This window comes from Neofelis nebulosa, chromosome 5, assembly GCF_028018385.1.
Source record: "Neofelis nebulosa isolate mNeoNeb1 chromosome 5, mNeoNeb1.pri, whole genome shotgun sequence".
Taxonomy (NCBI): Eukaryota; Metazoa; Chordata; class Mammalia; order Carnivora; family Felidae; genus Neofelis; species Neofelis nebulosa.
Window position 1 is genome coordinate 143,842,802 of NC_080786.1, and position 72,089 is coordinate 143,914,890.

At 42.0% G+C, this 72,089-nt stretch overlaps 1 protein-coding gene across 5 annotated transcripts; it reads left to right on the plus strand.

The window, feature by feature from the left end:
- The first annotated feature begins 9,838 nt into the window (after nt 1-9,838).
- BACH1 (BTB domain and CNC homolog 1) lies at nt 9,839-54,819 on the plus strand. 5 transcript variants are annotated; one of them, XM_058731834.1, is made up of 6 exons: nt 9,843-9,971; nt 10,920-11,133; nt 34,617-34,910; nt 36,431-37,780; nt 39,448-39,654; nt 50,978-54,819. In XM_058731834.1, the coding sequence occupies exons 3-6, from the start codon at nt 34,677-34,679 to the stop codon at nt 51,434-51,436; spliced, it is 2,250 nt and encodes a 749-aa protein (XP_058587817.1). In that variant the 5' UTR covers nt 9,843-9,971; nt 10,920-11,133; nt 34,617-34,676; the 3' UTR covers nt 51,437-54,819. The 5 variants fall into 5 exon arrangements, with proteins under 5 accessions (XP_058587816.1, XP_058587820.1, XP_058587819.1 ...); XM_058731835.1 differs by having other exon boundaries at nt 9,855-9,971; nt 11,043-11,133; XM_058731833.1 differs by lacking the exon at nt 10,920-11,133 and having other exon boundaries at nt 9,839-9,971.
- Nucleotides 54,820-72,089: the final 17,270 nt, after the last annotated feature.

The window sequence follows — 72,089 nt, forward strand, 5'->3', positions numbered from 1 at the left end:
TTAATTTGGCTACATGTCTAAAATATTCTTGGCTTTCATAATGACAAAGCTAATACTTATGTAACTTACACGATGTGCCATTCTAAATAACCCTCTGTGTATGAACTCATGTAATATTTACAACTATGCTGGTAATGAATATTAGCATAACCCCCATTTATGGTTGAAGAAACAAGCCAAAATGGTAAAGTAGTAGACCCGGGATTCAAACAGTCTGGCTTTAGGGCCCCTGCCTGTCACCACTGTGCTGAAATGCCTGTCTGAGAGGACAAAGTTCCCTCCCAAAGCAGCCTGTGTTAATTTGTGTTCCTTCCACTTTCTTATCAATGACTCCCTGTCAACTTGAATTGGACTAATAAGTACTCACGACTAATATAAACACTTAGTCCCTGGACTTGGTGATCCAGATAGCAGCTTCTATTCTAGGCCGTCCCTGGCATGCTCCGTAGTCCCTCCCAGCAGGGCCCCAGAGAGGACAAGATTTTGCCGTGTTTGACCATTATAGGTAAAAGTGATTTAAAAAAAATCCCCTACAAATTATACCACAATTAGAGAGTTGACAGACAAATTTTGTAGAAATTTGTGCTTAAGCATCACAAGTCATATTTACTACAAAATAAAGAATATCACTGTACCTTGTATAGTAGGAAGCTTTCGACATGCGTATAATTCAATATCATAGGACAGTATTGAGATCCATGGATTCCAGTTTATTTATCTGTACTTATTTGTAGGATTCACAGGGAAACAGTTTCAGATAGAGGAAAGGGCTTTTGGTCAGCAGTTCAAAGAGTTGTGTGGCAACCTTGGCTAGCTGTTGGCCTGAAAATTCAGCTTCCTCATTTTACTTATTTTCAATTTTTTTATTAAAAATTTTTTTTTGATGTTTATCTATTTTTGAGAGAGAGAGAGACAGACAGAGCACAAGTTGGGGAGGAACAGAGAGAGGAGGAGGGACAGAGAGAGAGGGAGACAAAATCTGAAGCAGGCTCCAGGCTCTGAGCTATCAGCACAGAGCCTAACGTGGGGCTCGAACTCATGGACTGTGAGATCATGACCTAAGCTGAAGTTGGATGCTTAACTGAATGAGCCACTCAGGCGTCCCAGCTTCCTCATTTTAAAAATGGGATAATTTGTTTTATTTACCTTACAGCGTAGTGTATCAAATCAAAAAAATCTATGAAAATGGTTTTGTAAATGATCAAGTATTAAATACATGCATATGTTTAGCATATTGACTGATAGATAGATGTACCATGATCACAATAGATGCATCTGAATCTTTTCTGATGCTTGTATTTTGTATTTGTCCCTTATTTTTCTATTAATAGTGATGAATTTATAATTTCTGAGGCTCTTATTTTCTTTTCTTCTTTTTTTTTTTTTAACATTTATTTATTTTTGAGACAGGGAGAGACAGAGCATGAACAGGGGAGGGTCAGAGAGAGGGAGACACAGAATCTGAAACAGGCTCCAGGCTCTGAGCTGTCAGCACAGAGCCCGACGTGGGGCTCGAACTCATGGACTGCGAGATCATGACCTGAGCCGAAGTCGGCCGCTCAACCGACTGAGCCACCCAGGCGCCCCTGAGGCTCTTATTTTCAAAATCATGCTTAAAGATGGATTTTCAATAAAAATCTTACTTAATAGATAACACTGTTTCCAAAAGCTGTGTCAGTTCTTGGCAACAATTCTGAATTAGTCTCTATTGGGATCCTACTGTTAGCAGTCACTGCCCTTCTACTGCCCTCCCCAGACCCATCTTAAGACCCTCCAAAGGTCATGGCCCTTGGGAGTAACTTCCTAATCTAGATACTTTCTTCCATGTTCCTATTAAAATGTATTTGAACCCTATTCATCATGAGTATTTTTATCTTTATTTTTTAATTAAAAAATTTTTTTTAAGTTTATTTGAGAGAGAGAGAGAGAGAGAGAGAGAGAGAGAGCATGAGCAGAGAGGGGTGGAGAGAAGGAGAGAGAGAGAATCCCAAGCAGGCTCTCCACCATCAATGAGGAGCCCAATACGGGCCTTGAACTCACGAACCCTCATGACCTGTGCCAAAACTAAGAGCCGGATGCTTAACTGACTGAGCCACCCAGGCACTCCTGCCATGAGTAGTTTTATCAATTTATTCTCTCTAGAGTGATTATGAGCATCCTTGATGTGGTTTCATGTATTTGTCCTTTGAAATAACTTCAATTTTTAACAGAGAACTTGTGAACCTATAAAACTTTCATGCCCCAAATTAATCTCCAAGGGATTTCAGGCACCAAGTAGAAGTAAGAAAGGCAAAGCCTGATTTGTCTGGATCTGATAACAGAGACATGGATTTTTGTCTACTAAATAGACAGACTGATGGAAAAGGTCTATGATTATTTTTGTTCCTGTCTGTGGCTCATCATGTGGTGCTTGCAAATGGCTTTATGCTTGACTTCTCATTGCTGAGGACAAAGAATCGAATTATGTTAGAGCTTGTTTTTGGAAACCCAAGGGGCACATGTAGCTAATTAGAGATATGCCCTCGGTTTCCTTTCCTTGTTTATCCTAAGGGATATAAAAAACATTCCCGATGGTATTTCTTCTGGAAATCTTATTTAGCCAGGAGGCAATTTTCTAGTGTTCTAATCAATTTGAATTGATGTTTTAGAACTCTAAGCTTAATATTAATTCTAAAGCCGACTTCTATTTAGGCAACATTTTTAAATGATTTGTACACAGAATATATTTCTTTTTACTGAATGGACTCCAACGTCTCTTCATTCCTAATGCTCCCACTGCATAGATGTGGATTTGACATATATTTCTTTATTTTGGCTGCTTTAAGTGGATCTGCCTCTTTTAATTCCTCTAATCTATTCATTATGATGCAGATTTTTGATTATTCAGTTATAAAATGCATAATAACAGAGGAAGAATTTAAATGATCAGAATGATTCCACGCAATTTCTTCTGCCCTCCGAGTGTTTTTGCACAGCTTAAATCCATGAAATTGTTTTGAAAGATTTTAACTTTCTTTTTTCCCCCTTTGGCAGCTGGCCCATGTTTCAAAGAGCCATTTCCTGGAATTTTATCAGAGTGTTATTACTAACGTCTCTGCATCTCTGTTTTCTTATTTGTGCGCTAGTAATATCTAAGGAGATGGCAATCCTGAAGTCAATAATAATATTTTTCATAATTTCATAATAAGATCTATTTTTTGCCTCTCTACACCCAACACTATTACACTGCTATTCACTGCCATTCATTTGCCAGCTTTCAGGGTCATATGTCTGGGTTGTGTATGCTCATAACAATCCATTTATTCCCACATAACCTAGGATGCAGGCCGGGAGGGTTCTCAGCGCATGCGTTTAAACAGAATGATTTGGGGGACCTGCCAAAGCCTTGAGATGAAGAAGGGGTATCAGTTGAGACTGTGTTTGGCTTCATGTACTAGAAACTGAACTCCTGAAGCTTAACTGAATAGGGTTTTCTTTCTCTGGCATGATTAGAAAGTGAACCCCACAACTAGGGCTGGTCAGCTGTGCAGGGAAACCATCAAGGACCCGAGCTTCTCTCTAGCTTCCTGTTCTGCTGTTCTTAGCCTGTGGTTTTCATCCTCAAGATTGAAAGAAAAGAGCTCTAGTTCCAGTCTTGGCAGGGAGGGCAGAGGGGAGAAGTGCACAGCAGCTGATTTGGTCTTTTGTTATCAGGAAAGTAAGAGCTTTCCTGGAAGTTCCATCGAGTGCATATTTGCTTATGTCTGGTTGAACAGGGCTAGGTCACACAGTGAATGGAGGCTGGGGAGGTGTTGTTAAGCATTTTTGAGCACAATTAGAATTATGTTAGAAAGGAAGAAGGGGATTAGATATTGGGTAGGAAACTAGCAGTGTCTGCCAAAAGGGGATTTAGGGACAGAAAAGTGAGTGGGAAAAAAGTGTCCCTGGGTCTGAAGATCAGTCCTGAAGCCACTAATGATAAATACACAGTGTTTCTGTGAAGTAGGTACCAGCTGGATCAAGCCACATTGGGCTTTGCCTTGTCACACTTCCCCCATTCTTAACTTCCAGATGCAAAAACCTGACAGTCGACACATCGGTGTCGATCCGTCTTTCGGATGCACACTCACCCGAAGCTGCAGAGGCAGGAAGAAAACTGCGAAGATAATTATTAGTTCACAATGAGAATATTGCCAGCAAGTGTACCAAATATTGACACTCACTAACCAAACAGTCTCAGGCAAATGTATGTGAAGCCAAATCATTAGAAAGAAGTCAAAGAGGCATGTGAGTGGGGTGACCTTGATGGCCAGTCTAATAGAACAAGTCACGGTAGCGTGTAGCTCCTCTCTTCCTCATGAACTCAGGAGTAGAATGGTACTTAGCAAGAAAATCCTTGGCCAATGCATCCTCCCCACTCCCCCCCCCCCCGGGGGCAGCAGAAGTGATGCATGCCTGGGTTTACGCCTCTTGTTCTCCCACTTCTTGGCTTCAGATTTTGAAGAACTCCCCTTTTTGACAGTTACGTTCTCTCTTTATATGTGTTAATATATTCATTATGGCTATCCCCCAAGTCTTGGCCTGGTGAATCAGTCAGGGAGCTGGTGAGAAATATATGGGACCACTTACTAGGGTGAGGACAGGTAACTTGCCAAGCGACAGTGGTGTACCCTGGGGCTGACCAAGGTGGGAAGAATAATGTTGCTTTGGCTGTAGCTCTAGGTGAAGGCTGTCTAACAAGAGCTGAGGTCTTTGGTAGAGGAATATTGTTACAGCCAACGTATGGCCCAGCAAGGAAACAGCTGTGTTCCTGCTAATGCCTCCCATTGTCCAAGTACAACCAGAAGTAAGGAAGTGGAGGAACCCATGGATGCTATACTTTCCTCCTGCAGCACAGAGCATGGTGGAGAAGGCTAGGGAGGGAATCTGGAGTGGCCAATAGTGAAAATCCAGCAGTCCCAAGTGACAATTCTCTCTCTTTATGGTGACATGCCTATCTGTCGTCTGATCCAATAGGTCTCCTTTTATAGCCTTTATAACTCAGAGGTCGGGGCGCCTGGGTGGCTCTGTTGGTTAAGCGTCTGACTTCAGGTCAGGTCAGGATCTTACGGTTTGTGAGTTCAAGCTGTCAGCACAGAGCCTGTTTCAGATGCTCTGTCCCTCTCTCTCTTGTCCCTGCCCCGCTTGCTTGTGTGCTCTCTCTCAAAATAAATAAATAAATATTTAAAAAAAAATCTCAGAGGTCAGTCATCATTCGACTCCATTTCCAAAGTACTTCCTACATACGGCAGCCCCGCCCTGGGAACAGGTTGCTGTGATGGGCGGTGGTGTGGAGGGGGTCCCCACAGCCTGTGCTCATTTTCTTTTCTCTAGGGTGTCACTACTTCTTTCTTGCACCGTGGGTCACTTCAACCCAACACCTAGTTACCACTACTGACCGATCGGATTTCCTTTTTTTACCTGTCTGTTAGGAAGCTACAGAAAATTCGGTAGCGCATCTTTATCAAGGAAGTATACACATTTCTCGTATTGCAGCATGAGTACATCTAGGTCACGGTTTCTCAGCCTCCTCATTACTGACGCTTTGGGCCGGAGAATTCTTTGCTGTGTAGGGGGAATGAAGTGTCCTTATTCATAAAGCTTTTTTATCCATGGGGGCTGTATTGTGCATTGCAGGATGTTAACAGCATCTCTGGTCCCTATCCACTAGCTATCCCTCCCCTCCTTATCAATGTCAATATTTCCTGGGGGGTGAAATTGGCCTCTGTCAAGACCACTGCTCTAGATGAATAAAGTGGTATAGGCCAGAGGTGAGCTAAACTGTGAGTTAAAATATAGCACCTCTACCAATTATGTCACTTTTACTAAATATGTATATTATATAAGTAATATAATAAAAATATATAAATTATATATATAATAAAATATATAAAATAATATAAACAAAAAAACAAATAAATATATAATTTTGAGAACACTTTTACTGAAACAAATATACTATGGAGTAGAATTTACTACTTGCATGAATTTTAAAGATAAAAGATCAACAACTGCAGGCTACACAATCCTTGATGAAAACATCAACGAATACACGCAACAAAGCTATCGGGCTGGATTTTTCTCTGTTCTGTGCAGACATGTGACCTTGGCTGAAGGCTCTGTATGTGCTGTTTCTGACTCAGCACCAAGCACAAACATCACTGCCTCCACAGGAAGGCACTTGCATCAAACATTTAGTAACTTCAGTTATTTATTTATTTAGTTAGCTATTTAGTTAGCTAGTTAGTTATTTTAAGTACAATGTCCAGCATTAGCTTCTGGGAGAATAACATTTTCTCGACTTCATCATATGAATATTTGCAAAGGAGTGAGGGGAATTTGGGGCGCCACCAACCTGTAATTGTGGGGAAAATTTAAGTGTCAGGTCAGGGAACTTGACACAGGTTTACAATTAAAGTCTCCCCTACATATTTTGTTTTATTGATCTGAACTTTCCTCTAAGTCCTGATTGTTGGGGTTGTGCTTTTTCTTACAAATGTAACTACATTTTCAGGCCCTATGTCACCATCAGATATTTTCTTTGCCCACACCACTTGAAAACCTAGCAGCTTAAAACAATACTCATTTTATTATCTTATAATTTTATGAGTTGACGGGGTTCAGCCTCAAGGTTCTTTTGGTTGGGGTTGCTAGTCGTATAAACTAGACTACACCAGAATGTCACAATGGCTCACTCTCAGGATGCACTTAATGCTGACCACTGGTTGGTTGCCCTGCTGGGGCTATTGACTGGAGAGGTCCATACTGGGCTTTTCACTGCATGGTGCCTCGTTTCTGAGAGGGTGTGCATCAAGAAAGATCATTTCAAGAAAGAGTAGGTGGAAGATGCCAGGCTTCTTAAAGACTAGATACAGAGCTGGCATAGCACAACTTCTGCAGTGTTCTCTTGGCTATGCAGTCACAGGGCCAGCCCAGATTTAAGGGGATGAAAAAGAAACTCCCCTTCTTGATGAGGAGAGTGACACAAATTTCACAGCTGTCTTTAGTCCACCACAGCCTTCAACTGGTTTTTGGATTTTACGTAGAGCCACGTTGGTTTTCATTAAATCTGGTTTCTGGAAAGCACTGCTTTCACCAATTTGACCCTTGTCCCATTGAGTTCTTCTCCAATACTGTCTTCTTCTGTCTTCTTTTTTCTCCTTTTCTGCCTTTTTTTTGTTTGTTTGTTTGGATCTTAGACTTTGTGCACATCTCCAACTGGAGGTTACATTCCCCTCACTTTCCCTTTCATATCAGATATCCGGTAAACACTAGGGTATGTTCGCCCATGCTGCTCCAGGAAGTCCTCATTGTTTTCTAATAAAATATGTTCATTTCCCATGAAAATCATCTAACCATGGGCAGGGGAGGTATGGCTTTAATAATAGTCCCTTTTGATGGAAGAAGTATCAACTGGTGGTTTTTCAAGTTGGTGAAATTTATGTTTATCTACCTTGGCAGTCACCCACAGTTTAAAGCTTTTTTTTTCGACACCCCAAATTTTGTTGACTGGATAGCTCATGAATTTTTTTTTTTTTTTTTTTACGTTTTATTTTATTTTTGAGACTGAGAGAGACACAGCATGAACGGGGGAGGGGCAGAGAGAGAGGGAGACACAGAATCGGAAGCAGGTTCCAGGCTCTGAGCCATCAACCCAGAGCCCGACGCGGGGCTCGAACTCACAGACCGTGAGATCGTGACCTGAGCCGAAGTCGGACGCTTAACCGACTGAGCCACCCAGGCGCCCCGCTCATGAATTTTTAAAGATGCAAAGAGCTAAACCAACAGAAATAGCATGAATGAAGTTCTCTAGAATTAGCTTCTAAAACCAGTCACATGACTTAGAGACCTCCATATGCTCCCTTCAGCCCATGGAATAAAGGTCAAACTCTAGGCACAGTGTACGAGGTCCATTCTGACTTGGTTTTATTTCATTCTCTAATTTTTACCCTATTCCTACTCTACACCATTAGCTCTTACTCAGTACTTCTCAAGTGTGGTTTCAAGACCCCCTGCATCACTATTAAAAATGCAGACCTTGGGGTACCATTCAGACCTATGAAATCAGAATTTTGGGGGCAGGACCCAGGAATTTGCATTTTAACAAGCACCCCAGAGATTCTTAGAAACACTAAAATTTGAGAGTCATTCCTAGCTGTCTTTGTATTCCCAACACCTGTGTAAGACTTTTCAAATAACGAAGCATACCAGAGGTTGTGCTAGAAAATATGACCATCATCTAAAGAAGGAAGAGTCCTTCCCAAATGGGAGGATCTGTTCTTCATCTAGAAGAAACTGTACACATGTGAGAGGAAAGAAGCATACTATAATTTCATTGGCTTAGGGTGGAAGGAGAGTGAAGCCTCAAAAACTCTCTCACGTGTGGAAGAACCCAAATCCTTTCACGGTCTATGTCCTTTCCTCATTTCTCAGTGAATATTTGTAGCCCACGTGAACTCTGGCGGTCTGGAATGCCATCTGCCTCTTAACTCTGGACTACCGCATGTGCTGCTCCTTCCAGGGACTGCGGGGCCCCATTCTTCCCAGTTAAGACCCAATGCAAGTATCACCTCCTGCCCTGATTTGAGGTCACAGTGAATCACGTCACTCCTCGCAGTTAGGTCGCTTTCTCATATACCCTGCATGTAACTCAAAAGTCCCTAACCAGTGAGTGCAAACGCAGTTATGTTAGTGATAACACCTGACTTTATTATCTTGGTAACTTTGTTGGCACTGTGAGCTCCAGAGCTGCCTTGCCGTGTTCCAGAATGAGTCCGCACACCCCGATGCTGAGGCTGTTCGGCTACCAGTTTCTCTCCATCTCCTCTTTACTTAAACTCAAAGCCAACAGCAAAATCCCTTTGCAAAGATCACCTAACTCCAATCGGTTTGGCTGGCTCAGACCCGGTGTGCTCAGCGTCTCTCTCTCTCTCTAGATTGGTAAGCTTGGGCTTTGACACGTGGGCATCTTTTCGCAGAGACAGTGCTTTGCACTCCAGAGGTGCTAAATGGCCGGGGAACATAATTTTAAAACTGACAATTGGATAAACACCAGGATAAGCATCAGAGGAGGAAAGCCCGAGCAGGGCTTGAGCTGAGCCGGCCGACACCACTGGGCGCTGAACCTGGCTCCAAGTTTCCTGGCAGCCACAGCCTGAAGGGAACACCTGTTAGCCAGACGCCCGTGTTTTCTTTGTCAGACAGAAGAAGTAGGGCTGCCAGATGCTTTCCACAAAATCCTGGATGCACTCGATACATCCTACCAGCAAGCTCAAACACTACTTTCCGAACCTGGACGCCCAGTCTAAGGCGTCCCTAAGGGATGGCGGAGGAGGGTCTGGGGAGGGACCTCCTGTTGTCCGCGGGACTCCGGGCTCGCGGCAGTTTTGCTGGATCCCGAGCGTCCTGGCAACACTTGGGGCCAGGAGGCCGTCAGCCTTTTCCTTTCTGCCCTCACTTGGGAAGGAGGAGGTTGTCCTTGGTGGCTTTTCCGTTCATGCAGCTGGCTGTGCTCGCAAAGGGGCTCAGTGCGCGGACCCCGCGGCCTCTCGCGTGGGCCTCGGGCGGGTGGAGCCACGACAACCGCTGCAGCAGCCCGGAGCCCCGCCGTCCGGAGCGCGCCGACTGAGGCCTCGCGGGCGGCGTGGCCGGGCCTCGGGTGGGGGCGGGGTCTCCGCTGGGGGCGGAGCTTAGCGCCGCGGGGTGGGCGGGGCGGGGCCTCGCGAGGCGGGGCCTCCGGGGGGCGGGAGGGCTTTAGGCTTTGGGAGGTGGCGGCGGCCGCCGCGGCGGCGGAGGGGAGGGGACAACGGGGAGGGGAAGGGAAGGGAGGGGAAGGCCGCGAAGGGAAGGGGGCGGCCGGCCGCGGGGACGGAATGAGTCACCTGACCGCTGCCCGCGCCGCCCGCCGGGCTCGCTCGCTGCAGTCAGTCGGGCCGCGCGGCGCCTCGGCTCTGGTGAGTGGCTCGGCGTCCCGCGCGCCCTTCCCGGGAGGGTCCGCGCGGCGGCGCGCGGTCGGGGCCGCCCGCGGGCAGGTCCGGGGAGGCGGGGAGGGGGACCCGGGCGGCGGTCTTCTGGGCGGGGGGCGGCGGCGGCCCCTGTTCCTGGAAGTGGCCTCGTCCGCCGGAAGGGGCGACCTGCCTGCCTGTGCCCCGTGCTCCGAGCGCGCGGCCAGAGCTCTTGTTTACGGGCCCGCGCTGCACTTTACCCCCGGGCGGGCGGGCGGGAGCGGCGGGGGGGGGGCGGGGAAGTGGCCGCGGCGGCGGGGTCCCGGGGCTCCCACCCCCCGCCCCCCCCGCCCCCGCCTCTGCGGCGCCCGGGTCCGAGCCCGGCCCTCCTAGCCGCGGCCCGCCCGGGCTGTGACACATCAGCACCGCCCGCGCGGCCGGCCCCGGCTCGGTATTGTCCTCCCGCCCGCTCCCACCGCCCTCCGCACCCGCCGCGTCCCGAGAGCCGCTTGCCTCCGGTCTGCCTGGCCTGGGTGTCTGTCGCGCGTGGAGTCTCGTTTAGAATGGCCGAGGTCGTGGCTGCAGCAAAAATACCCCCTTGCGGGGCTGGGTTTAGCCAAGATCGGTGTGGACGACCGGACATCCCAGAGCTCCCTTTGTTGGAGTTTTGCCCACACGTCGTAATTAAGACTCCCACGGTGCGGTGAGGGTGGGTGCCGCTTATAGAGACACCAGCTTTTTGTGCTGGTTTGATGGAACTCGAGTGCCATTGCTTTCTCATTCTTGCGCGGCGGTTTTATGTCACCGAGCAGCCCTGCGCGGAATGCCTTTGTGCAGTGAGCCTTCTGCGTTAAACTTGGGTTGATGAAGGTATAGTGTAGTAGTAATTGTGAAAGACGTGTGTGGGAAAAACAGGCTTCTCTGTGGTGCGTGAAGGAACAAAGGCTTGTTTTGTAGGGATGCTTCTCTATTTGGAGAAACGCATCGGTGTTGGGACTGTTAACCTATGGAGGATGCCACTGCTAGGTCTCTGTTCATCTGCTTTAACACTCCTTATATTTGGACACTGTGCATTTAAAGCGGTTCAGAAAGATAAGGGGTGGAAACGCCGGACGTGTTGGTGACCGAGCGCTTGAGCGCTTCACATGGTCAAGCTGAGAAATGGGAAGAGGTAAGCTTGCTTCTTCCTGGTGTGGGCTAGTGGTGCAAGGGCTGGGGTGGGTTGGGCTTCAAGGCACTTGGCCACTTCTGCCTTTGGCTCAAGGAGCCTTGGGGGAAAAAGGGACTCTTGGTGAGTCAGCTTGAGTGGGATGGCTTTGGTTTGGTGACTGCATGGCCTCGTGTATATTGTTGTTGAACAGGGCCATGTCTAGTGGTTTACCGTTGTTCAGAATGTTGGTTGGATAACAAGGTAGGATGACTCCTTAAAAAAGTTGGGTTGCTGAGTCATTCACCCCAGCCTGAGAGGTAATTAAGAACAGCTGGTGCAGATACTCTCATCACATGCCTCCACCATAAAAGGCCAAGGAGCACTCGAGAGGGGTTGCTTTGGAGGGCTGACCGGGACCCAGCGGGCACCGTCTGTGTTGATACAGGTAATCAGTGGGTCAAGTGCTCCAGCAGCCCGAGGAAGTAGCCAAGTGGTGCTGAGGTTGTGTGTAAACACAGAGCGGCCGGCCTCATGACCTACTGCCTGAGAATAGATTTGCGCTGGAGAGAGCGAACACCGAGGGAGAAATCCGCAGCTAGGAGTAACCTAATGACAAGATTGTAATAAAAATATTGACTACCTTCCCTGCACTTCGTCTTTGGTTCCCCTCTTGCGTTTTTGTTGTTGTATGGTTTCTGCATGTCAAAAGCCAGCTTAATGTGTTCTTCATAAAAACTTTATGAGAGCACAGAAGGAGACTCGCTCTTGGTTTCCATTGGCCCTTGGCTTTGCATGCATACGCTAGTAGTTTCTGTTGGCAGGGGCAAGGGTAAGGTGAATGTGAGTGGAACTGACAGGTCTCCTTGGGTCAAGTCCAGAAAGAGCTGTCTAATGAAGGGCAAACCGTATGTATCTGTCTCATTCTCTTAGGTATGGTGATGGAGTGTCTTTACATCTTAGTTCATTACTTCTTGCTTTAAAAATGACCCAAGCTTACCAGCCAGCCCCCATTGTGAACAAACTTTGTGGAGGCCGGGAGGACTGGCCCTTACCTGCGGTCGAAAGAATGACTAATTCTTATTGATGACAATTCACTTCAAACATTTCATACATGGAAAAGTGGTTAATTTTGCTGCTGTAAGTTTGGGACTATAGGAGATTCGAAATCGTGACTTTTTTAGGTATTAGGGTCTCTAAGTTGGGGTGCAAGATGATCCATTTGGGAGAAAATATTAAGACTCTGATTTTTAAAATGTTACTTTCATGTAAAATAAAGCTTCAAGATACAGATTAATAGTAGCACATGCTTGTTGTATAATGTAGGGGCATATGCTCCTTTTTTTCTGTCGGGGAACAAAGAATTTGTTCACCACTGCCAATAACGTTCTTTCAGCAACTGGAATATTTTTGTTTAAACTTCTGATTTCCTTTTAAGAACTAGCATTTTTTCAAAATGTTCTTAATATTAGTTTAATTTTTATTATGTATGTAGTTTTCTTTTTATACTGCATGATTATTATTTTTTCATGTTTATTTTATTTTTGAGAGAGAGCACAAGTGGAGGAGGGGCAGAGAGAGAGGGAAATAGAGAATCCGAAGTGGGCGCGGTGCTAACAGCAGAGAGCCTGATGGGCTCAGACTCACAGACCTCAAGATCATGACCAGAGCTGAAGTCAGATGCTTAACCAACTGAGCCACCCAGGCACCCCTATACTGTACTTTAAAATTTAGAAGCATGAGTGTAAATTTCTTATCACAGTTGTTGATATCAGGAATGGAAATACAGAAAATACAGAGTTGCCCATTACATGCGATACCATGCATTTTGAATTTGGAGACCAGCCAAGTGGTTGGTTTGTTTAATGTATATGATCCGATGAAATGTAATAATATGAAAAAGTGTGCAGTGGGAGCCCCTGAAGATAATCCACACATTGGAGTGTAACTTGTATATAACAAATTTTTTTAAAAGTTACCCTTTTCTGTTACTCCTTGAAGTCATTTTTTTAATGTTTATTTTTGAGAGAGAGAGTGAGTGAGCAAGCGCGCTGGGAAGGAGTAAAGAGAGAGGGAGACAGAATCTGAAGCAGACTCCAGGCTCCAAGCTGTCAGCACAGAGCCCGACACAGGGCTCGAACTCACAACCGTGAGACTGTGACCTGAGCTGAAGTCGGACGCTTAACTCACTGAGCCAACCAGGTGCTGTCATTTTTTTGAGCCAAGTTTACATCTCCTTTAGTAAGGATTAATAAGACTACATATTTAGCAAATCACTTGGGAAGTGGGATTTCCCCCCTTACCCTTAGGAGAATGTGTATATTCAGAAAATCAAGGCATGCTGAGGGATGGTTATTATTTACCATTCAGTTAAATCCCATTGGCCATATGCGTTTTGTACTCCTGTCTTGTGAGAAATGATGTTTAGAATAGTGATGGCAAAGCCCTTCAAAATGACCAGTTGTCATAAATTCTCTTCACATAAATTCTCTGACTAATGTTCTGTTAATGGGAGCATTGCTTTAACCCTAAAACTCTCATTTCCTGAGGGTTCTACTAAATGGAGTGTGCATTTTTTTGTGGTGGAATAGATAATTTATGAAACTTTTGATTTAAAAAAATTTGCCCAATAGTCTAACAAAGCCCCTGGCAATGGGTAAATTAAACACTATTTGCCAGAATCCAAGCCCCTTTGGAGAGTAAATGTTTCAGGACTGCAGATAAAACATAGACTTACACCACCGTGAAACCTGGACTTCTGGCTTACTCCGTGTATAGTTTAACAGGACTGAAGTTGTGGGTTTGGTCAGCATGCAATTGACAGAGAAGCAGTAAGCAAAGTGGTTCAAAGTGGGAGATCTGGAGCCGGACAGCCGATGATCAAGTTCTAGCTCTATTACCTACCCGCTTTAAACCCTTGGGCACGTTATTTCACCTAGTTGTGCCTCCTTTTCTCATCTGTAGAATGGGGATGATAATGGTAGAACGTATATAATAGAGACTATTTGGAAATTAAAAGCATTAATATACGTTAAGTGGTTAGAACAGTATTGGCTCTGTCTTAAACATTACTATACATGTTAGGTATTATTATCTGTTCAGACTCAGGGAAGTGCTCAGTTACACAGCCACGTTTTGTAGCCTCTTTGAACTGAATTGCAGCCATTGATCACAAGAGAGACCGAAGAGATTGTGTGGATATGCATCAGATTGCTGCTACTAAAAAAAACAGTTGCAGAGAACATTCTGATGGGAAGTCAGTAGCAGCAACTCAAACACCCAACTTCTGAGGGCAAGGAACACAGGATATGGCTTTTTACTTAAAGGATCTAACCATCTCAGCAAATGCCCCAGAGGTGGCCATTACCAGTTAATTGGAATTGGCTTTGGAAGAAATAAAAACATTTTCTATTCTGCATCTAGTCTATTCTGTATGTGAGAGTTGAGGACATTGTGGTCTGGCAGGTTTAGTAACCTGTCCACTTGCTCCTGGCATATTAACATCAAGACAGACTCATTTCTTAGTTTTCATTCCCAAGCAGTTTGTTGGGAACATTTGGAATGTAAATATACCTGCCAATTACTTCTAAGTATTGCATTTTCTTTAAATGACATGCATACTCCAAGACAGAAAAATTATCCACAATAAACAGTGGATATGTTTGTCATATGGCTTCTTACACCTGTAGGTCATTCCGAAAGGTTGTGTCAAACATTCTGACCATCCTTTGGGCTAGAGTGTGACTTTCTTTTTTTATTTACTTATGTATTTATGTATGTATGTAATCTCTGCACCCAACTGGGGCTCAAACTCACGACCCCAATATTAAGAGCTGCATGCTCTTCTGATTGAGCCAGCCAGGCTCCCCAGAGTGGGAGTTTCTTGATGATGAAGATACGTATCTCCTGTTTTATCTCCCATGGAACATTGAGTGTACCTTGGCTGTGTTTGTCCTGCCAACTTCTGGTTGCTGCACTGGTGGGTATAGTATAGATTCATTTTAGTTCTGTGGTCTTCAAACTTGGGGATTTTTCCAAGAGTGAAGGAGGGAACATTATGGGCTGTACCTCTTAAGTTACATTAAATGTGTACCAAGTTGAAGCTCTTTTGATCATTTAAAATTCTGCGTTCCGTTTTCATAATTGGTATGAGTATTGAGGAGGCAGTTGGATTTAAGTCATTCTTTTAGTTTATCTCCTGAGATAGAATATTTGTCTTGTGACTTTTTTTTACCCTTAATTGATTTAGAATTGAACTGTGTAAAAATATAATTTGGATTATCTAGATGTTAGACTGCTCATATATCTAACACTTTCCTTTAATATCCTAAGTCCTCTAGAACAGATCTTTTGTTGTGTTTAGGATAAGGAACAGGTTAGAGAATATTAATAGGATAATAAAAATTGCCCCAAACAAACATAAGGAAGAAATAGTAGTTGCCAGGATCTTGGTTGTTAATGACTGTTGTAGGAGCACAGTGGGCATGCCGTGAAGTTGGGCGGATGCTGGTTCCTCTCTCAGTGCTGGCACAATTTAGAAAATGTTACCTTGATGCAGTTGAAGCTGTGTGTAAATCATGTTCTTTTAAAAATAAATTGAAATGGTTTTCTTAATGCCTTAGGAAACTCATTCAAAAGAATATTTTTGTAATAAAGGTATTATTCCCAGCTTCTATCCAATAAAGTCATTTCCACTTTTTTTTTTTCTTTCTTAGATTGGCTCAGAGTCATAGCAGACAGATGTATACTCCATTTCTCCATTCCCCATTAAAGCGGAATTACACTAAAAAGTGCTTTTGTATATGGAGTCCATTTTCGATTCCTTTGTAGCCTGGAAGTTGACAATATCCTACCTGCATGGTAACGAACAAAATAGTGTGGTGAGGGAACTGTCTTGTTCCTCTCTCCTACCGTTTTTTTCTGTTGATCTTTTTACTGACTTGTCTGCCTCCAGGATTCCAAGGAGAAGTATTTTGGCTTAAGGAGGTCAACTCTTAGGGTCCTGCCAAAGAAATGGAGATATGCACCCACTCAGCTTCCTGTTGCTGGTGTCTTCATGTTCCTAATGCCTTATTCCTTCCTTAAAGTGCACCAGCACCTCTTGGAAGTCTGCTAAATCAGTGAAGAAAACTACCCATTAGAGAGTTTGTTGTAAAATATGTCTATAAAAGATTTATTAGTCTTTGAATAAATTTATGAGGTTATAATTATTAGGTTGTCATTTTGGAGTAAGTAAGATCAGTAATTTTAGTAAGATCAGTAATTTCATTAGTGTGTGTTTTGCACTTAAATACAATTTATTAAACATGTAAAGTGGTTATCATATCTTGGCCCAAGACACTTTTTATTTTCAAAGAATGTAACATTTTCTTATTTACTCTGTTTTATTCCCATCGTGGCTCAGAATTGTCCTCTAGATAGGATTCATCACATAATTAGAAGGAGAGGAAAAAAAACCCATTGGTTCTTTTAATCATTTTGCCCACATTAGTAGACTTTTGAAGTAGAAAAGCATTTTGCCCAGCTGAGTAGTGTCACCTGCCTTTAATCCCAGCTGTTATCCAGGGGAATCAAAGGAGATGATAGATAAGGCTGTCTGTAGCTCCTATACCTTGGCCTGCTTCATTGTCTCTTTGTGGTAAAGGAGTGTCGTAAGCACTGTTCAAACTCTGGATATAGTTCTTTGGGGTTTTAAAACCCGTGTTTTGCCTCTCCTGGCCTGCCTGTTGTCATCGGCCTGGTTTGTTGTCTGTTTCCCTAGCCCGGGAGGGCCGGAACACCTTTTCCTCTCCGGAATGGGTAGGTAGCAGTGCTCACCCGTGGCAGAGGGACCCTGAGACCAGCTTCCCTGCCCTTGCTTCCCAGACCCTTGCCCTGCCCCTCCGCTGAGTTAACGGTGAACAGCTATCTGGTCTCTGGAGAGTAAAGAATAATTGTGTTTTTGAGTTTCAAGGCAGAGCGCTCTGGTCTCTTATCTTCTTGTGCCTGCTGCTCCTCTCCCCAAACTTAAACACAAACACATATTCAGCTTTTGGTGTGTGTAAATGGTAGGGTTGGTAAATTCATTTAAACGTTTGTGGTATGCTTTTGTATTAGGTTTTGGGTTTACGTTTGATTTATGAAGCAAGTATTTATGCCTCTGTATGCCAGGAACTTCTGTAGACATTGGGAGTACAAAACATTTCAGAAGTTACTGTCTAATAGAGAAACAAGCCATTACTATAGCATGTATTAATTGCTGTAATAGCAACGTGTAAAATGTGCCTTGGAACCATAGAATGTGGGAAACCTAAGTTTTAAGAAATCAGGAAAGTCTTAGGAATGTCATTGATGAATGCATGGTCAAGCAGAGGAAACAGCTTGTTTCGACCTCTCTTTTGAGAAGCTTAGCACTGAAGAAGAGTAGAGAAGAGGGATTTTAGTAGGGGGAAGTTGGATCAGGAAGAGTGTGTGTTTGTGTATGTATGTATTTAAAAATAAGGTCAGTGGGAAAAGGTTGGATCTGTCATTCTTCTGTGCTTAGCTAGTTCCTCTTACTGTTGCAAGATGGCTGCCACAAGTTCACGTGTCATGAGTCAGTGACTAAGTTCCTTGGGAGGGGACTATTTTTTTTTTTTCCTGGCATGTCTCTTATTAAGTAAAATCTGTCCCCAAACTTCCGTAATAGATGCTGTCCTGACCCTCTCTCCTCTCTGTTCATGGGCCAGCATTTTGCATAAGCCCTTACCTAAATGAGTCAGTGTCAAAGGCAATGAGACCATTGTGATTAGCTTAAATGTATGGTCATTCGTCTTCATTTGGGACTGGGATCCGCTTCCCCAGAAACACAAGACCTCAGGTAGAGAGTAGGTTTGTGAGCACAATCAGAGTTTGGTTAGAAAAGTAGGGGGTGGTCAACAGTGTCATCCTAGCCTGCTACTTACACCACCACTGTTATAGAGACCCACCCTTCTGACTAGAAAGTGAAAATATGGGTTTTTTGGGGTTTGGAATTTTAGGTGACTTTTTCCCCCTTTACCTTCTATTTCCTAACATGATCAGGTCTTGCTTTTACAGCCAGATTGTGTAAATGTTTTATTTAAAAATATTAAAAAATTGAAAATGCCCATTTTACCGAAAAAATGACCAATGGGAGGACTGTTTCAGTACTCAACGCTTCTAAAGTTCTCTGCCATTTCTTATATTTTGTAGCTTCTGATTGTATCTATACCAGGAGATTCCCTGTCTTAATCTGCAGGGCATACCCACCTGCAATGTCTGTGGCTCTCCTGAGCGGGAAGGCTAGCCTGGCTTGAATAGAATGGTTGATTCACTGACTTGGATGGGCAGGATTGTTTGGAACCCAACCTCTTAAATTACACATACAGACAGGAGCATCGCATCCTCTCTACACACACATTCCCCTACTAGGAGAAAAAGTGGTCTTTTGGACTTCCAGAATAATGCCACTTTAAGTTTATACAGTAAGTGTCTAGCCTCCCAAACTTTGTAGAGCATTTTGATATGTTAAACGATTTTTATTCTTGTCATTCTTGTTGCTTTTTTTCAATCCCAGGTTTTGGTGCTGTGTATTCTATGTGAAAGGCAGACAAATAATATAAACACAAACAGTGTTGTAAATTCACAAAATAGCAGTTCATTGCTAATAATTTTTCCTATTTGATAATAACTAAGAGGCTGTGATAGACGGTTAGGGTAGGTTTTCAAAATGGTATTACTTTTTTGGATAGAATTTAGAAAGACTAGGGGCACCTGGGTGGCTCAGTTGGTTAAGTGCCTGACTTCGGCTCAGGTCATGATCTCATGCCTCGTGGGTTCGAGCCCCACGTCGGGCTCTCTGCTGACAGCTCAGAGCCCGGAGCCTGCTTTGGTTTCTGTGTCTCCCTCTTTCCTCTATCCCTCCCTCGCTTGCACTCTGTCTCTCAAAAATAAACATTAGAAAAAAATTAAAAAAAAAAAAGAATTTAGAAAGACTATACTGCCAAAAGAACTTTTGACTCAGGTAAAAAGCAATAGTATTTGTCTACTCCATGTTCCTTAAATAATATTTGCACTAAGAAATGTTTCAACTTTTTTCTTTTTTAACAGACCTCATATTTACTTATTTGACAAAATCTTGTAATAAATATATTTGGGAAAGTAGCTATGTGGGCTTAGGTGGAAAGTCTGTAGCTTGGAAATCCCCATTTAGAGATGGTAATGTTGACTGCCAAGTTAACGTAATACACAACAAGAAAGGGATTTAAACATTTTAGTTTTAGCTACGTGTATTGAGCTGCTGTAGCACTATGGTGGCTATCAGGGATTGCTGGATTAGGTTATTTTTAAATAAAGCATTTCGATTTAATACTTAAAAAAATTTCAGATCTGTGATTCATGCAATATTCTACTTGCTGCTATATAATTGCTTCCTTATTTAAAGGTATTCCTTGGGGCGCCTGGGTGGCGCAGTCGGTTAAGCGTCCAACTTCAGCCAGGTCACGATCTCGCGGTCCCTGAGTTCGAGCCCCGCGTCAGGCTCTGGGCTGATGGCTCGGAGCCTGGAGCCTGTTTCCGATTCTGTGTCTCCCTCTCTCTCTGCCCCTCCCCCGTTCATGCTCTGTCTCTCTCTGTCCCAAAAATAAATAAAAAACGTTGAAAAAAAAATTTAAAAAATAAATAAATAAATAAAGGTATTCCTTGACGTTTTTACTCTTAATTTTTTTTTCTCTTTTGTTTTCTTTCCTTTTTTTTTTTTATCAGATTTATTATGAGTTGCAGCAAGATGATGTTTAAGGAAGGGTTGGGAATTTGAAGGCACTTTTTTGGTTGTCTTTTTTTCCTTCCAGTTACTTTGCATACTATATGTATTAACTCTTAGACCTAGAGTCAATCTGACCTTGATCTAGTTTTAGGACTTTCACTTTCTCTAGGCAATCAGAAGTAAATAATTTGGATCATGGTTATACTTTTTATAGTTGGAAAACAAAATGACATATAAAGAATCTATAATACTTCATTTAAATGTAGGACATGGACACTTAATACTTTGTATTGAAAATAACTCTCCAAAGAAGACATCCAGATGGCCAACAGGCACATGAGAAGATGCTCAATGTCACTCCTCATCAGGGAAATACAAATCAAAACCACACTGAGATATCGCCTCACGCCAGTCAGAGTGTTTAAAATGAACAAATCTGGAGACTATAGATGCTGGAGAGGATGTGGAGAAATGGGAACCCTCTTGCACTGTTGGTGGGAATGCAGACTGGTGCAGCCACTCTGGAAAACTGTGGAGGTTCCTCAAAAAATTAAAAATAGATCTACCCTATGACCCAGCAATAGCACTGCTAGGAATTTACCCAAGGGATACAGGAGTGCTGATGCATAGGGGCACTTGTACCCCCATGTTGATAGCAGCCCTTTCAACAATAGCCAAATTATGGAAAGAGCCTAAATGTCCATCAACTGATGAATGGATAAAGAAATTGTGGTTTATATACACAATGGAATACTACTTGGCAATGAAAAATGAAATCTGGCCTTTTGTAGCAACATGGATGGAACTGGAGAGTGTTGTGCTAAGTGAAGTAAGTCATACAGAGAAAGATACCATATTTTCACTCTTATGTGGATCCTGAGAAACTTAATAGAAGACCATGGGGGAGGGGAAGGGGAAAAAAAAAAAGAGAGGGAGGGAGCCAAACCATAAGAGACTCTTAAAAACTGAGAATAAACTGGGGGTTGATGGAGGGATGGGAAGGAGGGGAAAGTGGGTGATGGGCATTGAGGAGGGCACCTGTTGGGATGAGCACTGGGTGTTGTATGGAAACCAATTTGACAATAAATTTTATAATAAAAAAATAACTTTGAGTGAAATATCTCCTAGCATTCTGTCCTTGAATTGTCCATACATAGTTGAGTATAAGTATAGACTCTGACTGACTTAAGTTCAACATAGTTTAATGTCAGATCCCTTTTAATGACATGAGATTGTTTATGTAATCCAAGAAGTGTTAATCAGATATTAATGAACCAAATGTTGAGTAATAAAGGGAAGTTTGCTCTTCCTTGAATGCCCTTTTACTCTAACATTGTTCTCATCTCACATAGGATACTTGAGGCATTTCTCTCTGCTCCTTATTCTTCCATGCCTCTTCACTTTCGCCTGCCCACCCCCCCCCCCCCCAAAAAAAAAAAAAAAACAAACCTGTGCACACCTGCCACTTAAGGTCATGCATGTGAATTGAAATGTATTATTTGGATCTGGGGGCAGAGGACCCCTTCAACCTTTAAGTTATCCTCGCAGGGTTTTAGTTTCCACATCTGTAACAAGTGGGAAGTGGGTCATACTGGATGGATGTGCTCCTTTAATTAGAAATTCTTTAATTCTGTGAAACCAGCAATTATCTTGGGCGTACTTGTCCAGTTTTAATGTTTTCTCATGCTTAGTTATTTTGAGAGCTAGAGAGCAGGAGAGGGGCAGAGAGAGGGAGAGAGAGAATCCCAAGTAGGCTCCACGCTGTCAGCACAGAGCCCGACATGGGGCTTGAACTCATGAACCCTGAGATCGTGACCTGAGCCTAAATCAAGAGTTGGACGATTAACTGAGTGAGCCACCCAGTTGTCCCTTAGAGTAAAGTAGTGTTGTTTTTCTCGTGGGAAACCTGGAGCGTGAAGTCCAGTACCTCACAGATCACATACTTCGTAATACTGGCTAAGCTCTAATTGTATCTCAGTGCTTCTGTTCTTTCCAATGTTATCCTGCTGGTAGTTGGTAAAATAACCTAAACTGGATTTTCTCTTGCATTTCATAATTCTGTGTGTTTGTTTCGCTCTTTCACCTTTTTAAAAGCCTTTGCAAGATGAAATAGATCAGGAGCTACCTACTTAAGTCAAATGGATGCACGCTTGCCCTTGTTCGGATGGTTAGACCTGACTTGATGGATCCTCCCCCCTTACGTTCCTATCTATAACAGAGTTCTCTTTTTCCCCATTAAACCATCATTTTTAGAGTCTTATACAGTTTCATTTCTCCTTTCACGATTACTATGAAGATATCCGTGGAGGCTACCGTGTTTGAGAGTTGCCCATAAATTTCACACATAGTGATAAGCCAGTACCACTGATGATATTATAAAGGGGGAAAAGTAATTGACATTCTTGGAAATGGACTCCTTGGGTGCCTTCAAGGCAATTGCAATAAATGTCAACTGCATTTTTAATGAAAGCACATTGTTTTGTTTATAGTTGTCTGTTTTAACATTTTTCTGATTATAAAATAAAATGTATTTATGGTTCAGAATTTCAATGCAGAAACAAACAACAATTACCTAGATGTAACCGTTGTTAATATTTTGATATATCCTAACTAGAGGTGGGGGAACCAAGGTTTCTTCCGGACATTTAAATGTGAGATGCCTGTTAGACATATAATTAGTAATTTGAATATGCAGTTGAGTACATGAATATGAAGTTCAAGAGAGCTGTCAGAATTAGACCAAATATAATGTTGAGAGTGTACAGTAAGTCCATGAGTGATCCTATCCTTGCCTTGAGTTTGCATGAGTTCATGAGTTTGCATGAGTTCACCTAGGGAACGTGTGCAAAGAAGAGGAGAGACCCGAAGACGAATTCCTGGACCGTCCAGCATTTAGAGACTTGGAAGAGAAGATTGATCCACCAAAGAAAATTGACAAGTGGCTGCCAGTGAGGTGGGAAATCAGGATTGTGGTATCCTGGATACCAAGGGATGAAAGGATTTCAGGGAGAGAATGGTCAACCTGTTGAATGTTGATGAGAAGCTGTAGAAGGAGACTGAAAATCTGCCATTTAGCAGTGTGGAGGTCATTGATCCTCACAAAGTGGTTTCCATGGAGTGGAGGGGGAAAGGCCTGGTTTTAGTGGGCTCAAGTGAATTCGGGAAGAGAAGGGACTGAAGATGGTATGGATATAAATGGCTCTTTTTGGGAGTTCTGTTATAAAGGGGAGCAGAGAATTTTGTTGTAGATGCAGGGTATGGGGAGAAGAGCCATTACAGTATTGTTTTGTGTGAAAATGGGAATGCTACGTATTCATGTTTTCTTGGTGAGATTTTGCAGAAGTTTGTCGATTTTACTGGTCTTCTGAAAGCATCACCTCGTGGTTGAATTAATTCTACCAAAAGCAAATGCAAAATTTTATGATGTGAGTGGTTTTCTTGGTTAAATACAATAGATTTCATCAGATTTTGTAAGGCAGAGAACCAATGCCCTAGTGGTTTGGCAGTTCAACAACTTCTTTCTTTAGAAGATACCCTCACTTTTTTTAAAGAATCTATTTGGAGTAGTATCGCTGTCAATGTAAAATATTAAACAGTATGTATAACATTGTTCCAAGTGTTATATTGGGAATAAAGAAATCTTAACTATATTTCTTTACCCTCCCTGTTCCTGGTTTTGTCAAAATAATGTAAGATGTTAAAGGTTGTTTTTCTCTTTATCAAATTTCTTTTTTATTTGGAGAATCTTCAAAATATTTAAGACTCACAAAAGTTATCAACAATTATACTTAACTAAACTTTAATATTTTTGTTTACTATTTAAATATCTTTTAATTTATGTTTATGTTTTTAGTCTAGTACATGTTTTTGCTTTAAAAAATACAGAAAGATATATCATAAAGCAACCCCGTCTGTTGTGCATCATCCTACCTCTAATTTTGCTTCATAGATAATATTCATCTTTACTCATTTCTGCAGTTTACTTTTTCTGTTGGTTACCTCTATATCTCTTTGATGGTTATACCTGAGTTTATGAACCTAAGACAATATCTGTTGACTTCCTTTTACCATGGACGTTGATTTTGTTGCTCCCACCATCATCCCACTTATATTTATAATCTCTTTATTTCTGTTCTTGGTCACCTCTCCAACCCCAAAATTTGTTTTAATTTGGTCTCACTAAGGAACGATTTTTTTTTTTTAAGTATCTTTTGACTCCACATTATAAATTGCATGGAAATACTAGCTTTCCTTTCAGTTCTGATTCCATCTCCTAGCGTGTCAATTTTACTTGCATTTTGTCAAGATTGATAATGTCTGCATTCCATTTTAGAACTGTAGTTAAGCCTTCTGTTATCTGTCCATTCTGAAAGTTGAAGACCAATGACCAGTGTCCATATTATTATGCCCGTGTCAGTGTTGGGCACCTGAAAGCTGAGGAGTGTGCTCTTGTACTTCTTTGACTAGAGTTTCAGTGTGGCCTTGTGCCCCTCAAAAAACACTTCTAGCGTCAAATTCAGATAATGCTAACAATTATTGAGCACTCATTATGTGCCAGGCACTGTCGTGAAAACAGTTTAATATTATTATAATTAGTATAATATTATATTATTGTATACAATTAAAATTATTATTGTATATATACTTTCGTTTGATCCTCTCAACAGAAAGTACTATTCTCGTCCCTACTTTACCCCAAAACAGAGGGCATGTCAGAGGTGTAAAGGACCTTGCTCGGAAGGCCGAGTTGTCGTCATGCTATCAGCTGCTGATCTGTGCTGTCCACCCTGGTGGTCTCTGGAGCAGCTGGGTGCTGTGCTTGTGCGGTTCCGACAGTCTTTCGGTTTGAGGTGTGCTCTCTGATAACTGCCCTCTGCCCCTGATTGGGGGATCTCTGGATGTCCTGGGTGAATACTTCCAAAGTAGTATAGGAGTGAGGGCTTCCCTTGAAGGAGGCTGAGTGAGTTTGGGAATTTCACTCTTTGGGGGCATTTTGGGGTATTTTCACTCTTTGCTTATTTTCCTGTCTTAGTTTCTTGTAGGAGCCCTAAGTTAACTGGGAGGGTAACTTCTGCATCTCCTTTTCTGCCCATCAGTTGCTCATCTTAGAAACCCTACCGTTAAGGGGCACCTGGGTGGCTCAGTCAGTTGAGCATCCGACTTCGGCTCAGGTCATGATCTCGCTGTCTGTGAGTTCAAGCCCCACGTCGGGCTCTGTGTTGACAGCTTGGAGCCTGGAGCCTGCTTCGGATTCTGTGTCTCCCTTTTTCTCTGTCATTCACCCATTCATTCTCTCTCTCTCTCAAAAATAAAAATTAAAAACATCAGAACAGTGCTGAAAGAAGACTTAAGTAAGTGGGGAGACTTGTCATGTTTGTACATGAGAAAACTCAATTTATATATTGGTTCTCTCCAAATTGGTATATGGATTCACTGCGGTCCTAATCAAAATTCTGCTGGCTTTTACAGCTCAATGATAAGAAAACAGCTCAGTTAAACATGAGCAGAAAAATTGAACAGATCTTTCACAAAAGAAGATCTACAAATGGCCAATAAAGCACATGAAAAGATGCTCAGCATCAGTAGCCATCAGGAAATGCAAATTAAAACCACAGTGAGATACTCCTGTACATTTATTAGGATAACTAAGATTAAAAAAGACTGGCATTACCAAGAATTGCTGAGAATGTGGACCAACTGGAATTGTTATACACTGCTGTTAGCAATATAAAATGATACAATTGCTTTGGAAAACTGTTTAGCAATTTCTAAGAAGTTAAACATAAACCTACCATATCACTCAGTTCTTCCGCTTCGTATTGGTTTACCCAAGAGAAATGAAGTATATGTCCATATGGATGTTCACAGAAGCTTTACTACAATGATCCCAACCTGGAAGTTGTGTCTATCTTTGTTAGTTAAATGGATAAAGTGATATAGCCATGCAATGGAATATTATTTGGCAATAGAGAAACATCTTATGTATGCAATGTGATTGTCATTCAGCTGAATGAAAGAAACTGGAAACCAGAGGACATAATGTATGATTCCATTTATATAAAAAATCATACAAAATGCATGGTAATCTACATTGACATAAAACAAATCATTGGTTACCTGGAGCCAGGGGAAAAGGGTAGGAGAGACCTCAAAGGGGCATGTGGAAATTTTTTTTTTAAGTGTTTATTTTTGAGAGTGGGTGAGCGAGTGTGTGTGTGAGGGGCGGAGAGCAAGGTGGACAGAGGGTGGGAAGCGGGCTCTGTGCTGACACCAGTGAGCCCGATGCTGGGCTGGAACTCATAAACCGTGAGATCATCACCTGAACCAAAGTTGGACGCTTAACTAATTGAGTCACCCAGGTGCCCTGGCATGTGGAATTTGAGTGATGAAATTTCTATATCTTTTTTTTTTTTTAATTTCTTTATCTTGATTGTAGTGGTGGTTTCATGCACATATATAAGTGTTAGAACTCATTGAATTGTACTCTTCAGTGCAGTTCTATGTAAATCATACCTCAGTGTTGATATATAAATTCGTGACATGTGCATGATAAAAAATACGTATTCAGTAAACTAGCTTTATTAGTGTGGACCAATTCTAGTTTCTAGTTCATATTTTCATAACATCTAGTTCAAGTGAGTTATAACAATCCTATTAAGGATCAGGTAGCTGCCAAATATGGTAAGCAAATAAAAGACTTCATTGTTTCTTAAATTCAGTAAGAAGGTATAATCATGGAATCCGTTATTCTTGTTTTGGTTCTGGAGCTCGGGTTTCTTGTGTTCCTTCTTTTTTTTTCCTCCTTTATTCCCTTCCAAGCTATCTTTTTTAAAGATTTTTTTTTTAATGTTTTTTACTTATTTTGAGAGAGAGAAAGAGAGAGCCTGAGCAGGGGACGGGCAGAGAGAGAGGGAGAGAGAGAATTCTAAGCAGGCTCCATGGGGCTTGATCCTGGATCCCAGCAACTGTGAGTTATGACCTGAGCTGAAATCAAGAGTTGACCTTAAGTGAGCCACCCAGGTGCTCCTCCCTTCCAAGCTGTCTTAAACTTATTACCTGGAATTATCAAAGTTGGATTTACTGACTTGGGAAGTAAAAAACCTTTTGTTTCTGACCTCTTAGTTGGTGAATCTGTGAGGACCTTCTTCAGACTTCTCTAACCATTCAGACTTCTCCCTTCTATGTACAACTTTGGCTTCATCTTTTCAAATATGGAATTAGACCAAGTAAATAAAATATCCATGATTAAATGGATAATTTTTGATGTCAGGAAAAGTAAAAAAGTCCAACTTTCCCTGTATGGAAACAGGGAGTGAACCATGAACTGCAAAAATTGTTGTGATTCACTCACCTTCTCCATTCCCCACACCTCATTTAAAAAAAGAATGTGGTAGGGGCGCCTGGGTGGCGCAGTCGGTTAAGCGGCCGACTTCAGCCAGGTCACGATCTCGCGGTCCGTGAGTTCGAGCCCCGCGTCGGGCTCTGTGCTGACAGCTCGGAGCCTGGAGCCTGTTTCGGATTCTGTGTCTCCCTCTCTCTCTGCCCCTCCCCCGTTCATGCTTTGTCTCTCTCTGTCCCAAAAATAAATAAAAAACGTTGAAAAAAAAAATAAAAATAAAAAAAGAATGTGGCATCTTCAGTTACATAGTTTTAACATAGATTTCCAGGTCATTTTCCCATGTGTCACTGTACAAGTCCTTTACAAAACAGTGTCCTTGTTTTTGGTGCTGCTGTAAGGTCTCCTACTTAATTCAAATTTTTGTTTTTTCTGCTTTCATGCAGCTTTTTTTTCTCGATATATATTTATTCATGTACCTTATCTAGTCATACTTAGGAGTTTTTCATAAGGCTGAGGGAAATGGATTTAGAAAATGTGACTGGGGCACCTGAGTGGCTCGGTCAGTTAAACGTCCACCTTTAGCTCAAGTCATGATCTCATGGTTCACGAGTTCAAGCCCTGCATGGGGCTCTGCACTGACAGCACAGATCCTCCATCCCCATCTGCCTCTGCCCCTGCCCCGCTTGTGCATGCTCGCTCGCTCGCTCGCTCTAAAAAATAAATACACATTAAAAAAATTTTTTAAATGTGATGATTAGATATGATGATTAAGCAAGCATGATATTTAAGATCTGTCAAAAGCTAAAGAAAATAGCAAATCTTGGTCACCAAGTTATTTATTCTTCCTGGCTCTTCCTTGCAGGTGAGGTGTTATAATGTTATATGTAAAGTTATGTATGTTTACAGTTTATATTGTATATAAAAAAGCCCTGAAAGGGAAGACTGAGAACTAAAGGTGCACACACACGATACTGTTGGGTCTTTGCCACCCACTTGACCAACAGAAGATAAGGTGTGCCTGATTCAGAAGAACACCGAACTCTGGGTATCTTGGGTAAATTCTAACAGAAACTGGCTTAGGATAGTTTGAAGCTTAGGAGGGAGCCAAGAAGGCAGGCCAAGAGGAATTTGCCTGTCTTCTGAGCCTTTGAAGACCCTGACCTGAAACTGAGTGAGGCAAAGGTAATTGACAGGGTGATAGATTGGTGGCAGGCAGAGCAGTAAGGAGGAAAAGGTAGAAATTCCAGATGGCCACTAGAGCAGGGGGAGGAGGTCCTAAGGAATTCTTCCAGGCTACAGAGAGAGTATTGCTTTTATGCAAAGGACCTTTGTGCTCAGTTGCCCTTTGTGCTGTATTGACTGTCCAAGGTTACTAATCGCTTTGTGCCCAACCACACACACACACACACACACACACACACACACACACACCCATAGTTCTGTTAGGTATATTTTGGATATAACAGAACTATTTTGGAAATAATTGTTCTCATTAATTGAATATTATGGTTAAATGAGACCGGAAAGTAGTTTTTGTTTGGAGACTTACTGCAAGTAAATACCGTCACGAATGTTCACACCCCTGTGTCAATTGATTACACTGATCATTGTCATCTCTTTTGCCCCAAGGCATCATTTTCATTGTGAACATTGGTAGGTTATGTTTTTGAATGTAGGGACTGCCTTTTATTTGTGTTTTGATGGCATTGAACCTGTTGGGTAGCTCAGGTGTATACTTGTGGAAATGACATTCACCGTTGTTCAGTGAAAATCACGAATGTTTGGATAATAGTCTTTTTCTTTTAAGTGAATCCTTGGTGTGAGATTATTTTGTGTGCCCTTCTATGTTGATAATTAAAGGGGCACCTGGGTGGTTCAGTTGGTTAAGCATCTGACTTCGGCTCAGGTCATAATCTCACAGTTCATGGGTTCAGGCCCTGCGTCGGGCTCTGTGCTGACAGCTCAGTCTGGAGCCTGCTTCAGAATCTCTGTCTCCCTCTCTCCTCCCCCACTAGCTTGCTCTCTCGCTCTCTCTCAAAAATAAACATTAAAAAAAAAAAAAACAGCAGAGTTCTGAGACTTAAGGGAAATAAAATTCCAGCTCTTGTATGTGTGGAACTTCATCCTCCTACAGTTACTTTCTGTATTTCTGTTAGGAAGCACTGCATTGTACTTGGCCCATGATCAGATATTCATTCTCCTTAGGCTTTTAAAAGTTTGTTTTAAGTTTTTTTTTTTTTAAGTAAATTACCCTTAAAGTTCTTAAAATGTGATAAAGCCATAGCATTTTATTTATTTTCTTTATTGTTTTGAAAGCAGAAACATCCAGTGGTAACTGTATTAAAATGTAAATTATGATATGTATTGAGCAGAGAGCAGAAGGTATTTCCAAATCGAAGTACAGGAAGCTTTAAAATGCTTGTTCATCCTTTGTCAGCATTACTGAATGAATCAGCAAATTGCTAAGGTCAGCAAGCCTTTATTTTGAATGATAACAATAGCATATATTTCCAAGAATATAGAAAAATTCAGATGTAACATAGGAATCTAAATTTGGTGTTAAACTAACAGAATTTTAGGTCTGGAAGGTTCCCTGGGGGGTGTTTATGTCTTACCTCGTAGGTTTGAGAAATGTTAGGTCACTGACAAATGTTAGAAGTATGTGTGCCACTTTTACCTGATTTAGTCATTATGTTATTGGGTGCAGATGGATTACTGACCACTTGGATGGTTTTCAGAATTAGGAAAATTGATTTTCAGAATAACTGTGTCTAGTACCCCATATTAATGAGACCAAGGTCATGGTGTCTGTGCATACAAGTCCATTGTATTGGCTGTGTTTATAGTTGCCAAGCCTTGCTCTTCTCTGGCCAGTTGTCTTGTAGACACATTTCCAGCTCCCAGAGGTGGAGGCTCCCTTTTGCTCCTCCTGATTCTGGAAAAGCTAACCAAGGACTTTTCTCTGAGTGCTTGGCTCAGTGGCATTGTTTTCATATATACTAGTATAGCTGATTGCACTGTGTTTGGAGGAAAATGTAGATGATCTAGGTTTTGGATTTGTAGTAAATACATGAAGTCATTCATTCAGAAGCAAGTTCCTGCATTGAGTCAGGTACGGTTATGTTATGTGCTTGAATTAGGGCAGAAAACAAGTCAGACGAGGTTTTGCCATTTAAGCTGAGACCTAAAAGGTGAGGAGTTAGCCAGCTAAGGAGTAGGAAAAGTGCAGGGGGCGGGCACAGCATGCTCAGAGGCCCTGAGGTTGGAAGGAGCTTAGTGCCTTATGCTGGAAGGAAGGAGGGTGAGGCTGGAGAACAGCAAAAGAGGGAGACAAAGGCTTAAGATAAGGTTGTATTAGTAGGGTAAGGTCTGGAGGACAGGCTAAGGATTTACAGTTGATTGCAAGAAACTGGGAAGACATTGTAGAGTTTTGGCAAGGAAGAAGTCACTTTGTGCGAGAGTATAAATTGAAGGGGATCTAGAGGGGCTTGAGGGGATGAAGATTTTGTTGTTGTTATTACTAAGAGCAGTTGGTACTTGACTATTTGTTTACTATGGGCCAGGCACTCTGCTAAGCCCTTTACCCTCACTGTCCATGTAAACCTCATGACAACCCAGTGCGGTGCTGCTGCTGTACGTGTTTTACAGTTGGGGAAACTAAGACCCAGCAAGGTTGAGCAGCTTGCCCAGAGGTCACATGGCTAGTAAATGCCAGAGCTGGGATGTGAACCCCGACAGTGTGTGATTTTAGACTCTGTGTGTTAGCCACTGGACACGTGTTTCCCATACGTGAGATGATGGTCCGTTAGTGGTTCTTGAAATTGAGTGGATCACGACTGGAGTTTTTCTTTTTAATAGAACAGAGTAGAAATTAGAGTACTTTGCACGAGTAAGGATAAAATGCTGAAGTATGAAACTTTATTTCGCTTTTTATTTTATATACCTGTATTTGCACATACATGCATTTGTAAGGTACTACAGAAGGCTGGGCGGCATTTGTCAAGACGAGAGCCAGCGGTGGCTTGGACTGGCATTATGGCAGCGCAGATGAAGAGAAGCGGGTTTCAGTGTTCAGAGGTACCAGGTCTCGGTAAGAGATTGGATAGAGGGGCTGACGGAGGTGTCAGGGTGAGTTTCAGGGTTCTGGTGGGAGCAAGAGCAGTCGTGGCGTGCGTGTGCCCAGTCCACGCTAGTGAGACTTAGAGGGGTCCCCCTGAGTGGCTGTTGTACTTCCTGGTTCTCTGGCTTCTCGTGGCTGCAGCTGGTGGGGCGTGGGGTTGGCCTAGCACCCAAATCCGCATCTCACGGCCAATCTGTAAGCTGGCTGTGAACTTAGGAAGTGATCTGTCACCCCACACTGCCTAAACAGGAGGGTTAAGCCAAGAATCAATTCTTCGTGGAATTTGAGGTGAGGAGTGAGGGTCACACAGACACACATGTGGGCTGACGGCAGCTCCAGAGTGAAGGTATGGAACCTGTTTTTGCCGTAGTTTCCTTGGGAGCCAGAGAACCTTTAGGTTGCAAGGCTGCAGTGTTAAACAGTCCAGAGTCCTCTTTTTGAAGTTCAAGTCCAGTTCATTTGCTCTTGGCTTTCTGGGAAAGCCCTTTTCCCTATTCTCACGCACAGTCTTTTAGTAATACCTGACCTGGCTCCCCACAGGACCGCAGTGACTTTCTGTACTGTGTGTTCAGCAGATACTAACTGGAGACAGATATGGAATAGTCAGGTGCTTGCTATGGATCCCCGTTCTTTATCTGATTGGTCTTTTGACCGTGGTCGAGATACTTCTCCCTGAGCCTCAGTTTCCTCATCTGTACGGTTGGGACGATACAGGAGCATCCATGTCAGAGGGCTGTGGTGAGGGGTAGATGAGGTCAACTGTGTCAGCACCTCAGCCCAGTGCCTGGTGCAGAATGAGAGCGTAACAAATACTTGCCGTTAGCTGTTAACTGTTTCTAGGACAGTTTCTCAAGAGACTTAAACATATTTATGAACAAAGTCTAATGGGAAGAAGCCAGCATAGAGACAGAGTTTAGACCTAAGTGAGAGAGGGTGTTAAGAGAAGGGACTGGATTTCAGAGAGGCAAGGATGGTATGAGGTCAAGGGCAGACTGTAAAGGGGTCGTTTTCAGCAGGAGAAGGGAGCCTGTGGAGGTGGGTGGGAGGGTAATATTTTCTGAGATTGTATCCCAGCTATAGTTGCCTGCTGGGAGAGACACTAACTGAAGAGAGAAGTGGCTACTTGGGAGGTTCTTGGGGACAACGGAACCTTGGGGCCCACAAAAGAATGGATAAGCCGCGCTAAGACCCTGAAATTGCACACCATTAATTTATAGTGACAACAGCCTACGTGTTTTTACAGTTTTGTCTGGCTGTGCTGTGTTCGGCAGAATGACGAGATGTAAAAGTAAGATTAGTCTAGTTTTAAGGGTTTGCAAGGCAGATGCCAGGAAAGAATAAAGAGGCTGGGGACTTAGGTGCAGGGATGTGGTGAGGCAAACTGTTGAGTCCAGCTTGGCTGGGGAAGTTGTACAGAGAAGGTGGGATGGTCTGTAACACACACACACACACACACACACACACACACACACACACGGTGCATAGTTCCTTTGATAGTTCTTCCTTGCTATTCTTAACAGTAATTCCCTTGTGTTGATAACTGAAATATTAAGACCAATTGCTAAAGGGAATATACTACTCTTTCAAATGGGCACAACCCAAAAGTCGAATTAGTTCTAGTACGTAATTTTGAAGTTGCCATGATTTTATGTGGTATGCCAAATCAGTAAATGATAGGTTGTGATCCGTAACCTTGGGTAGAGTTTAACCACATAATGGGACATTTCATTTTCATGGACTACTTCTGAGGAACTTCCCATTTTAGCTAAATTGAGACACATAAGTACACACATAAGTAGATAGACACATAAGTAGAATAGAATTTATAGATGGCATTTCATGTGTTTGTGACTAGAACAGCCTGTCTCTGAGGCAGAAGTCACCTGTGATCTGGGCCTGGTGTGTCTGACCTTTGGTAGTTCTCATTCGTCCTTTTGTTTTTGTTTGTGGAGTAGAGCGAATCTGGAAACAATAACGTTTATTCAGTCACTGAACTTTTGAGGACCTTGTTGTCTCAGGCAGTGAGTAAGTTCAGAAGGACAAAAAGCGAACGATAGGGATGATGCCTGTGAGGAGCTTCTCAGCCTGGTCACGCCATAGTGGGGTCCACACACACACCTTGGGGGTACTCACCACTGGCCACTGGTGGCTAGAAGAAAATACTAGAACTGTTCTAATCTGACTTTCAGTCTCCGTGTGTTTTATAACATGTAGTATATAAGAACAGTCGTACATGACTGAAATAGGTAGACATATGTATGTTGTGGCTCTCCTTTTTTGCTTGTAATGTGTACATGATCAAAAATTGTTTGGCGGTTATTATATGTTGGTGTGTATTTTAAATATATATACATTTTTGATAACTTATGTTTGAACATTTGGGGAAAAGAGTTTCTATGTATGGTAAACCATGTTCTTAATGACGATGTAGTTGTACTTACTGCCCGTATTTTGTAGTGTAAAGTAGGACTTGTTATATAAAAAGGACTTGTTAAGATCTGGCTCGACAATTTTGTCTTTTTCTCAAGTCATTTTCTTCTTTATGTTGGAGGAACTTTACCTTATGTACCATGTGTCCCTTGTTACAAAGCACTGAAGGCTCCTACCAGCTGTCAAATGTTGGGGAACGGAGCATGGAGAATGGTGGAAGGCCACATGCCTGGTCCCGTCAGTCCCATCCCAAAGGGTGACCTCTGGTGAACTACACACACACACACACACGCCCATTGGCATCATAAAACAACAGGATTGGGATGCCACCCAGAAATTTCCTGGACCCGGTCTGTTTGCTCGTTGTAGGTGTTTTCTCAATGTGAAATGTCTCACTTTCAGAGAGCTATGAAATCGTTGGTTCAAAGAGTTCTTCCCTCCCTCATCCTGAGAACCCTTTTTCCTAAAATTAGAAAAACTAACTAAAAACTGCCATGAAGAACCTATTTTAAATGTAATAAATTGAATAAATGTATCTAGGTTCTCTAGAGACTTTTGTTTTCATTTTTATTTTTGCGATGGCTTTTTAAATTTATATTTGACACTGTCATTAAAAGAAATATTTTTAGGGGCTCCTGGGTGGCCCAGTCGGTTAAGCATCCTACTCTTGATTTCGGCTCAGGTCATGATCTCACGGTTCGCGAGTTTGAGCCCCATTTCAGACTCTGCACTATGTGGGGCCTGCTTGGGATTCTCTCTCCCTCTCTCTCTGCCCTCTGCCCCCACTCTCTCAAAACAAAACAAAACAAAAATAACTTAAAAAAATATTTTTAACAAGATTTTATTTAAGTGAGGTCTTACATGTGTTTCTGCAGGTTTGATGACGACGAGAAGCATGCTTTCACTGGCCTTCCCGACCCCATTTGTTATGCAGAATGTCTCTGAGTGAGAACTCGGTGTTTGCCTATGAATCTTCGGTGCACAGCACCAACGTCCTGCTTGGCCTCAACGACCAGCGGAAGAAGGACGTGCTGTGCGACGTCACCGTCCTCGTGGAGGGCCAGCGCTACCGGGCCCACCGGTCTGTGCTGGCGGCATGCAGCAGCTACTTCCACTCGAGAATCGTCGGCCAGGCCGATGCAGAGCTTAGCATCACTCTGCCGGAAGAGGTGGGAGAGAGGTCCATGCTTCTGGAGGCTACCCTGGTTTTCATTGAATTGAACCTAATTAAATCTCTTTCCGTAGACTTTATTTTTACCTTTACCTTTATAAAAGGTAACGTGATAAAGTTAAAAATAAAACAGTCCCCCTTCTTGTCCTGGGGAGCTCATTTCTGTAACTTTTTTCCTAGAAATTATGATGACATGTCATACATAGAATTGTTAGTTTTGGGCATCAGTTAACAATATTTATTGAGCAGTTGAATAACTTGACCCACTGTTATGTGACTTTTTGAGAAAATGACCAAAGCAGGCAGGGCACAGCCAATGGGTTGGGCATTGGGAGAGGTCATGCTCCGAGCGGCCACGCTGTGTCTCATTCTCTCCTTTTGGACCTTTTCCTGTGATGAGAAACTGAGTGGGTTTAGGGTTCTAGAAATCATCCATCTTAATAAGACAGGGCCTCATGGAAAGTAGGAAAACACTCCGTAAGTGTTCTCTTTCCCCTTTTTTCTTTCTTGAGACTGTTTGTGCATTGGTAGAAAAAAATTGATTTGGTCTCACAATTATAGAGTCTGCTTCTACCTGTCTCTTTCCCACCAGCCTGTTGCAGAGCTCAGGCATCTAAACATTTCTGTCCTTGTTATATCCTGACTCCAAGAGCCCTTTCACAAGACCGGGAGGTGCTGGTTACACTGAACTCCTATTAGAATTGTTTGCTTTTTTTTTTTTTTTAAGTTTGTTCATTTTGAGAGAGAGAGAACCAGCGGGGGAGGAGCAGAGAGAGAGGAGGACAGAGGATCCGAAGTGGGCTCCATGCTGACAGCAGCTAGCCTGATGTGGGGCTTGAACTCGTGAACCATGAGATCGTGACCTGAGCCTAGATTGGATGCTTAAGTGAGACACCCAGGTGCCCCTAGAATAGCTGGCTTTTAGGTAGTTAGTGACTGCAGCCAGAAGAGCGTGGAGCCTTTAAAGTTAAGAGGCGTTTGGAGAAAGTATGTAGAGCTTGTTTATGGCAGGTCGGTGTGGGCTGCTCTGTGACGGGTACTAAGGCTACAGTTTAGCTTATCCCAGCATCCATACTTCCATGAACTTGTATCAACAGTTTGGAGCATGAACAGCTTGTCAGTTCTGTGGCAGAGGTCAGCACGAATAACACAATGCCAATGAAATGATAAGGGCCAACTATGGGTTAGCATTGGTTTTAAAAATTAGCAACACATCCCATAATGGCAGTGTTTGATGTCTTCACCTCATGTGAGTCAGACCATAATTCATGTGTCATTAAGCGTGAAATCCATGAAGTGGAGGGTGCAGGTCCAACGTATGAGGTGTGATAAGCATGCTTTTCCAGACTCCTAATTAGCATTACATTTTCTAGAAGAATGTTTTTACTTACCCAATTAAAATGCCCATTTTATAATGATCACAAGTAAGTTCTTCATGTCTCTATTCCCCTTCTACTTTTATTTATCCACCAGACCACTTTCAAGTGATGCATTTGTTTTTATTTTGTATGTTAACAGGTGACAGTTAAAGGATTTGAACCTTTAATTCAGTTTGCCTACACTGCCAAACTGATTTTAAGTAAGGACAATGTGGATGAAGTATGCAAGTGTGTGGAATTTCTAGGTGTACGTGATATTGAGGAATCCTGCTTTCAGTTTCTCAAATTTAAGTTTTTGGACTCCACTGCAGACCAGCAAGAATGCCTAAGGAAAAAATGCATCCCATCACACTGTCAGAAAGCAGACCTTAAGTTTTCACTGTTGGACCAGAGGGATTTAGAAATTGACGACGTGGAGGAATTTTTGGAAAATAAAAATGTCCAGACTCCTCAATGGAAACTGCATAGGTATCAAGGAAATGCAAAAGTATCATCTCCTCTCCAGGACAGTGCCAGTCAAACCTGTGAATCCATGTGCTTAGAAAAGGATGCTGCTCTGGCTTTGCCATCTCTATGTCCCAAATACAGAAAATTCCAGAAAGCATTTGGAACTGACAGAGTCCGTAGTGCGGAATCCAGTGTCAAAGACGTTCATGCTTCTGCCCAGCCAAATGAGACTCCTGAAAATGAATGTCTGGGAGGAATCCAGGACTGTGCAGATCTGCAGGTGATTTTAAAATGTGAAGAAGGTAAATTAGCAATGGAACATGAAGAAACCAAGAAGAAAGATCCTGCTTCTCAGTGCCCATCAGAAAAGCCAGAAATGACTCCTTTCCCCCACAATTCTTCTGCAGCCCCTCACGGGCTCTATTCTCTGTCTCTTTTACACACCTACGACCAATACGGTGACGGTGATGTGAGTTTTGCTGGAATGCAAAACACAGCAGTGTTAACAGAAAAGCCTTTGTCAGGTACGGATGTTCGGGAAGAGAAAACGTTTGGTGAAAGTCAGGATTTACATTTGAAGTCTGACTCTGGCCCCAGGGAAGATGGTAGCCTTGCCTCCAGCGATCGGAGCAGTGTGGAACGGGAAGTGGCAGAACACCTGGCGAAAGGCTTCTGGAGTGACATTTGCAGCACGGACTCTCCTTGCCAGATGCAGTTATCACCTGTGGTGGCCAAAGATGGTTCAGAACAGATCTACTCCCAGAAACGGTCTGAGTGTCCCTGGTTAGGTATCAGGATCAGCGAGAGCCCGGAACCGGGTCAGAGGACTTTTACAACGTTAAGTTCTGTCAACTGCCCTTTTATAAGTACTCTGAGTACCGAGGGCTGTTCTAGCAGCTTGGAAATTGGAAACGATGAGTATGTTTCCGAACCCCAGCAGGAACCTTGCCCGTATGCTTGCGTGATTAGCCTGGGAGATGACTCTGAGACGGATACTGAAGGTGACAGTGAACCCTGTTCGGCCAGAGAACAAGAATGTGAGGTGAGGGGAAAACGTGTGTGTTGCTAAGTCCTTGTTTGACCACTTAATCGGGATTTACTCTGGGTCGGCTCCTGTCGCCCCTTTAGAGATGATATGCGCAGGCTCAGGGAGGGAGGGAGGGGGAAATCCGGAGACAGTTCTAAAACTGTGATCAGTACCAAAAGAGTGTGACGGAGTTTGAAGGACTTCTGTGTTCATATGTTTCAAGTGAGTGTATTTATTTTTGTCATGGAGTGTATTCACACATTGGCTGTTTAAATCAAATGCCCTGTCCCAAAAGGAAAAAAAAAAAAGAAAAAAAGAATCTGTGATCGTTACATGGTAACTCCTGGAGAAATGCAACATACGTTCCAATCTTAGTCATTGCTGTAGGATCTCTGGACTTGGGATTAGTTACTTGGCAATGATTTAGCAGTGACTAGGTATAGGAATGTGGGAGTTTTCTTTGCCCTAGTTTTTCATAGCCATTAATTTTTTTCTTAGTTTCCCTTAGCCATTTCAGCCATTAATTTAATGTCTTAATAATTTGGCATGAGTTAGCTGGTATTGGATTAACCTTACCAAGCTTGATCTGTGTACTTTGTGTACAAATGTTTGTTTGTATTTGATAGATGGTTTTTTGTAAAACATTACCATAATTCCAGTGATAATAAAGCCTTGTTGGTTCTTTATCATTTTCTTTGGTTTTCTAGCTGTTGGATGAGATGGGTTTGAAAGAGTGACAGGTTTTCTTTCCTCCTTAGCTTTGGAAGGAGATTATTGGTGATTTAATTTAAGAAGTAATATATGTGCATGAGTTACATCTACAGATTTTTATATGACATTTATAAATCCATATAATGGATTTTAATTTTAATTTAATGGAACTGTGAAAAGAATGTTAAAAATAAAACTTTTAAGCAATTGTAAGACATTTTGTGTAACTAATTTCTGTAAGTTTGAAAGACAAAGTAAGTAGGTTGCCAGAGAAACTGTTCAGTGTTTTATATGAATAATTAATATAATTAAGTTGTCCCACAATTTTGTCATTAAAAAAAATTATCCTAAATTTTTCCGAATTTAAGTATGTTGAAGGTGACATTAAAATATTCATTAGGTTTTTCTAACCATTTCTATACTGACAAGTGAAAAAGTGAAACGTAGATTTTTAAGTTGAGTTATGTGACACTACTATTTCTTGACAGAAAAATTAGTTTTCTAAAATGCTCGAGAAATTACTAGGTGGTTATACCAGTGTTAGATCAGTATCAATCAAAGTATAAAATAGATTTTTTTTTCGTTTGGTTAAACACATTAAAAACACTTTAGAAAGAGGCTTAAAGATATGCGTGTTAATTAACATGTCTGAGTAAAACAAGTTCTGTTTTTTAATTTTAGATACATGAATATTTGTGTCCATATTTTTTGTTTCGCTAAAAAAATCTGTTTCTCAATGTACTTGTCTTCTGAACCCTCTAAAATAGGCTAGAAATATCAAATTATCAGTCTTTATTATAAGGGATTATATAGAAACTGGGAATAGAGGTCTGCTTTTTTTTTTGTTTTTTGTTTTTTGTTTTTTAAAGTCTAAATGAAGTTCTCTGGAAAATGTAGATGTAGCTCTTCCTCTTCCGTGATGGGAGTCTAACTACTCAGCAGCAATTACTAATGTTTATTTTACATTCTAGGTAAAACTGCCATTTAATGCACAACGAATAATCTCACTCTCCCGAAATGATTTTCAATCCTTGTTGAAAATGCACAAGCTGACCCCGGAACAACTGGACTGCATCCATGACATTCGAAGGAGAAGCAAAAACAGAATTGCTGCGCAGCGCTGTCGCAAGAGAAAACTGGACTGTATACAGAATCTGGAATCAGAAATTGAGAAGCTGGTAAGTTTGCAGGTTTCTTGTTTCTCAAATTCCACCACATCCATTCAGTTATTCTTTTTTTTTTTTTTTTTTTTGTAGAGGAAATAGCAATTTCAATTCCTGAGTCAGATACGATGCTCAATTACATGTTAATTTCAAAATTCACCAATTACCATCTTAAGAAAATAAGTTACATGATGTTTTCAGAAAGCTTGGGAGACAAAAAGAGTTTTCATAGACTATTTTGCTGATGCTAGTATTCTACATCTTTAGTGTGATATGCTATAATATGTAAACTGAGAACTATTTTTGGGTGTGTGTGTGTGTGTGTGTGTGTTTTTAACTGTCTACCTAATTCTTAGTGGTTGAGTAGAGATTGAAGAAACTCGGAAACACTTTAATCTCTTTTAAGTATCTATAAAAGCTAATGTTACAATTGTTCATTTAAATTGACGGTAGACTTGAATAACTTGTTTTGATCGATACTGGAACCAATAAACGAACTTGGATCTTTCGTCTAAGAGAAAGAACTCATTTGCTGATATGAATAGAAAATTCAAGATTTATTGAGACTCTAGAGGGAGAGGAATGCTTACGTTATTGAATCTTGTTATTTGTTCCAGCATCAAAACGCAAATTAATTGAAAAATGGATTAATTTGCACCCAGGTTTCTCTGTTCCCCTAGTGGTTGGTGGAAGAAAGCATTGTATGAAAGAGACAACTATGGGAGTGCAGCTGTAGAGACAGCAGGGAACCAGCACCGAGAAATAGCAAAAACATTCTTGGAATATTTAGTTTGGAGTCTTTGTTAATTATTGGTGAAAGTTTGAAATTGTGATTGTAGCAAGTTCTCAAGCACAAACATTCTAGCTATGAACAGCAATCAATCAGCAACATTTTATTTTATTTATTTATTTATTTATTTATTTATTTTTAAAAATTTTTTTAATGTTTATTTTTAAGAGAGAGAGTGAGACAGAGCGTGAGCAGGGGAGGGCCAGAGAGAGAGGGAGACACAGAATCCGAAGCAGGCTCCAGGCTCTGGGCTGTCAGCCCAGAGCCCGATGCGGGGCTCGAACTCACGGACTGTGAGATCGTGACCTTAGCCGAAGTCGGACGCTTAACCGACTGAGCCACCCAGGCGCCCCAATCAGCAACATTTTAGAAAAAAGAGCCTGTCTGGGGAAATGCATTCTTATTTTGTGCTGTACTGGGTTGTTATGAATGACAGTGTTGTGTTTTCCTCCATTCAGTTCATCTTTGCCCTCATCAGAAAAAAAGAAAAGAATAAAAAACCAGTCTGTGCCTTTATATACAGAAAAATGGAAAAATAAAAATTTATTATTCATCTATTGTGGTCAGTACCCTATTTACCTGTTGTATTAATTTGGACACTGGCTGTAAGAAATAGAAACCATCTGAAGCATGAATGAATGAATGAAGGAATGAATTTGTTGTGAGGATACAGGCGTGTCTCATTTAGAAGCCCAAGAGTGAAGCAGGCATCGTAAACAGTATAGAATAAGAAAGTGGAAAACTGCCACCAGAAACCCAGAGAATCTTCTGTGTCACCCCATCTTCATGCACCTGCTCACTCTGCACTGTGCTGCTAGATGTGGATGGGAAGGGTAGCTGCAGTGTGGCTTCTGAATAGTCTCTCTCTCTCTTCCAGGATCTAGTCCAGATGGACACTACAGTTTTAGTTCTAAATTCCCAAGGAGGTGAGCATCTAATTGGCTTACTTCAGCTCAGGTGTCCTTTTCTGTGACAAGAGAGAAGGGACAGATAGTTACAGCCCAGCTGCCAGGAGCCCACCTCTGGGCAGGCAGAGCAGATCGCCTGCCAGGGATCTGCTCATCCAGATGTGCACCAGGCTGACTGAGCTCAGCTCAGTCTCTTTCCACTTCCCAATATCTCCAGAGAAAACATGCTAGCTTTTTTTTCTTTTTCTTTTTTGCAGAGTGTCTTGCATTATGTTTTAGCTTCCTTGAACTCACTGTCCCGTCCTTCGTACTACTCTCCGTTCTAGTGATTTTTACAGGCACACTCTAGCTGCAAAGTGTAAGGGGCACTTGTAAAGTTCAGACCTGCCACAGATGTCTCTCTCAGGTGAAAATAAGCAGAGAATGTTTTACTTCTTAGCTAACAGGAATAAGAAAGCTGCCCCTTTTCCTAGATGTAAAAGAGTTTGAGCCTTAAGTTATTTTATTACATTAAGAAATTTACTTGGAATTTAGACCCTGGTTATTGGGTGATGTTTTGGGTCTTGTTGTCTTTTGTAAAGAGAGAAGGACCAACAGTAGAGTGGAGAATATGGAGGAGTGCGACAGATTTGTATTTTTTAAATTGAGAGGGTACTTTCTGGAAACATGGTGAGTAGACAAACAGTATTTCCCAGTATTTATATTCTGGGTGGTATTTTAGTGAACCTACTTAAGGGAAATTACTTGTTTCGTAATGAAACAGCCATGGTGATGTAGCCAGTAACTGGTTAGGTTAACATATAAATGAATTCACAGTATATGTTGCCCTGATCTGGTGATTAGGTGAAGGGTCCATATTTTAGTAAACTTTAGTCTGTGGCTATTGGCTGCAAACTTTTTGCAGTTTGTCGTAAGAGTAATGGCATAATAGACTGGATGGAAAAACACATGAAGAACAGTGTTTTGATCACGGTAAGAATAGTGATTCTAAAATGTCTTCACGGTAGATTTGTAGAATAATTATTATGTATAAAGGACACTTTAATAGTCTCAATGCGCTATGAAAGACAATGGTGATGTTAGTTCAAATTCAATAAATAAATGAGTTGTATTTTTCAACAAGAAGTCCTGTCAGAATCTAATAGAACCTTTGAAGAAAAAGAAAGAGGTGTATTTATTTGGTGGGTAAATTGATGGTAATTACTTTTAACATTTATGGTGTATTAGAGGTTAGGCATTGATTTGTCATTGCATTTACTATAAGGACTTTGAATATGAATAATCTATAGACCAATAACATGACTTTTTTTTTAACCAATAAAGTTCAAGAATCATTCAATTTTTGTTATATTTGGCTTACAAAGCTCTTGTCTTTAAGGATTCTTTACAAGGTCCATGTTTCTTCTTGAACATTTCTTGAGAAATTAAGAACTAGTATGTTTCTCATACTATTTTTGCCTCAAGGAAAGGTAACCCTGAAATGAAGAGAACTTAGCTTTTTTAAAAATTTAATTTAATTTAATTTGAACTAATTAATTTATTTACGAGAGAGCACAAGTGGGAGAAGGGGGCAGAGGGAGAGAGGGCGAGAATCTCAAGCAGGCTCTCTGCTTAGTGTGGAACCTCATGTGGGGCTGGATCTCACGACTCTGGGATCGTGACCTGAGTCAGACACTCAAATTGACTGAGCCACCCAGGTACTCCGGAAATTTAGCTTTTTAAAGAAAAAAATTACCAAAGTGTATTTCTCTTAGATGTTATCCAATATTTATTGGTATCAACGTGTAAGTGATCAGAAATCAGAATATTCACAAAAGCACTTGGATTCAGACTTGAGGTATATAGACATCATTTTGTTTCATTGCTTTTATCTATTGTGATGGTATAGGAGTACAAAGACCTCATCTGTCCTTAGTATTTTACATCTTGTGGTGAAGACTGTATTATTTTCTTGAAAATAAACTTGTTTTGGGGCGCCTGGGTGCATGGTTCAGTCAGTACTCTTGATCTTGGCTTAGGTCCTGATCTCACGGTTCATGAGTTTGAGCCCTGTGTTGGGTTCTATGCTGACAGCAGATCCTCTGATGCAGCAGATTCTCTGTTTGGGATTCTCTGTCTCCCTCTCTCTCTCTGCCCCTCCTCTTCTCTCTCTCTCTGTCTCTCTCTCAAAAATAAATAAATAGTAAAAAGATAAATCTGTTCTAGCCACGTGCTGCTGGCTGCTCTGCGCGCACGCACACTGCCATCTCCAAACACACCCAGTGAGCCCTTCTGGAACTTGCCCATTGCCACTCTGTGATATCCTTGAGCAGCACACCTTGAAATGTGGTCTGTGGGCAGTTGGCATCACAGTTATCTGGGAGGGTCCCTTTGAAAATACACGTTCCTAAAAAATACTAGAAAAACTAAAAAAAATAAAAGCACATTCCTTAATCCTACCCTACACCTGTGGGAGGGTCCCAGAAGCATGTGTTTCATAAATATTTCCGGGGTAAATCTTCATTCACATTAAAATTTGAGAGCCTGTTGCACTAGGGCACAGAGGTCAGATGGAGGCTTTGGAGTCAAACATCTGGAAATGGTCCCTGGCTACTTGGTGGCTTTGTGGCTTGGGGAAATTATTTTACCTCTAATCCCCACCCACATTCCCTTATTGGTGATACGGAGATAAGGATAGTATCTCCCTCAGGACTGGTGCAAAGATCACGTGCCATTATACTGCTCAGCACGTGCCCTGGGCCCAATAAATATTAGTAGTTGTATTTTAAATTCCTCTTCTTTCTGTGAACGTCTGCTGAGCATACTAGATGTTGTACGAGTTACCAGGAAATCAAAGATGACTGAGATACAGTCCTTGCCAATAAAATGCTTATATTCTCACAGGGAGAGATTTACGTGTTCTCAGGTTTTCCTGAGATTCATCTTCCTCCCCTGCATTCTGAAAGCTTCAAGCTTTTAGAAGAGTTAAGAAAGTGCAATGAACAACCTCGTGTTGGCTCAACAATTATTTACATTTGTCACATCTGCTTTACTTCTCTGTTGGTCTTTCCAGCCACGTGTGTGTCCCTCCTCTCGTTGTTTGGTCTGTCCGTCTTTGTCTCTCTCCTTGTCGGTCAGTTTTGGTCTCTTTCTTTTTTTTTTTTTTTTTTTTTTATTTATTTTTGGGACAGAGAGAGACATAGCATGAACGGGGGAGGGGCAGAGAGAGAGGGAGACACAGAATCGGAAACAGGCTCCAGGCTCTGAGCCATCAGCCCAGAGCCTGACGCGGGGCTCGAACTCACGGACCGCGAGATCGTGACCTGGCTGAAGTCGGACGCTTAACCGACTGCGCCACCCAGGCGCCCCAGTTTTGGTCTCTTTCTAACCACAATTGGTCGATCTCGGTCCCAGTGTCTTTTCTCAGTCGGTCTCTATTGCTCTGCTTTTATTTTCTGATTCATTTAAAAGCTACCACATTATGACATTTTACCCCTAAATACTAAAACATGCATCTCCTAAAAATAGACATTCTTACATATATTTATCTCATATCTTTACCAATATTTTTATCATACCTGAGAAAGTTAATAGATCCTCAGTATTATATATACTCCCTATTGAAATTACCCTAATAGTTTCCCAAATATATTTCATCTATATGCTTTTTTCCCCCTCCAAACTAGGGTCCTTTCATCACAGAACATTTGGTTGTGCCTTTTTAGTCTTTCAACCCGAGACCCCCACAACCCTTTTTAAAATCATGATAACTTTTTGAAGAGTCCAGGCCAGATTTCTCATAAAATGTCCTACTTTTAATGTTTACCTGTTTCCACTTGGTTTTAACTCACTCCTCCATTCTTTGTATTTTGCACAAACTGTGAAAGTGCAAGTTGTTGAATCGAGACGAAACCTGAACTGGTGTCGTGTCCTTCATGGTACGCCGCGTGGTAGAGGGCACACTGTCAGGTGTCCTACCTGAGCAGATGGGGATTGCCAGATCATTTTCGAGATTCTGGTTTTTGCCTCTGTAATTGCTCAGTAATCTGTGACGTGTTACGTAGGCACTTTAGGAATAGCCTCTTCCCCACGACTCCTACATGTTTTGTTTTCTAGCACATGTTGGTGGCCTTCACAATGGGTGTTGCAAAATAGTGACCTAATTCTGTTGTTCCACTTACACACATGCTTGTTACTCCTCTTTTATTTGCATCCGTTTGTTTGTTTGGTATTCCTCTTTTATTTTATTTTATTTTATTTTTTTTTAATTTTTTTTTTTTTCAACGTTTTTAATTTATTTTTGGGACAGAGAGAGACAGAGCATGAACGGGGGAGGGGCAGAGAGAGAGGGAGACACAGAATCGGAAACAGGCTCCAGGCTCCGAGCCATCAGCCCAGAGCCTGACGCGGGGCTCGAACTCACGGACCGCGAGATCGTGACCTGGCTGAAGTCGGACGCTTAACCGACTGCGCCACCCAGGCGCCCCTGGTATTCCTCTTTTAAAGGGGACTTTTCTTCCCTCCTGTTTGCCTCCCTCCCGCCATGCCATGCCTTCAGTAGCACTGTGGACTTAGGGATTGATTTTTTTCCTCATTTAATTTCTCACAACCACAATAGTCATTAGCCTTTTTGATGTTGGTATTTTTTCAAAGTTGGCCAGAGAGAGGCCCCTCAGGCTAGCTGCTGTGTCCTTTTGACATGACCCCATTAGTGCTTCCGTGCTGCCTAGAATAATCTGTCACAGGCTCGCCCTGTACTTTGCTTGTCCCAAGATTTGGAATCATCTTTATCCAAAATTCCCTGGTTTCTTTTAGCATGCTTGCTGCTGGTGTTAACTCCCTTCTGGGCTCTTTGAGGGCACAGAGTGGGAAATGTATGTGTGTTTGTGTAACTCACGAGTGCATTCAGTATATACATCACCTTGGATAAATAAAAGTAAAAAAGTATAATGGAACTCATGAGCCAGGTAGATATTTTCAATCAAACTTCAGCAGTATAGAGCTCTTGTCTTTGCTTCTATGTGTGTTTTTTATCTCTTTACAGGGAAAATCTTAGCTCTCAGTTATAGTAATATATTTACTATTTGCTTTGTGTGAATATATATTTGTAATGTAATGATTGCTTGTATATAAGTATAAAGCAAACAGTAAATATGATATTAAAGTAATAGTAAATATAATTATATATGCTGATATAAAGCAAATAGTAAATATATTTATTATGGTTATAATAATTATGATTATGTTAAAATATGTAATCATATATATAACAGTTACAAAATTACAATGTCAGAACTACTAGTAACAAGAAACAGATTAAGTAAAATTTAAGATTTCTTTGCCTTTTTTTGTCCTTGAATATATTCCGTAGTGGGGCGCCTGGGTGGCTCAGTCGGTTAAGCTCAGTTAAGTCCAACTTCGGCTCGGGTCCTGATCTCATGGTTTATGGGTTTGAGCCCCGCATCGGGCTCTGTGCTGACAGCTCAGAGCCTGGAGCCTGCTTTGGATTCTGTGTCTCCCTCTCTCTCTGCACCTCCCCCACTCACGCTCTGTTTCTCCCTCTCTCTCAAAAGGTAAATAAACATTAAAAAAAACTTAAAAAATATATATTCCAGAGTATTGAAGTTTAAAGTTTAAAAGTTATTTGAAGTGATTTTTTTTCTCTATGCTAGCAATTTAATATACAGTGAAATTAATGTTTATTTATTACTACGATTTACTCTTCACCTTTTTTTTGTAATTTCTGAATATACAAAACATTGATATGGCTCAAAAGTTAGAACTGTTTAGAGAAAGCTGTACTCCAGAAGCCTTGATCTCAGACTCTTCCTGTACCCTATTTGTAACTCTGCCCTATGGGTAACTCTTTTCATTAGTCTCTAATTTTTTTCTTGTGTTTCTTTTCTGAAAACAGGTAGTATTTTATGTTTATGCTTCTGATCCTTTCTGCTATGTAAACAAATTCCGTATGCGCTTTTCCGTATTTCACTCTTTTCACTTAAGAAGTGATTTCCAGGAAATATTTTTCTTAGTTCAAAGAGGCTGTCATTCCTTTCACAGCTCTGTATATTCAGCCGTGACTGCAGAGCAGTATCACGCCAGGTTTTTATTGGTGGACATTTGGGACCTTGCGGTGGATAACTGTGCACGTTGTTTTTTCCTGCTGAAGGAGGTTGTCTTTAGGATAGGTCCCTGGAAGAGGGTAAATACCTGTGTCACTTTGTTAGATATTAATGAATTCTGCTCTGCTGGGGTCGTAGCATTTTGCCTTCCTGCCAGCTGTGTGGGTGTCTGCCCCCAGCCTCAGCAAGAAGTTTATTGTCCGCTTTGGGTTCTTCACAGGCTGATAGGGAGAATTGGTATCTCGGGGTGGCTTTTGCTTTTGTTTCTCTTATGAGTGAAATTGAGCATTTGTATTCATATTTTTAAGGGCCACTTGCATAGTTCCCTGACCTGTGTGTTCAGAGATTTTACATCATAAGGAACCACTGATCACCATTTTCTAGTAGTGAGTACTCTTTGACCTAAAACATTGTCACTGTCAGCTAGCCCTTTGGGTGCCAAATTCTTTTACTCGTTACCTTTATTGGGTGAGTTCTATTTAAAATATTTTTAAGTTCTTACATTTGAGTGAATGTTGTACACTAGCTGTTGAAAGTGTGGATTTGGATGTAAACTTGTCATAAAATGCAGAATGGTACTAGAACACCAATTTTATTTTTATTATAAATCTGTGGTTAAAGCCACAGAACCTCAGACTTGTGCTTTATACAATTGCATTCTAAGAAAATGAAAATACATTGTAGAGATAGGTAGCTGGATGCTGGTAGTGAGTATGTTTAGGAGGTGTTTTAATTAAAGATGTCACGAAGTGATTAAGTCGAATTACTTTTATTTAATGATCAGTTATTTTTTAAAATATTTATTTATTTATTTAGAGAGTGGGGGAGGGGCAGAGAGTGAGGGAGAGAGAATCCCAAGCAGGCTCTGTGCTGTCAGCACAGAACCCGACAACAGGGCCTGAACTCACGAACCATGAGATCGTGACCTGAGCCGAAGACTCTTGATTGAGTCGGACGCTTAACTGCCTGAGCCACCCAGCTGCCCCTTAATAATCAGTTATTAAACTGAATTCTACTGAAGTCAATTTGTGTTTTAAAATTAGAGTGGCCTGGAAAAATCAGCCGACTGCCTAGAAACTTACCGTGTAGGAGTTAAAAGTGCAGAGGCACAGCTGGGGGCATTTAATTTATAGAACTAATCATGGTGGCATTGCAGGGTTGTACCTGTTGGTTTTAGTTGTTGTAAAGAAAGAAGCAAGACATCTTGTATGGGATGTACTTGAGGAGTATAGTTATGTCACCCTTTATTTAGTGGGGTGCAAGTCGGGAGAATGTTTAAGATTATCGGTGTTTATTTTTTTTTATTTTCAAAAAATTTTTTTAATGTTTATTTTATTTTTGAGACAGGGAGAGACAGCATGAACGGGGGGAGGGTCAGACAGAGAGGGAGACACAGAATCTAAAACAGGCTCCAGGCTCTGAGCTGTCAGCACAGAGCCCGACGCGGGGCTCGAACTCACGGACCGCGAGATCATGACCTGAGCCGAAGTCGGACGCCCAACCGACTGAGCCACCCAGGCGCCCCAAGATGATCGGTGTTTAAAGAGATAGAAGTTATAAAATATTTGTCATCTTCGTAGTATCTGTAGATTAAGTGGCAGTTCTCATTTCTGGAAAAAAGTTCAGATTTTCATTAATTTGCTTAACCACGTTTAATTTAAAAGACCAGTCAGCAGTTAAAATTTCGTCTGTCGCTATTTAGAACGGAAACTCATCCCAACTTTGATAGAGGAGTCTATGGCTGAGTATTGTTGTGACTGAGGGAAAATACTTCTTATTTTCTTCTGGAAGCTTTGTTTACGTCCTCATTTGGATTGGCTTCTAGAAGGTCATAAAAAAAAGTGGGTGCCGATTCCAGTAAATGTGTTCCTTCTTGGATAGGTAGTAGTAAGCACAGGTCGTGTCCTCTAGGCACCTGCAGACTCATTTTATTAGAAGCCTACAACTGACAAACTTTCTGTTACCAAAAGTATATTTCTCTTCTGTTACCAAGAACATTGGTCTTGGTTTTACTTATTTATTCATTTGTATATAAAACTGTATATATTTTTGAGCTCTACCTGTATTTTCAAAACAGAACAGTTGTATAAAGATGTGAAGAGATTGGAGAATATTTGATAAGGTAAAATTTACTATAGGACTCTGTATTCACCACACATTTTCTCAAAATAGTAGATGGCCTTGAGATATTTAAACACCTGACTCTCAGTAACTGGGTTCACATACAATTTTTTAAGAAAAACTTTTATGTAAAACAGTAGCAGCACTTTCATATAAAGCAAATTTCCTTTTACCCTTTTAGCTGTTTTTGTTCCAGAAAAGAATCTATTTAAAGGATGGTCATTGTGCATTATCATTCTGAGACAACCTGTCTCAGTGTTAGCTTGCAACCTCTTCTCCAGAGCCTGTCAGTGGGCAGAAAGCCAAGAGAGTTGTCATAAATTTCACGGGAGAAACCTGTGACCGTCTACCAACGTTTATTTACTCTTTGTTTATAAACAGCTTGATTATTTGGTTTCCTAGCTCATCCTAGGTAAGCAGCACTGCAGCGGTAGAATAGGAAGGATAAGGTGGGACACTGATGGAAAAAGCCGCAGCAGCAGCAGCAAGTGACGGTGGACGGAAATGTAGGAACCAGGAAAAGTTTGAAAACATCCTGCGGCGGGCGTTCCTACAGGGATAAAAACTTTAGATAGTAATCGTAACAGGAACAAAAGTAATAAATAAGAGACACAAAGTTCATCCCCAGGTTCTTCACACCTTAGTAACTCAGTTAGTACATACTTAGTACACACTTAATACACACACTTAGTAGCTTTCCGACTCTGGGCATATTAAGCTCTCAGTCCCATCTATAAAATGGGTGTAATATTACTTAAATCAACAGAGTCATGGTGTGAATGATGTGGTTGAGACTGCATATTTGAAAGCATTTAGCACAATATCTGGGACAAAGCAAATGCTCAACAAATGTTGGTCATGGTTAGAATCCTGCAGGGAGCGGAGCTGCTGTACTTGTGCCCGGTGTACTCGTACTTTTTTTTGGTTGTTTTCCATTGCAAATGTATGGTCCGCTTTCGTTTACAATCTGTAAATCCAAAAAGCTCTGAAAACCTGGCAAGTTTGTCCTAAACTGTTTTGACCGGAAAAAAAAAAAAAAAAAACTGACGCCAGGCTGTTGTCAAGTCTTTCTTTCTCCTACTGTGTGCGTTATTTGGTATTTTAATGTGTTTTATTTAGAAACGTGAAGATGTCTGACCGTGGGGTACCGCCCCAGGCCCTGCTGGAGGGAGTACATGTGCATCCGTATTGTCTTTCAAAAATCTGAAAAATTCTGAACCCCAAGATACATCAGAGTTTTGGATGAGGGATTATGGGCCTCTGGGTTACTTAAAAAAATTTTGAATTGAGTGGGAAGTAGAAATCCCTGGTGGTCTCATTTAATGAGAAGACCCAGGAGATACGGATGTTTGGTTACTTCAGAAATGTCGACTGAGCTACTAAACACAAGTCCTTGTATTCTCTTTCCCATCTCACAGCAAAATGAAAAGGAGAGCTTGCTGAAAGAAAGAGACCACATTTTGTCAACTCTGGGTGAGACGAAGCAGAACCTAACAGGACTTTGCCAGCAAGTCTGTAAAGAAGCAGCTCTAAGTCAAGAACAAATACAGATACTCGCCAAGTACTCTGCTTCAGATTGCCCACTTTCATTTTTAATTTCCGAAAAAGAAAAAAGTACTCCTGATGGCGAACTTGCGTTACCATCGATTTTGAGTTTACCTGAGGGGCCCCCCGCGGCACTACCTGCCGGGGAGCCGCGCCCTCGCCATCCCCATCCCGGCCCGAAGGGCGGGGGCTCTGCGGGCTGTGCCCCCGGCGGCGAGTCCCGGCTTCCTGCCGCCCCCGAGCAGGCCGGGCCTTCGGAACCGTGCCGGCAGGGGGGCGGCATCTCGGACTTCTGCCAGCAGATGACTGATAAATGTACTACTGATGAGTAAACTCGCATTCACTTCCGGCACACCGTCTCGTTTTCCGCTGCAGTTTTGACGTCTTAAGAGCAAAATACAGCCTCTGACTCTTAACAGTATTGGTTATTGGCCCCCGCTAGCTTTGCTGTTAAGGGAATTAATTCCTCTGAAGGCAACCCTGACTTGCCCCTGATTTCCACGAGATGCACAAATTACATGCCTCCCGGATCCTGAAAACTCACATGTGAAAATGTCCTAAGGCTTTAAAAACTCCGTTTGAAAGAACAATCACTATTGGTAGTAACGCTTCCCATATGCAAAGTGAATTGGACACTGAAAACTGCAGCGTGTCAAAAGTTTAACAGCTTGAAGCGTCTGCAGAGAGTTCCTGCTAAGGAAGTGGCCTGCACAAGTTTCAGAACCTGACCTTTCGCACGACGGCGGTTTCAAAGAAAATGCCTCCCCGAGTGAGGCCGGTAGAGCTCCGCCGTGTGTTGAAGTGGAATGTCAGCCGTCTGAAGACTTGTGCAGAATTGCAGGGTGAGGAAGACAGTGTCTCGCCCGAATCCTGGAGCTTTGCTCTTCTCCCACCGACGCCAGGGCTGGCGTGGCCTGCACCGCGACTCCTCAGCTACGTCGGGAATACGCAGGACACAGAGGCACGCGGTCGGCCCGGGCAGAGGCTTCTGCTCCTCCCTCCTCAGGGTCGACCTCAGAAATGCTGGCGGCATCAACGGTAGACAAGTGTCATTCTCCCCCGTTCCTTTCTTTCTCTGCAGTCTCTACCACATCTGGGTCCACCATGATCTTTCTGGTTCCTGACATTCTTTCCCTTCTGGAAGAAGTAGGACTTGGGACACAGGCATGAGGGGGCGCGCTGGCAGCCCTGTCGTGGCCTCCCTGGACTCCCGCAGGGCTGCCCCAGACACCAGGCGCTCAGCCTTCCCGCCCCGGGTCACGACCCCTGCAAGAAAAGCAGACTTCGTGGGGAAAGAAAACTGCTTACGTTTATCAGGAGCGGCAGTTCATTTTTCATCCTATTTCCGAAGTCCTGTGGTTTACTTGTAAACAGCATTATTGTAGAGGAAAATGTATCTACACACAGCCTTGCAGGTTTGTGAAACAGGACGAAGTTCAGTCTCCTTCCATTGTGGGTTTGGATCTGGAAACCAGACTTAATCTCTTTCCCTTCCCCGGATCTGGTGTATAAGGGCACACAAATCACTTTGACTTGGGCATTTCGTGATCGGTCTTTGTGTTCATTCAGTCCCGTTTTAAAATAAAGCTTTTATAGTCCCAGCACTTACCCCCCCAACATTTTGCAGTGGCTCTCAGCCATTCTGGTGTTTGAGAGTCCAGTAAACCTACAGAGTATGAACCTTGTCAACAGTGTTTTAAAAAAAATTGCATATATTCACATTGGTAGAACCTAGTTTTAAAGGGTACACAGGAGTAATTTATCATGTTTGGATTGGAAAAGTACTTAATTTTACCAAGATCAGATACCTGAGAGAGAGGCTTAGCAACTGCATCCCGAGTCTGGTGAAGGGCCTGTGTAGCTACCGTGGGAGTCCAGCATCCACAGCAGCAAGTCTAGCAAGTAGACCTTAGTCGTGACAGCATATGGGGACCAGAGTTCATATTTCAGAGTAGTTTATCAAATGTTACCCTTTCCGATGGGTGGGCGGGGGAGATATTGCTAGTATGTTTTCAGTGATTTGTACGTTATCTCTGTTATTGACTTAGTTGTAAGACAAAACTAGTTGGGCTTGTTTATTTTCTAGAAGCTTTTATAAGAGTACTTAAGAACTTGTCAGGGAGGATAATTCTATGATAGTGCATCCCATACTACAGAAGAATCGCGTGTGCATACCCATATATATATATATATAGATATATAGATAGATAGATAGATAATATCCCCATGTAGCTAGCTCTTTGATACTTGTAATTTAAAATTTTAACTCCAAAATATAAAATAATATAAAAACTTTTCTGGTTTACAAAATGTAAAATCTTATACAAAACCAATGGAATCCTTGATTTCCTACCTCAGTGTCCACTCAACTGTCATATCAGTTTGTGTATGTGCAAACGTCACATAACCTTTTGCTTTAACTGCTACTGTAAATAACTGCTTTGAAAGGTTACTTAATATTTTATGATACATCCTAGTTGTCTCAGAACTTAAATATGATTTTTAAGACACTTGGTTTAGATTTCTCTCTACATATAAATAGTTTAGCATTAAGGGTTTATTTTGATGATATTCTGATTATTGGCCAAGTGTGATATTTTGTAAAATACAGCATTACTTTTAATAGCCAGCATGTAATACAAGTAACTACACTACCTCATACCTACATGATTTTCAAATTGTAATACAGAGGGACAGAGAGATAAAGGATTTTATCTTTGTTTTTCAGCCATAAGGTAGGGAAATTTTCTATATATTGCATAGCATTACACATTTATGCCTATTTTAACATTAACTTCTAAAGAAGTTTTTTTCTAAGAAAGTTTGTTATGATTTTTTTTTTTTTTGGCTGCCGAAGACAAGTGACAGGATTATGTATATACAGTGTATATCTTTTCCTTCATGCAGAATTCTGGAAAGGTTTTTTTCAGTTTGTATATTGCATATTTACATGATCATTGTTCCTTATTTTATGAATTGGCCTTCTCAATGATTGGTGATTTTTAAAAAACTGTTATGTCTAACTCCATAAAATAATATTACCTTAAAATTGTTTTCGTTATTTGAATGCTACAACTATAGCAAATAATTTGTTAAATTATTACATTCAAAACAAATATGGTTATAAATTAAACCTTGGTTCTCCATCTGTAAATTTTATAACCTAACGTAGCTTAATGCTTAACCAATTTTAAATAAGGAATTAAATATATTTGTTGCAGTAGACGATACAGGTTGCATGTGGACACTTTGCCACATTAACAACTTGGGGAAAAAAGTCAAATAAATGGCAATGCTATATTGAATTCTCAGGTCAACTTTTTTCAGTTTTGAAACATCTATTTTGCATCTGTAAATATTTTAAGTGTTTTATTAGGCATGTAATAAACTATTCTTTGAAATCTATTGGGCAGATTGAAAATACAAAGCCATAATGGTAAAAGATGGCATACTGATGGTGAAATAAACAGAAATAATAACATCTATTGATTTTTTTTGTATCTTTCATAACATAATTTTCTAATAATGCAATAAAACCACTAAATTTATATATCCTGATCCTGTTAAGATTATGTTTCATTAAAAGGCAACTTTCATAGTATTTAATTTACATTCTTTCTAATGTGTTTATCCAAATGTAGCAAAACCATAAATGTTAGATATTGGTGATAAATTGACAGATAAATAAAATTATTTAAAATTGCTTCTAATTGAATAGAGTTGTACACTCCATATCCGTTTTCTCACCTCTCATGTGAATTTACTAATTTTAGTCTTTTGATCAAAATCAGTATGACTTATGAGAAAATCTCTCCTATTTTATCATGCCTGAAGAAAAATATTCCCATCACTCATATGGTTAAGGAGGCACAGATTTTAGCCTTGCTACTGTTTTACTTAATCTCAGTCTTTGGATAGAGGTGTAGGGCTTTTTTTTTTCTTTTTTTTTTGTAAGTTTTTATTTTACGTTTTTATTTTTATTTTTTGAGAGACACAGAGTGTGAGCGGGGGAGGGGCAAAAGGAGGGGAGATAGAATCCGAAGCAGGCTCCAGGCTCTGAGCTGTCAGCATAGAGCCCCACGCAGGGCTTGAACTCATGAGCCTTGAGATCATGACCTGAGCCGAAGCCCGATGCTCAACCGATTGAGCCACACAGGCGCCCCATGTAGGGCTTTTTTTTAAAGGGGGGTACCATCGTTATTAGTTCTTATGTTTTAAAGACTTATCTACTGAGTCACGTCTAACCAGATTCCATCCAACTTCCAACCAGACCTTGTAATCAAGCTTTGAGCAGCTGCTCAGAGCTACCGGCGATCCAGAGCATGGTCTGGACCATGTGAGAAAGAAACAGGTGGTAGGTGAAGTCCACACTGCCGATGGAGGCCGGGTTGTGGGACACAGCTTCATAGCTGCTTTGCCCAGGGAATTTACTACAAGCGAACTCTGAAGTGAGGCAGACTTGGCAATTTTTAGGCCTGAGAAAGCTACCTCTGAGGGGTGGCTGCTTACTTACACGGACTTAAACTATCCAGTGCCAACTGTAGACAAGTGCACCTGAGGCTGGCCCCGCCACCATTTCCTCCCTGGGCCCCAATGCAGAATGGCATCTGGGGCAATGCATGTAGCGCCCGTGACGTTGGCCAGGCACTACTGGTGAAGAGCTGGAACCTGGCTAGCATTCTGTAGCGCATTGGGATCTAGCTGCCTTGAAAGAGCTGGAAAGCAGCACGTACTACTCTTCCCAGGTATGCCTGCAAGCTCTGTGAAGAGTCCTTTCCCCTGGAAATGCCCAGTGGTGCCCGGAGGTTGCCCACTGGGCTGAGGGCCTGCTGCTGGTGTTAGGGCATCCACAGGCCTGCTGCGGGCAACTTCATTTAATTTATGCCACCTTGCTGCCGCTTTCTCATGCTCCTTGTGGTCCACCAAAGGGTTCCTTCTTGGGGATGTTCCTGCCAGTTGAATTTAAGTTCACAGGTGGTAGATTCTAGAAAGTGGGCACTGACGGACAGGCATTGGGGGGGAACTGATAAAAGGATTCTCTCCATCTGCTGTGCTTATCTCAGATATCACTGAGTGTGGACTACAGCCTTTGGGCATGCTGGGTACTGTGTCCTGGGAATAGAACTTTGAGATATCTGCTCCAATGGCTGGAGATTGGCTGGCTTTCAAAACAGGTGACGCAAATGCGGTGATGGTCTTGTGTGTCTCGTTATGAACTCTGAGTCATCAGAGTTAGACTCTTGGCATCAGGTCAGTACAACTTCTGAGTCCCTGAAGGAATGACACTGTCTGTGAGGAGTGACCCACACCTCTGCTGAGGTTTCATGCCTTTTCCTTAAGGGCTCACTCAGCCTTTCCAAAGGCCCAACGAGGGCAGTTGGGATTCCACAGAAAGTCACATTCTGTGAATAAAGCACCATAAGGTCCATGACCCTCCGGATTCAAAATACTCACAGGCTGGTCTAAAACCCCTCACCCAGGCCACCTTCTCAACTGTCAACACTCACCTGGCCCAATATAAGCCTCCACACGCCATCAAAAATTCCCTGGCCTCCACTATATATCATGGGTCCACACGTTCCAGATCACACGTATTTTACCACCCACATTCTATTCTGATTTTGATTTCTCTGTCTCTCTAACATCGCTGCCCACAGGTTTCCAGAGGAGCATTTCAATATTCTTTTCCTGAATTAGGGACAATGAGAGCAATGAAATGAGGAATGGTGGATGGAAAACCAGCATAAAGTCTCAATTTACTGATCAAGAATAGTTAGTTGAAGGAACAGCTTAGAGTGAGAGCCTAGCGGGAAGTCCAGCAGGAGGTAAGTTTGCCACGTTTTGTTTCCTGCTATTAGCAGGAAGTAGCTGCCCCCACCCCCACAGCTCCTGGTTCCCATGAGAGAGAGACTTTTCCCTGAGCAGCCCTGGACAACCCACCTGTACCACCTCTGCTCATCAGTAGGAGGGTATGGGGGGCAGAGGGCAACCACTGCTGTTCTGAGATGGGCATATCCCAAGAGGAAGAATGACCAGGCTGAGCAGATGACAACCAGTTATTCTTCCCAAACTGGTCACCCAGCTAGGTCACCACCTCTCCAGGGATGGAATGAGTAAAAAGGTTAAGATCCATCTCCCAGAAGCAGAAGGTTAGAGGAAGGGGGGTGGGGTGGGTGGGTAGGGTGGGGAAATCATGTAGAAGCAGTGAGTTTGGGGTCTTTGAAAGGTTTACAAGAGAAGCAGCAAGAAACCCAAACAGAGAAGCCATCCCCACTGAATATCACGGACCCTCCACCCATCCCCCCCCCACCTTCCCTTCAGCCCCTGTGGGAACACAGGTTCAAGTTTACAAAGTGTGACCTTGTGCTTAACCACAAACATTTTTTTTTTCTTCCCCTCACCTCTATTTTCTACCTTGTCCTGGAAGTATAAATGAAAAGATAATGGAGAAGATTTTAAGAATTGAGCACAGCACATTTCTTTCTCCTTTGAACACAGCCATCTTTTCAGCAGACATTGTCTTCCCCCTCCCCTCTGGGCTCATACTTCATCACTTGTCCAGAAAGCCAGCTGTTTTCCTAAACAGCCAATTTCCTTCTTTCAGGAGACTGCATCTAAAGAATTTTCTAGCTACCATCTTGATATGCAGGTGTCTGATATGATATTAATCTCGTGCAAGGAGATCCCATTAATACTCAGAGTACTTATATTAAATATAGAAGTATCTATCCACTATACCGTAATCTTTCTAAAGCAATACTTCTTTGCACACTTTAGAAACTTGCTGTCTTTTTGCTTTGCACTGTAAATCTCAAATAGCTGTCCTTTGTAAAATAACTATACTTACGTTTGCTTGCTTTTGGTTGCATATAATTGATAACCTTCAGGGAATAGAACCACTACCGGTACCTTTGAAATCATTTTTTTTTTCTGAAGAAAATATTTTTAAACGCCCTGTTTTGGCCTTCTTTGAGCTTCTTCTCTGGTTTCTAGAAGACCCCACCTACTCTGCTTGGCATCTGGCATTTGAGGGGTCTGTTGTGGAAAATCCAATCTGCCATAAAGTCTTCCATACTGTTCCTAGAACTCTGGGTATCTGCTCAAACAGCTGTCTTTCAGCTGAACAGATAAATGAATTAGCATCTGGACAGGGAGCTTAATGTGGAATCAAGGATGGGGTTTGGAATTTATAAGAATGAGGAGTGGAGCACATATAAATTAAGGAGATCCAGTTGCTAAGATAAGGTAGGAGAATTTGGCTGGGATAAGCACTTAATAGACTGGCCTTGTGTTCGGACAGCTGCAAACATACTTTAAATAGGGTGAAGACGAAGTATGCACTTAAAGACTAAAGGAATTGCACAAATGTAGGCAATGACTCAGGGCACAAATCCAGGTCCTTTCAGAAAGTGCTGTGGGGACAAACAGAAAGAGCATGGGCCTGGAGTTCAGACAGAAGACAGACCTAGGTTTGAAGGCTGGTTTTGACGCGTAAACACTGTAGAGCCATAGGAATTTAATTTCTCCTAGACACAGTTTCTTATCTGTACATCGTCCATATTGGGTCTTCTGGCCCTTGAGATCAAAGTAAGATTGACTCAAATGTCCATTCACCCTCTGTGAAAATCCAAATCGACTCTTCAACACGTATTTCTTAAATACTGTCCTTCAACTGGTGAGGGAGTTGGATTTCTGGAGTGTCAGTGAGGTTCTCGTGGTAGGACTGGCTTAGAGTCGGTCTCATGGTTACCCTCTCTGAGGTGCCTGCTTCCATCAGATTAGTTCAGTTGATCAGTTATTGTGTGCTGGGTTTTACACATTGTCAATGGAGACATTAAACTCAATGACTTCCTTTAGTTCCACCAAAATAAATAGTTAATTAATATACCTACAGCTCTAGACTTTTATGAGTAGAGTCGGCTTTAATTAAATATTGTATTTATATAACAGCAATGCAGGTGGCTGCAAAGAAAACACTATTAGCCCTGTCTTAAGATCCTCCCCCCACCCCCCACAGTGGGGAGTTTTCACAGGCTGTCCAAACTCGTGATGTGTCTCAGCCTCATGCCATACCACTGGCTCCTTCTTCTCTTCCCTTCTACTCCTTGATTGCCCGAGGGACCCACATTCTTCTCTCTGGAACACGTGGAACAGTTCATTTCTTCCCAGTCTCAGCCTCTGAGGATGGCTTTTGACCATCTTCACTTGCAAACCCACACAAGGGCTCCACAGAACAGAGGGCATTCATGGAGCAGGACCTGGTCTGTCTAGACGGCAACTCATCCATTCATTCAGCAAAAACCTAGTAAGCCCCAGGAGGAACCACCAAACACTGTTCTGGGTTCCAGGCATCCGTTAGAGAAAGAGGGGGACAAAAAATCTATGCCTTCGCTGAATATATGTTCTAGTTAGGGTAAGTGGACAATTAACAAAACTATAAAGCATATAGTATGTTAGATGGTGAAAAGAGACCTGAGAAAAATAGCATGGAAGGACAAGGGTGGCAGTTGTAACTAGAATGGCAATGGTAAGCCATCTGAGAAAATGACATTTGACAAAAGAGCTGGAGGAGGTGCAGTGAGTTGCAAATTATTCCTGGCTTACATTGTAAGCAGAAATGGAGAAAATGTCCATCTTGTATAGTTGTAGGATCAAATGAAACAATGTTTGGAAAAGTTCTTATCAGAAGACCGGTTATTAATTAGTACATAGCTAGCATCAAGTAAGTTTTAGCCCTCTTATTCTATAGAATGGTGCCATTCAATTCAGTACCTTCTAGCTACAAGAGGCTATTTTAACTTATATTACTTAAAATAATATTAAAAATTCAACTTCTCAGTCTCACTAGCCTTAGTTCAAGTTCTCCGTAGCCATATGTGGCTAGTGGCTGCCATTTTGCACAGTGCAGACATAGAACATCTCCATCATTGTAGAAAATTCTACTGGACAGTGCTAAATAGAATGTCTAACACTGATAAATCAAGAAAAATATCAAGCCTCTAAGTTGAGGACAACAGGAGACAAATGCTCCCACATACTAGAGAAATGACAGCATGGACACTTCCATGCAGGGCATACCAAAGGTTGCCAAACTTGCCCTTCAACCAGACCACCTTTGGTTTCCAGCTTAGATAAGAGAAAGTTTATGATTCATTGAGAGATTAGATTCTTCCAAGTGACTTCATGAAAGTAGAAAGTGCTGTGGGGAGCAGAGGCGGGGGACTTCTCCTCCTAAAGTCCAGAGAAGGGACGCCAAGGGCACCTTGCACAGAGATGGAGTTGTCTGCTGGAAGCGGAAGCTGACCTCTCACTCTTGGCTGGGTGTGGCTGAGCTGCAGAAACTTCTATGTCCCCCCTCTGCTGCTCAGAGAGGCGAGTTAAGAAAAGGTTCTTGGGTGAATCTGATGTGTGTTCTTAGGAATTTGCAAGAGGGTGTGTGTGTGTGAAGGGAGATGCACCTGCTTCTCAATGCCGAAGTCTAGTGGTGGGAAGGCTGGGGAGAGACAGCCACAGGGCAAGAGCCTGTGCCCTGTTCCTTTTGGCCACCACACAGGGGCCCACCATGGTGCCGGGTGTGTGTCATAGCAGGTGGGTAGGCTAAAGCCATATGCGGACCTGCCTTTATGACAAGGGACAAAGTCTGTGTGTAGTGAAGAGCAATGTCTGGGCGGAGCTTGTGAGATGTCAGTTGGAAGGAGCCTCACCCACGTCCCGGTGGTGGGTGAGGAGCCCAGAGATAGGTCCCCGGTTGGTTATCTGCCTTGACGAAAGGTCAACAGCAAAGCAAGAACTCTAAATGGGAGCAGATGACGAGGGGAAATGCAGAGCTTGGCCGAGAAGGGGGAAGCCGTGTGCCATCCACCCAGGGCCCATCCCAGCGCCAGAGACTAAGCAGGTGAGGCCAGTTCACGAAACAGGAGGAGCCGGGCTGCAGGCCACAGGCTGCTCGCCTTTTTCACAAGCGTCAGGTGCTCCTGGGCTCCCGACAGTTGCTGCAATGCAGGGCCCAGGACCTGAAACCGCGAGGTTTCAAGAGGCCTGACTGCTGGGTGTTTGTGCGAAACTACCTGAGTTTCAAAAGCAAAATACGCTTCACACAGATCCTGTTCTGGGCTTGTGAATACCTGAAAATAAAACCATTCTTAGAGTCAGAAAAGATGGTAAAGTTTTGGGATTTGCCCAGGCTACCACCGGCGGGTAGGGAAGAGACATGGACAGAGGATCAGAAGTGGTGAAAGGAAAACCAGACCATTACTGGATCACGTCTCCTGACTTTGGCCCATTGAACACAACAGCCGCATCTGTAACTACCAGGCTTAGTTTTCTCTCAGGCTCCAGGATATCCCGCGGCACTGAGGCCCTTGCTAGGAAAACATGGACATTTTCTTCTCTTTTTCCTATTTCAGGTCTTGTCGTCTGAGCTTTCTGTCCGTCTTTCAGGAAACTGACTTCTAAAATTCACTTTACTGGGGCGCCTGGGTGGCTCGGTCAGTTAAGCATCCAACTTCGGTTCAGGTCATTATCTCATGGCTCGTGAGTTCGAGCCTCATGTCGGGCTCTGTGCTGACAGCTCGGAGCCTGGAGCCTACTTTGCATTCTGTGTCTCCCTCTCTTTCTGGCCCTCCCCAGCTCATGCTCGCTTGCACTCTCTCTCTCAAAAATAAATAAATATTAGAAAAGTAATAAAAATACAATTCACTTTACAATGAAGTGCTTTTCTGTGCTCTTCTTGTGGGTCCCCACCATCGAGCAGGGCATCTGGGGATATCCTAGGTATGGCCACAGATTCTTCTGGCACTCCTCCCATTATAAGGTGGGATCTGGGTCTCCTCTCTTTCTTTTTTTTTAAAATTTTTTTTTCAACGTTTTTTATTTATTTTTGGGACAGAGAGAGACAGAGCATGAAAGGGGGAGGGGCAGAGAGAGGGAGACACAGAATCGGAAACAGGCTCCAGGCTCCGAGCCATCAGCCCAGAGCCCGACGCGGGGCTCGAACTCACGGACCGCGAGATCGTGACCTGGCTGAAGTCGGACGCTCAACCGACTGCGCCACCCAGGCGCCCCTGGGTCTCCTCTCTTTGAGGAGACTTGTGACTATGTTGACCAATAGATGACCAATAGATACAACACCATGGAAGGGATTCTTTGTGACTTTTGGGCCTAGGCCACAAAAGGCCATGCGGTTCGCACTTAAAGAAGAAAAAGCAAATTTCCAGAACACTTGCTCTTGGAGCCGTCAGTCATCATTAAGAAGCCCCACAACTCGGAGGCCATCAGGCTGTAAGAAAGCCCAAGTCACAGAGAAAGGCCATGTGTAGGCACTCCCATTAACAGTACCAGCTGAGCCCAGCCCTCCAGTCATTTCAGGCTCAGTGCCAGATTATGTGACTAAAGACGACTTCACATCATTTAAGCCATGCCCAGCTGGTTGAGTCTGTCCAGCTGAGGCCTCAGATCTTGTAGAACAGAGATAAACCATCCATGTCCCCGATTCACGGAATCCATGAGTATGAAGAAAAATTATAGTTATGCCACTAAATTTTGGGGGTGGTTTATTACATAGCAATAGACAACCAGGACACTAGAGCATGTGGACTCCAGACTCCAAATGCCTTCTCCTCTCCATGTGCACGTCTAACAATCACTGCAAACTTCACATACCCCCAAGAGACTTGGGAGTACTCTTTCCTGACCCTAACCCTGCTCTCCTTCTGGCCGTTTCCATCTCAGCAAATTACAACATCGCTCAAGGCAAAATCCTTGGAGTCATCTCTCATTTCTCTCTTAATTTTTTTTTTTTTATACCCAATCCACCAGCAACGCCTGTTGGTTTGACCACAAAACACAACTTTAATTTAACAGAGAGGCAAAACAGAGCTTCAATCCCACTGAGTGGTCTCCTTGCCTGATGCCAACACCTCATCTGAGCCATTTCCATCTCTCCACTGAGCCGCTAAGATGCCTTCATACTGTTCTCCTGGTTTTCCTCTTGGCCCTTTGAATTCCATTCTACACAAAGGAAAGGGAGTGACTTTTAGGACACGGGAACAGGTCATGTCTCTCTTCTGCTCAAACCACTTCAGTGGCTTCCCTTCTGTAAAAAAATAAAAAGCCACAAACTCCTCTCTGTGGTTCTCCATCATTTCCTAGCCCACCAATTACATTTCTCATCACTCCTCTCCTCTGTTATTCTCTTCCAGTCAGACCCCTTCCCTGTCCTTTTGATGTGCCAAAGTTTTCCTTTGTCTCCTGTGCAGCACTTGAAAAGGAGTTGACCAAGAGCTGGTTTGAGAATCCTCAGGTGACCCCCCAACTCCCACCAGCAAAGCTGGTTGAAAAGGCTGAGAGGAGCTTTTTAAGGAAGATAGAGAATCACTTTAGAAAAAAGTGGTTATGGTATTAAGACTCTAATCTTAAGCTTAGGGAGGGCGCTCTGCGAAGCTCCTTAGAGAAGCCTTGACATGAGTCACCTAGAGTTTGGGGGACACAAGGGACTGGTGACTAGCTCCTGAAAATAAAAACCCAAAACAAGACGAGGGGTGGATGGAACACCTATGGTAGCAGAATAGAGAGTCGCATTTGAGAAGAAGAGGAATTAGGAGTGGTGTAGGAGTCCAACCACTCAGCGTGGAATCCAAAGGGATCCTATACAAGAGGCCTTCCGCCAGGCAGTGAGGCAGCTTTGGGAAGAGGAAACTGAGATTTACTGTCATGTACAGAGGATGAGGAGGAATCGCAAGTAGCCAAGCAGTGGCCATTTCAGTGATGAGGCAGGAAGCTGAGAAAGAGGCTTGGGGAAGAGCGTTCTACGCTGAGGCAATTGCATGTGCAAAAGCTGAGGGACAAGAGAGGACCCCACGTATCCGTATAACTGAAAGGTGGTTAGCATGATTGAATGCAAGGTGTATGAGGAGGCTCCAGGTTGGCGGAGTGGTATGAGATAAGCCGGGAGAAGTGATGAGAGAGTCCAGATTTTCTTAGGTATATTGTGAAGTTTGGGATACACCTTAAAGACGGTGGGAAATTTTGAAAGTCGTGATATGACCAGTCTTGTGTTTTAGGAAGTTTGCTTTGGCTATGGTGAGGAGAATGGCTTGTGGCGTGAAAGAGTGGTGTTGGGGAGGTCAGTTAATAGACTGTGGTGACTGTCGGACAAGAGACCAGCCTGGGTGGCAGTGCTAGGAGGAAAGTAAAAGAGTGGCCAGGTTCACGAAGCGTTTAGGAAAGAGGTGACTGAGGTTCGTGAAACATTTAGGAAAGAGGTGACTGATTTCAGGTAAGGAGACGAACTGGTAAAAAAGAAGAATCATGGGCAACAATGACCAGATTTCTTTCTTGAATAGTGGTGTAGGAGATGTTGGGATTCAATGAGGTAGGGAACACAAGAGCAAAGCAGGTTTGAGTATGAGATGCAGCTTTCAATGGTGAGTGTAGTGTATACATCACATGAAGGACGAAGCGTGCCTGTGTGTGGAGATGTCCGTTGGGTAGTCACTATATAAGACTGGGCTCAGGAAGAAGATTTGTGTCAAAGCTTCCCGCTGATGCCATTTAACATAGGGTCCACTTTTTTTTAAGCTTTGTTTTTTACAGTATTTATTTATTTATTTATTTATTTATTTATTTATTTAGAGAGTGGGGAAGGGGCAGAGAGAGAAGGTGAGAGAGATCCCAAGAAGACTCTGCACTGTTAGTGCAGAGCCCAACACGGGGCTCGAACTCAACAAACAGTGGGATCGTGACCTGAGCCGAAATCAAGAGTCAGATGTGTAGCCGACCAAGCCACCCAGGTGCCCCAACCTATGGTCCATTTTTGAAGCCATGCGTGTGCAGTGTGTACAGGGAGCAGAGAAGATAGTCGAGGGCAGACCCCCAAGGGAATATTGATGGTTGGGAAAGAAGAACTCACAAAGGAGATTAGAAGGAGCACCAGAGGAGAGGGAAAATCAGAAGACAAGAAAAATATGGAAGAGGGGTATTAGGAAGGACTGGACATTTCACTGGTCACGAGTTGTTCAGGGTGAGCTTGACCATGACCAAGTTTAGGGGGAGGAAGGGACTTGATAAGTGGGAGGCAGAAAAGCAAAAACAGTGTGTGTAGGGAACACTTGCTCTGCTATCACCAACAAATGTGTGAAAAGATCTTCAAACACAACTAATTAACAGAGGAAGCTGAAATAAAACTAGAGTTTGGCAGTCAAGGATTTAAAAGATTATCAGAAATCAGTGGCAACAGGTATGTGAAGAATGAACACTATCAGTTGAGAGGTGATTTGACAACATGTAAAGATTTATTCACAAGATTGTTCAAGATCTTATGATCTAGTTGGAGAAATATGGCTGAACCTGAATTTGATGGTGGTGTTATGATAGAAAGGCATCTTGTAGGTAGGAGACTCTCTATATATTATAATAGGTTTGTTTTTCTTAATTTATTTTTTTATGGTAAAATATGAATAACACAAAGTTTTGAATATTAATTATTTTCAGATGTACAATTCAGTGGCATTAAGTGCATTTAAAATGTTGTGCAACCATCACTGCTCCCCATTTCCAGAACTTTTTCTTCACCCCAACTGAAACTTTCCGCCCAATAAATAATAACTCACAATTCTCCACTCCTCCCAGCCACCATAACCACCATTAGACTTTCTGTTTCTGTGATTTGACCACTCCAGGAATCTCATATAAGTGGTACATTACAATATTTGTCTTTTTGTGTATCGTTCCTTTCACGGAGCATGATGTTTTTATAGTTCATCCGTGTGGTAGCATGTCTCACAACTCCGTTCCTTTTTAAGGCTGAGTGATATTCCATTGTATCTATATACTACCTTGTGTTTACCCATTCATCTGTTTCAAGGCCGTTCGTTTGTTTGTTTTTAGTGCTGCTGAGACACAATGTTACATTAGTTTCAGGCGTACAACTTAGGGATTTGACAAGGTTGTACCTTATGTTGTGTTCACCACAAGTATACCTACCGTCTGTGCCTTTACATGGCTATTCCAGTATCATTGACTGTATTCTCAATGCCACTTTAAAATAATGGCGGTGCTAGTATTCATTACTTGAAAAAGCACAGAGTGCTGTACTGACCATTACAAGTAAAAAGAATAAACCTAAACATCCGTGTGTCTTTACTAGAAATTATAAATAAAATAAAAATCAATTTGGTTTTAGGTGGGGAAATGTGGGATGCAGATGCATTAAATGAATATACGTTAAATATATATAATATAAATACATATTTTATAATATAATATATATTAAATATAATGAATATAGAAGGTGAGTTATTGTGTTCAAATAAGGAGAAAAAGTTACGCATGTTTCTTCGTTGACTTTTTTTTTTAAATTTTTTTTTTTAACGTTTATTTATTTTTGAGACAGAGAGAGAGCATGAACTGGGGAGGGTCAGCGAGAGAGGGAGACACAGAATCTGAAACAGGCTCCAGGCTCTGCGCGGTCAGCACAGAGACCAACGCAGGGCTCGAACTCACAGACAGCGAGATCATGACCTGAGCCAAAGTCGGCCGCCCAACCGACTGAGCCACCCAGGCGCCCCTTTCTGTTGACTTTTGTATTGCTATGTATTCTTATCTACCGACACCTGCATACTTTCAGGAGAGGGATTAATGTCTACTTTTAGGCACCACAACTGATGAAAGCTTAGAGAAATCTCTGTGGAAGACTGTTATACTGATGGGCTTCCCCGTCTCCATGGAAACACCTCCTCGGTTGAAATCATGACCTTGGAGGGAAGAAGATGGCTGAATGATTCCAGGCAAGGACTATGATGTACATAGGATTGGATTTTCCATTTTTCGGGATTGAGGGAGCGTGGTTTTGGGGTGTGTTTTTGGTGTGTGGTTTTGGGGAGTTGATGGTATATCTCCTAATTGCATCATCTCGGGAGAAAGAACTGAAAAATGAACTATTTGGCCTGGTGTAGTAATTAGCTGAACTTTCTAGAAGCTTCCCTATGTAGGAGTGAAGTAAGTTGAATATTTGTGAGTCCCAGTCACAGAAGAACCTGTTATTGTGGAAAAACTGGGTGGTGTGTGCATAGACCATGACTGCCTTTTGAAATAAGAGTCTGAATCTAGTTTTTGGCTGGAGCTCCATGTAGAAATTTCAAAGATACTAGAGTCCTTTCTTTTGGAGAGTAACCTGTTTAAAGCATAGCCTGTTAAAAAACATAGTAATTTCTTTTATGAGGAAGCTGTGTCCTCTCTTAGGAGGCTTTATGAAAGAGGTTGCATTGCAGTCATACTGAAGTAGACTTCAGTAAAGTCTAAGGTAGACTTTAGAAATAGGAAAAGTGAATACTAACTAGTTATAGTAACTTAGAACTTTTTTTTTTTTTTTGCTTGGAGGACAGAGAAAATTTGAAGCCCACTCTGACTACATAGAACTTTATCGAACAATGTGGGTTTTGTTTTTTTGTTTGCTTTTTTATTTGAGAGAGAGAGAGAGAGAGAGAGAGAGAGAGAGAGAGATTCTTAAGCAGGTTCACACTCAGCATGAAGCCGCAAAGGTCACCCTGGGATCATGACCTGAGCTGAAATCAAGCATCAGACACTCAGCCAACTGAGCCACTCGGGTGCCCCTATAGCAGTGTGTTTTTAACATAATTTCTGTTAAATAATTTATTTTATAATTCCTCTTTAGCTTTTATGTGAATTTATCTTATATAATTGTTCAACAGATATAAGTGGTGAAATGAGCAGTTCTTCTATTTATCAGCAATAATTAGCTAGACAATATCCAGATAAAAAGTTTCCCATATATAATAATAAAAACAAAACAGCCATTTCTAGCAATAATTCTAGTGAGGAATTGCTAAAACTTACTTAAAATAAATTGGAAAGCTCTTTTTGAGAGATGTGATGGAAAACTGAAATAAATGGAGAGTTATATCACATTTCCGAGTGGGGAGGGGATGTATTAATCAGCCGGGGCTTCCATAAGAAAACACCACAGACTGGGTGGCTTAAACAACAGAAATTTATTTTCTTGAAGTTCTGAAGGCTGGAGACCATGTTATAGGGTTGGCTTCCGGGGAAACCTCTCTGCTTGGCTAATAGTCAGCTACTTTCTAGCTGTCCCCTCACATGGACTTCCCTGTATGCTCGCAGAGAGAGATTTCTCCTGTTTTCTTTTTTTTTTTCTTTTTCTTAGATGATGCCAATAGCAGCCCTATGGGATTAGAGCCCCCCCCCCCCTCTTAGGACCTCATTTAACCTTAATCACCTCCCTTAAGGCCCTGTGTCCAAATACAGTCCCATTGCAAGTTAGAGTTTCAACATATGAATTTTGAGGGGACACGATTCAGTCCAGGCAAAGGAAAAATGTGAAGATGCTGGCCAAATATAGGAATTTGCAATTAAAATACTAATAAGATTTTTGGGTGTTTGGCAAGGTCAGAGAACTTCAAAAAAATTAGTCTTTCCTTCAACTGGAAGGCTAAATACTTTAACATAGTACAGGATATTCTGAATTAAAAAGATAAGGATAGGGTGAGGTTGGGAAGATTATTCACACCATGTATTAAAAAATGTCATAAAGTTTCATGAATTAAAACTGTAGAGATGGTGGGACGCCCGGGTGGCTCAGTTGGTTAAGTGTCTGACTATTGGTGTCAGCTCAGGTCATGATCCTGTGGTTCATGAATTCAAGCCCCACATATCAGGCTCCATGCTGACAGTGTGGAGCCTGCTTGGGATTCTCTCTCTTCCTCTGTCTCTGCCCCTCCCCAGCTCACTCTCTCTGTGTCTCTCTTAAAAATAAATAAATAAATAAATAAATAAATAAATAAATAAATAAACTTTAAAAAACCTTAAAAAAACCTGTAGAGATGGGCTGAGGTTAGAATCTCAATGGAACAGAATAGCCATCCTTGAATATTCTATTTTAAAGTTATTTATTTATTTATTTATTTTAATATGAAATTTATTGTAAATTGGTTTCCATACAACACCCAGTGCTCATCCCAACAGGTACCCTCTCCTCAATGCCCATCACCCACCCTCCCCTACCTCCCACCCCCCATCAACCCTCAGTTTATTCTCAGTTTTTAAAAGTCTCTTGTGGTTTGGCTCCCTCCCTCTCTAACTTTTTTTTTTCCTTCCCCTCCCCCATGGTCTTTTGTTAAGTTTCTCAGGATCCACGTAAGAGTGAAATCATATGGTACCTGTCTTTCTCTGTATGACTTATTTCACTTAGCACAACACTCTCCAGTTCCATCCATGTTGCTACAAAAGACCAGATTTCATTCTTTCTCATTGCCAAGTAGTATTCCATTGTGTATATAAACCACAATTTCTTTATCCAATCAGTTGATGGACATTTAGGCTCTTTCCATAATTTGGCTATTGTTGAAAGAGCTGCTATGAACATTGGGGTCCAAGTGCCCCTATGCATCAGCACTCCTGTATCCCTTGGGTAAATTCTTAGCAGTGCTATTGCTGAGTCATAGGGTAGACCTATTCTTAATTTTTTGAGGAACCTCCACACTGTTTTCCAGAGCGGCTGCACCAGTTTGCATTCTCACCAACAGTGCAAGAGGGTTCCCGTTTCTCCACATCCTCACCAACATCTATAGTCTCCTGATTTGTTCATTTTAGGCACTATGATTAAATATATATTTAAGTATATTTATATATTATATTATATATATTGCACATTAATGATATATAATTATGTTTGTAATATTTATAATACAATATAATACATAAAATATATATTACATATATTTATAAATATATATAAACATATACATTATACACATGAATTATATATTTCACTGTTTACATAGTATAAAATATATATGTAACTCTTCAGGGAAGAAGAATTTCACATTTTGTGAATATATGTGTGTCATAAATGGTGCTATAAACTGAGGAAAAATTCATTACTTCACATTATAATCAAAAACAGATTCCAGATATATTGTACTTAAATAATAAATCAAATCATGGAAAGATAAACTGTAAGTGAATCTTTATCAAACCTTTGGCCATGCCAGTACTTTGTAAACTGAGAAGTAATGGAGGTAAAAGATTATGGAAGATACATTTTGGCAGATAAAAGTAAAAACTTCTGTATATTTAAGAATGAGAAATAAAAAATAATAAAAAGTGTTTGTTGCCTTGTATGAAAGATGTCATGGGTGCGTATGAGGAAACATCTTGATTCATAGTCCGGGCACTCCCTTTTCATGCACTGGATGCTGTGTGATTACTTACTGTCTTTCTGAATTATGTAAAATACATGTGAATCTGAAGGTATGTGTGTGTATGTGTGTGTGCGCATATATGTATAGAGGTGTCTGCGTGAGTACGTAGTGTGAATGATTTGCTTTTGAAAGTCTGAATCACATATATTATTTTCTCCTGCAAAACTTTTTTTTTTTAATTTTTTTTTCAACGTTTTTAATTTATTTTTGGGACAGAGAGAGACAGAGCATGAACGGGGGAGGGGCAGAGAGAGAGGGAGACACAGAATCGGAAACAGGCTCCAGGCTCCGAGCCATCAGCCCAGAGCCCGACGCGGGGCTCGAACTCACGGACCGCGAGATCGTGACCTGGCTGAAGTCGGACGCTCAACCGACTGCACCACCCAGGTGCCCCATGACTTTTTTTTTTTTTAAAGTAGGGTTCACACCTAGCACGGAACCCGATGTGGGGCTTGAACTCACGACCCTGAGATCAAGACCTGGGCTCAGATCCAGAGTCAGATGCTTAACCAACTGAGCCCCCCGGGCGCCCCTTTCCTACAAAACTGTTTTGAGGACCACCATGTCTTACCTAAATTGCAGAGTGTCAGGCTAGGAAGATCAGGACCTGGAGGGGCGGGGGTGGGGAGGTGTGCGTGAGCCGAGTACCGGAAGTCCAGATCCATTTTCTCCTATGACATCTGTTGTTGCTAGAATTCCTCTCCTTCTCATCTTCTCACTTCCACTGCCTCCACTAGCCTTTTGATCTTCGTCCTCTCCCTTTGGCTCTTTTCTTACCTTTTCTGCTGGCGTCACTGCTCCCGGGAGATGAGCTGATGCTCTATCCAGGACCCAGGGGTGGGGAGGGAAGACACACCACTGTGGCCATGCCACCTTTTCTGTCCTTTTTCCCCACAAATGGAGGCAGGAAAGGAGCTTCACTAGTACAAGTGAAAACTAACTTGGCAGCAAGATTTATAACAGTCTCCCAAGTAAAAGCTAAAGGGCTAATATCCTTCCTATGCAAACATTTGACAAAACTCAGTAAAAAGAACACCGAACTTTGAAAGATGAACAAACAATAAACACGAACAGGCAGTGTACAAAAGAAAACAGGGGTACCCAGCAAGCATAAGTTCAAGGACTCTGGGGCCAGGCAGCATGGGTTAAAAATCTGCCTCCTCATCTTGTCACCTAAGTATCTTTGGGCAAGTTAATCATTCTGTATCTCAGTTTCCTCATCTGTAAAGTGGGGATGATGATGATGGTAATAAAAAAAAAATAATAACAATATTCGTAATAGCATCTACCTCACACGATTGTTTTAGGTACCAAATGATTTTAGAAGTGTAAAGCTTTTCGACCGTCCCTGGCATATGTCCTATTTATGTGATATAGAGGATGGAGATTATTGTTAGCTCATTTGAAATGTAAAAAATGCTAAGTAGAAAAACAATAGATTGAAATTTTCTGTTAAATTAGAAAACATGGACAGTGAGGGGTGGTAAAATTGGCACTCTCACACAGAGGGTGGGATTTAAACTATTAACATATATATTAAAATATATATTTGTATGTACGAACATATATGAAACACACAGTGAAATAATACGCAGCTATAAAAAAGATGAGATATTGCCATTTGTAACAACATTGGACCTAGAGGGTGTTAGGTTAAGTGAAACAGGCCGCACTGAAAAAGACAAATACCATATAATTTCACTTGTGTGCAGAATCTAAAAAACAAACTAATTGAATAAACGAACAA

Bases quoted from the DNA above. Each gene is read 5' to 3' on its own strand.
- BACH1 (XM_058731833.1), top strand. From the start codon at position 34,677: ATGTCTCTGAGTGAGAACTCGGTGTTTGCCTATGAATCTTCGGTGCAC. The intron at 37,781-39,447 runs GTGAGGGGAAAA...TTTACATTCTAG, and splicing joins CCAGAGAACAAGAATGTGAG to GTAAAACTGCCATTTAATGC. The intron at 39,655-50,977 runs GTAAGTTTGCAG...CCCATCTCACAG, and splicing joins AATCAGAAATTGAGAAGCTG to CAAAATGAAAAGGAGAGCTT.